General features: G+C 41.6%; 2 protein-coding genes across 3 annotated transcripts; both read right to left on the reverse strand.

Annotated features, from left to right (window-relative positions):
• Window positions 1-14,316: 14,316 nt before the first annotated feature.
• On the reverse strand, window positions 14,317-23,328 carry asmtl (acetylserotonin O-methyltransferase-like). Its single transcript, XM_071356219.1, has 14 exons — window positions 23,199-23,328; window positions 22,823-22,954; window positions 22,644-22,691; window positions 22,486-22,550; window positions 22,308-22,372; window positions 22,014-22,122; window positions 21,245-21,545; window positions 20,823-21,062; window positions 18,320-18,488; window positions 17,985-18,169; window positions 17,066-17,198; window positions 16,705-16,845; window positions 16,408-16,530; window positions 14,317-15,766 (listed from the first exon to the last, which is right to left on the reverse strand). The coding sequence occupies exons 1-14, from the start codon at window positions 23,325-23,327 to the stop codon at window positions 15,561-15,563; spliced, it is 2,046 nt and encodes a 681-aa protein (XP_071212320.1). The 5' UTR covers window position 23,328; the 3' UTR covers window positions 14,317-15,560.
• A 1,724-nt stretch (window positions 23,329-25,052) lies between these two features.
• Window positions 25,053-56,749, reverse strand: LOC139547036 (regulator of nonsense transcripts 3A-like). Of its 2 annotated transcripts, none has more exons than XM_071356086.1 (11): window positions 56,543-56,749; window positions 54,817-54,923; window positions 54,398-54,504; window positions 51,548-51,646; window positions 50,994-51,104; window positions 50,859-50,914; window positions 47,652-47,810; window positions 45,330-45,463; window positions 39,810-40,107; window positions 35,997-36,074; window positions 25,053-26,853 (listed from the first exon to the last, which is right to left on the reverse strand). In XM_071356086.1, exons 1-11 carry the CDS (start codon window positions 56,681-56,683, stop codon window positions 26,686-26,688), a joined length of 1,458 nt encoding a protein of 485 aa, XP_071212187.1. In that variant the 5' UTR covers window positions 56,684-56,749; the 3' UTR covers window positions 25,053-26,685. The 2 variants fall into 2 exon arrangements, with proteins under 2 accessions (XP_071212187.1, XP_071212186.1); XM_071356085.1 differs by having other exon boundaries at window positions 26,543-26,853; window positions 35,997-36,089.
• Window positions 56,750-72,089: the final 15,340 nt, after the last annotated feature.

Here is a 72,089-nt window from a genome sequence, read left to right on the forward strand (position 1 = left end):
CTGAGGATGGATCAACAACATTGTAGTTACTCCACAATACTAACATAATTGAAAAGGAAGCATGTACAGAATAAAAATATTCCAAAACATGTACAGAATAAAAACATGCACTCTGTTTGCAACAAGGCACTAAAGTAATACCGCAAAACATATGGCAAAGCAATTCTCTTTTTGTCCTAAATAGAAAGTGTTATGTTTGGGGGCAAATCCAATACAACACAATACTGAATACCACTCTCCATATTTTCAAGCATAGTGGTGGCTAAATCATGTTATGGGTATGCTTGTAATCCTTAAGGATTGGGGAGTTTTTCAGGATAAAAAGAAATGGAATGGAGCTGAGCACAGGCAAAATCCTAGAGGAAAACCTGGTACAGTTTGCTTTCCGCCAGACAATGGGAGATTAATTCACCATCCAGCAGGACAATAACCTAAAACACAAGCCAAATCTACACTTGAGTTGCTTACCAAGAACACAGTGAATGTTCCTGTTACAGTTTTGACTTAAATCTGCTTGAAAATCTATGGCAAGACCTGAAAATGGTTGGTTTTGAAAATAATGATGGCCGAATGTTGCACAATCCAAGTTTGGGAAAGCTCTTACAGACTTACCCACAAAGACTCACAGCTGTTATCGCTGCCAAGGGTGATTCTAAAATGTACTGACTCAGGGGTGTTGAATACTTAACTAATGAAGATATATTAGTGTTTTATTTTTCATAACATTTTGAAAAATGTTAGAATTTTTCTTCCACTTTCACATGACATGGTATTGTGTGTAGATTGCTGACAAAAAAATGACAAATCCATTTTAGTCAAACTTTGTAATCCAACAAAATGTTGAAAAAGTCAAGGGGTGTGAATACTTTCTGAAGGCACTGTAAATCAAAACACACCTAACACACACACTTCTCTCCACCACAACATGCAAGCTTGTATGATTGACAGTCACAGTGAACATGTCAACAGTGAACATGTTGCTGTGTGTGTGTGTGTGTGTGTGTGTGTGTGTGTGTGTGTGTGTGTGTGTGTGTGTGTGTGTGTGTGTGTGTGTGTGTGTGTGTGTGTGTGTGTGTGTCTCCTCTCCACCCTCTCCGAGTTGGGCATCTCCGGCGCGGCCCACGCTTGGATTGCGTCCTACCTGACAGGTCGCTCCTACCAGGTGGCGTGGCGAGAATCTGTCTCCTCACCACGTGCTCTCACCACTGGTGTCCCCCAGGGCTCTGTTCTAGGCCCTCTCCTATTCTCGCTATACACCAAGTCACTTGGCTCTGTCATAACCTCACATGGTCTCTCCTATCATTGCTATGCAGACGACACACAATTAATCTTCTCCTTTCCCCCTTCTGATGACCAGGTGGCGAATCGCATCTCTGCATGTCTGGCAGACATATCAGTGTGGATGACGGACCACCACCTCAAGCTGAACCTCGGCAAGACGGAGCTGCTCTTCCTCCCGGGGAAGGACTGCCCGTTCCATGATCTCGCCATCACGGTTGACAACTCCATTGTGTCCTCCTCCCAGAGCGCTAAGAACCTTGGCGTGATCCTGGACAACACCCTGTCGTTCTCAACTAACATCAAGGCGGTGGCCCGTTCCTGTAGGTTCATGCTCTACAACATCCGCAGAGTACGACCCTGCCTCACACAGGAAGCGGCGCAGGTCCTAATCCAGGCACTTGTCATCTCCCGTCTGGATTACTGCAACTCGCTGTTGGCTGGGCTCCCTGCCTGTGCCATTAAACCCCTACAACTCATCCAGAACGCCGCAGCCCGTCTGGTGTTCAACCTTCCCAAGTTCTCTCACGTCACCCCGCTCCTCCGCTCTCTCCACTGGCTTCCAGTTGAAGCTCGCATCCGCTACAAGACCATGGTGCTTGCCTACGGAGCTGTGAGGGGAACGGCACCTCAGTACCTTCAGGCTCTGATCAGGCCCTACACCCAAACAAGGGCACTGCGTTCATCCACCTCTGGCCTGCTCGCCTCCCTACCACTGAGGAAGTACAGTTCCCGCTCAGCCCAGTCAAAACTGTTCGCTGCTCTGGCACCCCAATGGTGGAACAAACTCCCTCACGACGCCAGGACAGCGGAGTCAATCACCACCTTCCGGAGACACCTGAAACCCCACCTCTTCAAGGAATACCTAGGATAGGATAAAGTAATCCTTCTGACCCCCCCCCCCCCTTAAAAGATTTAGATGCACTATTGTAAAGTGGTTGTTCCACTGGATGTCATAAGGTGAATGCACCAATTTGTAAGTCGCTCTGGATAAGAGCGTCTGCTAAATGACTTAAATGTAAATGTTAAAATGTGTGTGTGTGTGTGTGTGTGTGTGTGTGTGTGTGTGTGTGTGTGTGTGTGTGTGTGTGTGTGTGTGTGTGTGTGTGTGTGTGTGTGTGTGTGAATGAGTGGAGATGATAGATACCAAGTCGGTCTGCTGCTAGCTGAGATTGCCCCCGTGAGAGATCCAAAATAACAAGAAAGGGGCCCTCAGTGGGTCAGATGAAGGCCCGTCTCCAACCATTTCAGCATGGAAAGAAACGGAAAGTCCCCTCCCCTACTGTAGGTCTGACTAACTGACATCATCTTTAAGGAAAGGTAAGAGAGGAAATCTCCAGTTGTCTGTTTGACTATGATGAGGTTTTCCAAATACAATGTTATCTAATGAGATAATATCAAAATGAACACTCAATTCTCTCCATTTACTCTGTTCTATTTTTCACATATTCCATCCTACATGGGTGAGTGAATGAGTGGGTGAGTGAATGAGTGGGTGAGTGAGTGAATTGAGAAGGGCTCTGAGCGTTTTACACAAATTAAGTTGTGATACTGTACATGGAACATAATTATTTACTTTATTTGCACACACTGTATAGATTTTTCTATTGTGTTATTGACTGTATGTTTGTTTACTCCATGTGTAACTCCGTGCTGTTGTTTTTGTCGCACTGCTTTGCTTTATCTTGTCCAGGTCGCAGTTGTAAATGAAAACTTGTTCTCAACTGGCCTATCTGGTTAAAAAAAGGTGAAATAAAAATGAATAAAATCTAATTATTCACAAAGAAAATGTCACTAATTAGAAATCTTGGCATGTTTCAGACATTTTGTCTTATTAGTTATTATTATACAACATGTAATTCTTGTCGAAAGTTGATACATCATCTTTGGTGGCAGACAGGATCCAGGCAGGTTGTGAAAATGGTCCTCTGTCCCCTTAAACCTGCCGATATACGTTTATGATCACACGGTCCACACATACAGTTCTTTCCCTCAATATTCCTCCTCTGTCCAACCTGAGAGATACACATTAACAAGACTTCAGCAAGTCTCCATTGTTATTTCAAACTGGTAGAAGCACTCCTGTTATTTTTTCTTCTATCTTTGAAACAAATTTATTAAACTCTTCCTAATTTGAACAATTGTGCAAATTAAATGTTGAGGAGCTAGTTATCATCTCACTTATACTCATTGTTTGCTGAAGTAGTGGTCTAGTCAGTAATTATTTACAGTTGAATTCAGAAGTTTACATACACTTAGGTTGGAGTCATTAAAACTCGTTTTCAACCACTCCACAAATTTCTTGTTAACAATCAATAGTTTTGGAAAGTCGGTTAGGACATCTACTTTGTGCATGACACAAGTAATTTTTCCAACAATTGTTTACAGACAGATTATTCCACTTATAATTCACTGTATCACAATTCCAGTGGGTCAGAAGTTTACATACATTAAGTTGACTGTGCCTTTAAACAGCTTGGAAAATTCCAGAAAATTATGTAATGGCTTTAGAAGCTTCTGATAGGCTAATTCACATCATTTAAATCAATTAGAGGTGTACCTGTGAATGTATTTCAAGGTCTACCTTCAAACTCAGTGCCTATTTGCTTGACATTGCGGGAAAAACAAAAGAAATCAGCCAAGACCTCAGAAAAAGAAAAGTAGACCTCCACAAGTCTGGTTCATCCTTGGAAGCAATTTTCAAATGCCTGAAGATACCACGTTCATTTGTACAAACAATAAAACGCAAGTATAAACACCATGGGACCATGCAGCCGTCATACTGCTCAGGAAGGAAAAGCGTTCTGTCTCCTAGAGATTAACGTACTTTGGTGCAAAAAGTGCAAATCAATCCCAGAACAACAGCAAGGGACCTTGTGAAGATGCTGGAGGAAACGGGTACAAAAGTATCTATATCCACAGTAAAACGAGTCCTATATATCGACATAACCTGAAAAGCCGCTCAGCAAGGAAGAAGCCACTGCTCCAAAGCCGCCATAAAAAAGGCAGACTACGGTTTGCAACTGCACATGGGGTCAAATATTGTACTTTTTGGAGAAATGTCCCCTGATCTGATGAAACAAAAATAGAACTGTTTGGCCATAATGACCATCGTTATGTTTGGAGGAAAAAGGGGGATGCTTGCAAGCCGAAGAACACCATCCCAACTGTGAAGCACGGGGGTGGCTGCATCATGTTGTGCGGGTGCTTTGCTGCAGGAAGGACTGGTGCACTTCACAAAATAGATGACTTCATGAGGGAGGATAATTATGTGAATATATTGAAGCAACATCTCAAGACATCAGTCAAGAAGTTAAAGCTTGGTCGCAAATGGGTCTTCCTGTCACACCTTGGCCTTTGTTATATATATTTTCTTGATTAGTTTAGTTAGGTCAGGGTGTGACATGGGGGATGTTTGTGTGTTTGTCTAGTTTAGGGTGTGTGTATTGTTTAGGGGGTTTTGTAGTATGTAAGGGGTTGTGTTCAGTGTAGGTGTTTAGGAAAGTCTATGGTTGCCTGATTTGGTTCTCAATCAGAGACAGCTGGTTATTGTTGTCTCTGATTGGGAGCCATATTTAAGGCAGCCATAGGCTTTAGGTGTTTGTGGGTAATTGTCGATGTTCTATGTTGCATGTGTGCACTTAGTTCTTCTTAGCTTCACGATCGGTTGTTTTGTTCATTTTGTAAGTGTTTGTTTTTTCCTTCATTAAAAGAAGATGTCTTATTTTTGACACTTCCAAATCAACAATGACCCCAAGCATACTTCCAAAGTTGTGGTAAAATGGCTTAAGGACAACAGGGTCAAGCTATTGGAGTGGCCATCACAAAGCCCTGATATCAATCCTATAGAAGATTTGTGGGCAGAACTGAAAAAGCGTGTGCGAGCAAGGAGGACTACTAACCTGACTCGGTTACACCAGCTCTGTCAGGAGGAATGGGCCAAAATTCACCCAACTTATTGTGGGAAGCTTGTGGAAGGCCACACAAAACATTTGAGTTAAACAAGTTAAAAATGTTAAAGGCAACGCTACCAAATACTAATTGAGTGTATGTAAACTTCTGACCCACTGGGAATGTGATGAAAGAAATAAAAGCTGAAATAAATCATTCTCTCTACTATTATTCTGACATTTCACATTCTTAAAATAAAGTGGTGATCGTAACTGATGTAAGACAGGGGATTTTTACAAGGATTAAATGTCAGGAATTGTGAAAAACTGAGTTTAAATGTATTTGGCTAAGGTGTATGTAAACTTCCGACTTCAACTGTAGGTGCCTTTTTGTTCCATTTTAAAGAATTAGACAATTAACAAATTGATTGTCTAAAAGCACACATGAATAGCAGTGATACTGTACTTGATCAACAATTTTTACAATAATTTATTATCACACATTTATTTGAATTGATAGTTCTGTCAACTCTGAAAAATAGCACAATATAGTAAGACATAATATAACTCTACAGCATAGACTTTCTTTCAGAATAGCAATTTCTTAGTTGGACAACAATTAAACAAAATGGGAGTAGACAGACAATCTCAAAATGTAGATTTTTTTGAGTCCAGGCTCCAGAGTGGCGCAGCGGTCTAAGGCACAGCATCTTAGTGCTTGAGGCGTCACTACAGACACCCTGGTTCAAATCCAGACTGTATCACAACTGGCTGTGATTGGGAGTCCCATAGGGCAGCGCACAATTGGTCCAGTGTCGTCCAGGATTGGCTGGTGTAGGCCGTCATTGTAAATAAGAATTTGTTCTTAACCTTTCACGAGCCTCTACCCCGGGTCCGGGATCACCCCCCACCCCCCCCACACACTGATTAGCATAGCTAGCATAGCTTCACAAGTAGATAGTAGCATCTAAATATCATTAAATCACAAGTCCAAGACACCAGATGAAAGATACAGATCTTGTGAATAAAGCCACCATTTCAGATTTTTAAAATGTTTTACAGGGAAGACACAATATGTAAATCTATTAGCTAAACACGTTAGCAAAATACACCACTTTTCTAACTCCATCAGTTTCTTACTCCTTCAGGTGCTATCACCAATTCGGCTAAACTAAGATATTGATAGCCAATAACCTATAAAAAACCTCTTCAGATGACAGTCTGATAACATATTTATGGTATAGGATAGGTGTTGTTAGAAAAAAGTGCATATTTCAGGTAGAAATCACAGTTTACAATTGCACCGACCATCACAAATCGACTAGAATTACTAGATAGAGCAACGTGTATGACCAATTTACTCATCATAAAACATTTCATAAAAATAGACAAAGCATAGCAATGGAAAGACCCAGTTCTTGTGATTTCAGACCATATTTCAGATTTTCTAAGCGTTTTTCAGCGAAAACACAATAAATCGATAAGTTAGCATACCACATGTGCAAACGTTACCAGAGCATCGATTCCAGCCAAAGAGCGCTATAACGTAATCACCGCCAAAATATATTAATTTTTTCACTAACCTTCTCAGAATTCTTCAGATGACACTCCTGTAACATCATTTTACAACATACATATACAGTTTGTTCGAAAAGGTGCATATTTAGCCATACAAAACCGTGGTTACACAATAAAAATACTAGGAAATCAAGCCTCAATATGTCTGACGTCATCTATCAGAGTGATCTAGTTTAATTGAAAGCTAATCATATACTTGACTAAAAAATACAGGGTTGACAGGAATCGAAAGACAAATTAGTTCTTAATGCAACCGCTGACTTACATTTTTAAAATTATCCTTACTTTTCAATACAGGGTTCGCCAAGTGACGCGATAACAAACAAAATGGCGAAATATGCGTTTAAAATATTTCGACAGAACAACGATTTATCATATTAAATATTGCTTACTTTGAGCTGTTCTTCCATCATATTCTTGGGCAATGTATCCTTTCTATGTTATAAACGTCTTTTGGTCGATAGATGTCCTCTGTCCTTCGAAATGTCCACCACCAACGACCGACACCCCGAAACGTTTCCAAAGCTAAAAAGGGCACGACAAAGAAATTCCTCAAAATCGCACTAAACGGATATAAATTGCTATAAAACGGTTCAAATTAACTACATTATGATGTTTTTAACAACTATAACGACTGAAAACATGACCGGAGAAATCTAACTAGTTAAACAACGATTTGGAATGAGGCAGGTCCGATGTCTATCTTGCTTGTGGCGCGTGGAGAGAGAGAAAGGTCTTCCCACGTTTTGTGGTTTTATATGGGCTGGGATTGTGCAATAGACTCCATTCAAAACGTGATGACGTACAGACACCCAGAGGAAGACGTAGGCAGTGTCGGTTTCTTCATAGCATTCACTGTCGCCTTAAAAACAGACTCCAGATCAGGGGTAAAAATTTCTGAAAACTGACCCCTGTCATGAAAAGTGCTGTAGATATTGTTCTGTACCACTCAGAGACAAAATTCCAACTTCTATAGAAACTAGAAGGTGTTTTCTATCCAATAATAACAATAATATGCATATTGTACGATCAAGAATTTAGCACGAGGCAGTTTAATTTGGAGACCCAAATATGCTAATGCGGAACAGCACCCCCTATAGTTGCAAGAAGTGTTCTTAACTGACATGGCTAGTTAAATTAAATAAAGAAATAAAAGGCTCTGTCGCAGCTGGCTGCAACCGGGAGATGGCACACAACTGGCCCAGAGTCACCCGGGTTAGGGGAGGGTTTGGCCGGCAGGGATGTCCTTGTCCCATCTCGCTCTAGCAACTCCTGTGGCGGGCCAGGCGCATGCATGCTGACACGGTCGCCAGGTGTACCGCGTTTCCTCTGACACTTTGGTTCAGCTGGTTTCCGGGTAAAGCGGGCATTGTGTCAAGAAGCAGTGCGGCTTGGCTGGGTTGTGTTTCCGAGGACGCACAGCTCTCGACCTTCGCCTCTCCCGAGTCCGTACGGGAGCTGCAGCGATGGGACAAGACTGTAACTACCAATTGGATACCACAAAAAGGGATACAAATGATTTACTGTTAACCATAAGAATTTGCTCCTGTAGTTCCTTTTGAGGTTTACATTTTTTGCACAGAGAAAAATAGCACTATATTGGTGAAGACATACTGTATATTGGTGTAGCGTCACTTTAACTCTAAAATATCCACGTTGCTGTTTATTGGCCAACACTGCCCTCGTGTGGGTAAAATATGGGGTGCACTAAATGCCTCACTACTCAGCAACAGGTACATGGGTCTATATACCTTTGGGATCCCATACTTGGTATAGTAAATATCAGAAAATAAAGTGTGAAATGTCATAAAAGTCCACACAGAAGTAAGCCCATATACAGTACCAGTCAAAAGTTTGGACACGCCTACTCATTCAAGAGATTTTCTTTATTTGTACTATTTTATACATTGTCGAATAATAGTGAAGAAATCGAAGCTATGAAATAACACATATGGAATCATGTAGTAACCAAAACGTGGTAAACAAATCAAAATACATTTTATATTTTAGGTTCTTCAGAGTAGCCACCCTTTGCCTTGATGGCAGTTTTGCACACTTGGCATTCTCTCAACCAGCTTCACCTGGAATGCTTTTCCAACAGTCTTGAAGGAGTTCCCACATATGCTGTCACTTGTTGGCTGCATTTCCTTCACTCTGTGGTCCAACTCATCTCAAATGATCTCAATTGGGTTGAGGTCGGGTGATTGTGGAGGCCAGGTCATCTGATGCAGCACTCCATCACTCTCCTCTTGGTCAAATAGCCCTTACACAGCCTGGAGGTGTGTTGGGTCATTGTCCTGTTAAAAAACAAATGATAGTCCCACTAAGTGCAAATCAGATGGGATTGAGTATCACTGCAGAATGCTGTGGTAACCATGCTGGTTAAGTGTGCCTTGAATTCTAAATAAATCACTGACAGTGTGTTAAGAGAATTATGTTCTCAATGTTCATAAACTGAACTTCAATGTACTACTCAGTCTGCAACCCAGAATTTGTAAGATACTGGTTGAAATGAAAACAGACAGAGGCCCAGCCTACAATAGTCAAATGTTTATTCACGAGAACGTTCTGAAGTCCACAATACAAAGACATCCATTTTATAGCGGCGCACATACTTCCACACAAACAGTAGATATCATACGCACATACATACACACGAACAGTAGGTATCCTACACACATACTGTATCACTACCCAGCCGACAAAGATTAGGGCGACCATGAGAAGTACTCCCTGCCCTCTCGCAAATCTCTGTGTCCCCTAGCCAAGTTCGGCACCGAATTTTGCTCATACAGTCTGTGTTTAAGATACTATAAAGACATAATGTACAGATATATTGTTTTACCCTAATTCTGACTAAAACTACACACATAATTTATTATAATTTTACTGACTAAAACTACACACATCATTAATAATAATATTATGATTCTAATCATTTTCAAACAATTATATGGTTTCAGGGTGGAATATTCTAATCCTTAATTTAAACATATAAATACCATTGAACACAGTGTCACCAGAAAAGCACCCCCTCACCTCCTCCTCCATGCTTCACGGTGGGAACCACATATGTGGAGATCATTCGTTCACAGACTCTGCGTCTCAAAAAAACACGGCGGTTGGAAACAAAAATCTCAAATTTGGACTCATCAGACCAAAGGACAGATTTCCACCGATCTAATGTCCATTGCTCATGTTTCTTGGCTCAAGCAAGTCTCTTCTTATTATTGGTGTCCTTTAGTAGTGTTTTCTTTGCAGCAATTTGTTCATGAAGGCCTAATTCATGCAGTCTCCTCTGAATAGTAGATGTTGAGATGTGTCTTTTACTTGAACTCTGAAGCATTTATTTGGGCTGCAAATTCTGAGGCTGGAACTTATCCTATGCAGCAGAGGTAACTCTGGGTCTTCCATTCTTGTGGCGGTCCTCATGAGAGCCAGTTTCATCATAGCGCCTGATGGTTTTTGCTACAGCACTTGAAGAAACGTTCAAAGCGCTTGACATTTTCTGGATTGACTTACCTTCATGTCTTAAAGTAATGATGGACTGTCATTTCTCTTTGCTTATTGGAGTTGTTCTTGACATAATATGGTCTTTGTCTTTTACCAAATAGGGCTAGCTTCTGTATACCAGACGCAATAAGGAAACAAATTCCACAAATTAACTTTTAACAATTTATTTCATAGTTTAATGTATTTTCTACAATGTAGAAAATAGTCAAAATAATGAAAAACCTTGGAACGAGTTGGTGTGTCCAAACTGTTGACTGGTACTGTATATATATACACACATACACACTGACCAAAAATATAAACGCAACATCTAAAGTGTGGGTCCCATGTTTCATGAGCTGAAATAAAATATCCCTATAGGCACAATGTTCTAAAGGCACAAAAAGCTTATTTCGCTCAGATTTTGTGCACAAATTTGGTTACATCCCTGTTAGTGAGCATTTCTCCTTTGCCAAGATAATCCATCCACCTGACAGGTGTGGCACATCAAGAAGCTGATTAAACAGCCCGTGCTAGGTACAATAAAAGGCCACACTAAAATGTGCAGTTTTGTCACACAACTCAATTGGCATGATGACTGCAAGAATGTCCATCAGAGCTGTTGCCAGATAATTGAATGTTCATTTCTCTATCATAAGCCGCCTCCGGCGTTTTTAGAGAATTTGGCAATAATTCCAACCGGCCTAACAATCGTAGACCCTCTGCAACCAAGCCAGCCCAGGATCTACACTTCTTACATGCGGGGTCGTCTGCGACCAGCCACCCGGACAGCTGATAAAACTGTGGGTTTGCACAACCAAATCATTTCTGCACAAACTGTCAGAAACCGCCGCCAGGAAGCTCATCTGCATGAAGTTTTGAACAGACTGCAGTTCGGCATTGTAACCAACTTCAGTGGGCAAATGCTCACCTTCGATTGCCACTGGCACGCTGGAGAAGTGTGCTCTTCATGGATGAATGCCGGTTTGAACTGTACCAGGCAGATGATAGACCGCGTGTATGGCATTGTGTGGGCGAATGGTTCGCTGATGTCAACGTTGTAAACAGAGTGCCCCATGGTGGCGGTGGGGTTATGGTATGGGCAGGCATAAGCTACGGACAATGAGCACAATTGCATTTTATCGATGGCAATTTAAATGCACAGAGATACCGTGACAAGATCCTTTGGCCCTTTGTTGTGCTATTCATCTGCCACCATAACCTCATGTTTTTGCATGATAATGCACGGCCCCATGTCGCAAGGATCTGTACACAATTCCTGGAAGCTGAAAAAGTCCCAGTTCTTTCATGGCCTGCACACTCACCAGACATGTCACCCATTGAGAAAGTTTGGGATGCTCTGGATCGACGTGTATGACAGCGGGTTCCAGTTCCTGCCAATATTCAGCAACCTCGCACTGCCATTGAAGAGGAGTGGGTTGACATTCCACAGGCCACAATCAACAGCCTGATCAACTCTATGCAAATGGTGGTCACATCTGACACTGATCCATGCCCCTAAATTTTTTGAAGCTATCTGTATTCCCATTCATGTGCTATCCATAGATTACGGCCTAATGGATGTATTGCAATTGACAGATTTCCTTATAGGAACTGTAACTCTGTAAAATCTTTAAAATTGTTCCATGTTGCGGCTATATTGCTGTTCAGTGTACATGTATTCAAATATCTGTTTTGATGAAACAAACAAAAAAATCCATAGAAACTTTGATTTCACAATTTAAGCATTATCATGGCATCCATGAAAGGTTGGTTTCTGCTGCTCTGCATGCATGCGCTCCTAAACCCATGTCCATACAGAAGGTGTAAGTATCGGGTCCTGTCCCTCTCCTCCCCTTCAATCTAGAACAGCATGTTGAGATACTGGAGATCCGTGTAGGTTCCACCCACCATGGTCTCTCTCTGCTATGTTCAAAGCACATCCTGGTCCAAAACACAAGGCCATTTTTTAGAGCTTGACTGGGTACTTTATCACTTTATCACTTTATCCAGAAACCAACCTGTTCATCGTGCAGGCTTTCCACCTCAACAGTGAAATGAAAGTTTCAATCAATAAACCTATCATCAAGACCTATCTCATATCAAATCTAATTGTATTGGTCACATACAAGTGTTTAGCAGATGTTATTGCGGGTGTAGCGAAATGCTTGCATTTCTAGCTCCGGCAGTGCAGCAATATCTAACAATTTCACATATACCCAATACACACAAATCTAAGTAAAGGAATGGAATTAAGAATATATAAATATATGGATTAGCAATGTCAGAGCAGCATAGACTAAGATACAGTATATACATATGAGAGGAGTAATGCAAAATATGTAAACATTATTAAAGTGACTAGTATTCCATTTATTAAAGTGGCCAGTGATTTCGGGTCTATGTAGATAGGCAGCAGCCTCTAATGTACTAGTGATGGCTGTTTAACAGTCTGATGGCCTTGAGATAGAAGCTGTTTTTCAGTCTCTCGTGCCAGCTTTGATGCACCTGTAATGACCTCACCTTCTGGATGATAGCTGGGTGAACAGGCAGTGGCTCGGGTGGTTGCGGTCCGCACCACCCTCTGGAAAGCCCTGCGGTTAAGGGCAGTGCAGTTGCCATACCTGGCAGTGATACAGCCCGGCAGGGTACTCTCAATTGCGCATCTGTAAAAGTTTGTGAGGGTTTTTAAGGCACCAAGCTAAATTTCTTCAGCCTCCTGAGGTTGAAGAAGCGCTATTGTGCCTTCTTCACCACACTGTCTGTGTGGGTGAACCATTTCAGTTTGTCAGTGATGTGTATGCCGAGGAACTTCAAGCTGTCCACCTTCTCCACTGTGGTCCTGTCGATGTGGATGGTGGGGGGGGGGGGGGTGTGTGCTCCCTCTGCTGCTTCCTGCAGTCCACAATCATCTTCTTTGTTCTGTTGACATTGAGTGAGATTATTTTCCTGGCACCACACTTCGAGCCCTCACCTCCTCCCTGTAGGCTGTTTCGCCATTGTTGGTAATCAAACCTACCACTGTTGTGTCATCTGCAAATTGATGATTGAGTTGGAGGCGTGCGTGGCCACACAGTCATGAGTGAACAGGGAGTACAGGAGTGGGGCTGAGCACACACAGGGCCCCAGTGTTGAGGATCAACGAAGTGGAAGTGTTGTTTCCTACCTTCACCACCTGGGGGCAGCCCGTCAGGAAGTCAAGACCCAGTTGCACAGGGCGGGGTTCAGACCCAGGGCCTCGAGCTTAATGATGAGCTTGGAGGGTACTATGGTGTTGAATGCTGAGCTATAGTCAATGAACAGCATTCTTATATAGCTATTCCTCTTGTCCAGATGAGATAGGGCAATGTGCAGTGTGACGGCGATTGCATCGTCTGTGGATCTATTGGTGCGGTAAGCAAATTGAAGTGGGTTTAGGGTGACAGGTAAGGTGGAGGTGATATGATCCTTGACTAGTCTCTCAAAGCACTTCATGATGACAGAAGTGAGTTCTAGGGGGCGATAGTCATTTAGTTCAGTTACCTTTGCTTTCTTGGGTACAGGAACAATGGTGGGCATCTTGTAGCACGTGGGGACAGCAGACTGTGATAGGGAGAGATTGAATATGTCCGTCAACACACTAGCCAGCTGGTCTGCCCATGCTCTGAGGATGTGGCTAGGGGTGCCGTCTGGGCCGGTAGCCTTGCGAAGGTTAACACGCTTAAATGTCTTACTCACGTCGGTCACGGAGAAGGAGAGTCCACAGTCCTTGGTAGCGGGCCGCGTTGGTGGCACTGGGTTTTCCTCAAACCGGGTGAAGAAGGTGTTTAGCTTGTCTTAGCTCATCTTAGTTTAATCAGGTGTGACAGTGCTGGGCTGGAGTAAAATCCTGCACACCATAGCTTTCCGAGACCAGGATTAGGTGACCACTGCTCTACACAGTTGCATTAACATTACATGAAATGTTAACATTACAACATTGTTATTCAAAACACGGGGACAAATCAGATTTCAGACAAGCCCCGCCAAAGCAGAAATACTGCAAACACATGGTGACAAATAGTGTACACAGAGAGAGAAAAAAAACACAACAGCTGAATTATTTCTGACAAAATATTTATTTCATTATTGAAACAATTCAGACAGGAAAATTGTCAAACGGCAAACAACGAAGTGTTGCGGTGGTCTCAAAAGTCTCACAATGTTGGGAAAGTGGTCAGTTAAACAATGTTGGTTGTCTTTGCTGTCATGACAGTTTTATGCTACCAGTTCTCAGTCTCAGAATTAGAAGTTCATCCATGTTTCTCAAACGTCAAATTTAGTTGTTCCAACCATCACATTTTGAAGTGATTAAGGTTAAGTTTAGGCATTAACTCTGAATTGTTATGGTTAAGTTCAGGCATTATCTCCAAATGGTTAAGGTAAGGGTTAAGGTTCGGGATAGGCTTACGCTCATCCATCATCCCCAACACCCTTAGTACAGCGTTTCCCAAACTCGGTCCTCGGGACAGCAGATTAAAATGATCAAAGCTTGATGATTAGTTTATTATTTGAGTCAGCTTTGTAGTGCTAGGGCAAAAACATGCACCCCTTGGGGTCCCGAGGACCGAGTTTGGGAAACACTGCCCTAGCAAAACCAAAACCTACTTGAAGGTAACGGCACTCACTGTTGCCACCAGTGGCCGGTTTCCACGTCATCTCCCTACGTCCTCAGAAATGGATGGACATCGAATACTGACTTATATCACGGGTGACCAGGCTGGCTTAATGACAGAGACTTCAAGGATTACTGTGAGATCAAAGTCAGCTGCATAGACATACCTCTGCTAGAGTCTATATTGCAGTGTTCGAAAGAAATGCCTTCACTGTGGTCCATTGAAATTCACAACACTGTGGTCCATTTTTATAATGAATTAAAAGTCAAATTAAACTGTCTTGGTCATTGTGGGGAATGGTAACATGTCTCACAGCCAAGGGAGGTGGCGGCTCCGCAGTCACAGAATCTATCATCCAAAATAAACCCCTAGCCCCATTTCCCTAACACTTCCTGACCCATTTGAAGATCAACAAGAAATGGATGGGTAAAAGTAATATGGAGTGAGGCCCTGTTTGAATACTTCTAAAAAGAGTCCTACCTTTCTTGAAGTAATCGTTGATCTGACATGACAGGATGGCTGTAAGCACAGTTTGCAATCACCCATCCCTGCGTCATGTCAGATCAGTGAACCTTTAGTATTTAAACAGGGCCTCAGTGTCTAGTGGTTGGGGAAAGAGTTTGATTCTAGACTGGGGAGGTATTTCATTGATTTATTTTCTTTATTGGTTTCAAGGTTTGTCTCCAAGTCACTCAGTGACACACAGGATGGCATCCAGGAGGTTGTGTGTGTGTTTGATTTGCACTGAGGTGAAGCCGTGGCTCTTCAGTAGGAGGCTGTATTCGGAGGCGCTCCTTTGTCTCCCCTCTGTCATACTGAGGGCCTGAAGTAAGCCTCTGCTCGGCCCCTCCCTGTCCTCATCCAAAAAGATCTCACTCACCAGCACGCAGCAGCCTGGGACAGATATGGCGTACACAGGATGTACGCATACATATTTAACGTTGTGTATACAATCAGTATTTACATTAGCATGTGAAAGTCACATTCATAATATGCAATAAAGGCATTTTGAACTATGATACACATAATTTGGACTAGTCAATTGGTCGTTTTTTTTAATAAGGCAATAATGTAGTATTTCTTAAAAAGCAGAAACAGTCAGGTACCTAGGCTAGTCAATGATGTGTGCCCTCTGCTTCTCACTTTTGATTTGAAGAGTTTAACATGCAACTTGCACACTGTTAAAACACTACGTTGTTATTATAACCTTGTGGTTCACTCCGTTTAGGCTTGAGCCAACTCCTCTGTGTTCATTCAAGTTCATTAGAACTTATTTAATCTGCCTAATAAACTTATGCTTTTTACACACTTTGGTGGGTGGGCAACAAAACAGAACATATCATCGCGTGACTCAAAGTTTACTTTGACATGATGGTTGTTATTATCAATCTTTGGCACATACAGCATAGGACCAGGCTAACTCTTTACACAAGCACAAGTGATACACAAAAAATGTCTAGCCAATGTGTGAATCATTATCCTTATCAGGGTCAGAAATCAGAATCCAAAAATAATATATTGTTTTTCACTCTTACCAGGATTGCATGCTTTTGCAATTTTACTCAGCAAGATGTGTACTTTCTCATCCGACCAGTCGTGGAGAATTCTTGCCAGGATGTATACGTCTGCCTTGGGAAGCTCATCTTTGAAGAAATCTCCTGTTCAGACATAAAAAATATTCATTACATTTGACATGTACCCTGACAGAAAACAAATTCATGATCAAAATGGCACTTATTGCTAAATGCTATTGTGCATCCACAGAACACATTACCCATGATGACAACAGTATTCTAAAATCCATTCCACCCTCTGTAAGTCATTAAACAAACCTGCTACAAAAGATACTCTGTCATCTGCGTCATGTGGCCGGAAGTGACCGCTCATCTCAATGACTTCGGGTAAGTCGAACATGGTCACAGACAACCCCGGGTGTGCTTTGGCAAACTCATACGCCATGGCCCCAGTGCATCCTAGGTGATAGGTAAAACACTGATGATTGGTATGGATTGATTCTGATGGGCTACACTCGATTCTCTATTTAAGAGCATACTTCTAGCCAGAGGCTTTGTAATGTAAATCACAATGAAGATAATAATGGAAGGGCCATTTGAGATTTTACTACAATATTGTAGCAATACAATGTGATGGCCATTTTAAATGGAATTGAGGTTTAGGTTACTATGACCTCACCGCCCAAGTCGCAGGCCGTCTTATACTTGGAGAGGTCAAAGGCCGTCGCCACGTCTCTACCAGAAACCTTTGCGATGCTGTGCATGGCCTTCATGAATCGCAGCTTCACTTCATGTCTGCTGTAGTAGGCATCCTATAACAATGAACAACAAGGACGAAAACAAAAACAGTTACCACTCCAATACTCAGTTCTACAGTTAGAATACAAAACATTAGGAACACTTTCCTAATATTGAGTTGCACCCCCTTTTGCCCTCAGAACAGCCTCAATACGCCAGGGCATGGACTCTACAAGGTGTTGAAAGCATTCCACAGGGATGCTGGCCCATGTTGACTCCAATGCTTCCCACAGTTGGCTGGATGTCCTTTGGGTGGTGGACCATTCTTGATATACACAGGAAACTGTTGAGCGTGAAAATCCCAGCAGCGTTACAGTTCTTGACCCAAACCGGAGCACCCGACCCCCTACCTCCATACCCCATTCAAAGACACTTAAATATTTTGTCTTGCCCATTCACCCTCTGATGGCACACATACACAATCCATGTCTCAAGGCTTAAAAATCATTCTTTAAACTGTCTCCTCCCCTTCATCTACAAGGATGGAAGTGGATTCAATAAATGACATCAATAAGGGATCATAGCTTTTACCTGGATTCACCTGGTCAGTCTATGTCATGGAAGGAGTAGGTGTTCTTAATGTTTGTATATTCAATTGTTTACTTATAAACAATAATACAAAACCATTCTATCTGGTGTTAACTGGATAGAATAATCAACACGTCTCCCACACCTTGACTAGCTGATTCTGCTAAGCTTGAACAAAAAGCTGCCGTACTGTGGCTCTCCAGGAACAAGACTGATCTGCTGAATAATTACCAAGGTAACTGGAATGTGACATGAAACTTGATTGTTATTACCTGGAAAAAGTTATCAGAGGTTTTCCCGAAGGCCTTCTCGTGCTGGTTGGTCCCCTCCCTCACAGCAGTCTCCAGGTGGGTGAAGAGAGGCCACACGAGTTCGTTACAGTGCTGGATGTACCCCTGCAGAGAGAGGGGACCGTCCGACAGCAGGAAATGCCTGGACATCGCTGTGTTTGCGTACTCTAGGGAGAAATTGGCATGTCAGGAGGCATGTCATAAATCACTCCTTGACACACACAGCTTAGACGCCATGAACAATGTCTCGGAAAAAAGAAAGAATATGTCTAACAGAAGAAAACAAATTATAGAGGGAGACAATGTGAGAAGTATACCTTTTCCCGTTCTTTGCAGGAGTCCCAGAGAGACGCAGGCCTCCAGCAGGCGTTCGGTCCCCTTCAAAGATGCTTTGATCCCCTGGGCCACATCCTCAGCCTGCAGCTCCCCTGTCTTACTGCTCCTTAACACGTCAAACACACGCAGCTTGGATGCTGTGAACAACACCTAGGATACAAAACAATAGGGAAAAACGATCAATGCGAGACTAGAGAACAAAGAGGAGCAATAGAAAACTCCAAATCATGTTTAACCTACCTCAAGCAAAAGTAGTTTGATTAATAAGCCTAAAATTAAACTTCATGCAACCTCAGCTTGAACATGAATACATAAACAACATAAAACCTAGATGTATGGAAAACTAAAACATAACAGCAAGGAACTCAATGTTTTGTGATAGTATATACAGTTGAAGACGGAAGTTTACCTACACCTTAGCCAAATACATTTAAACTCAGTTTTTCACAATTCCTGACATTTAATCCTAGTAAAAAGTCCTTGTTTTAGGAAAGTTAGGATCACCACTTTATTTTAAGAATGTGAAATGTCAGAATAATAGTAGAGAGAATAATATATTTCTGCTTTTATTTCTTTCATCACATTCCCAGTGGGCCAGAAGTTTACATACCCTCAAATAGTATTTGGTAGCATTGCCTTTAAATTATTTTACTTGGGTCAAGCATTTTGTGTAGCCTTCCACAAGCTTCCCACAATAAGTTGGGTGAATTTTGGCCCATTCCTCCTGACAGAGCTTGTGTAACTGAGCCAGGTTTGTAGGCCTCCTTGCTCGCACACGCTTTTGGGATTGAGGTCAGGGCTTTGTGATGGCTACTCCAATACCTTGCCTTTGTTGTCCTTATGCCATTTTGCCACAACTTTGGAAGTATGCTTGGGGTCATTGTCCATTTGGAAGACCCATTTGCGACCAAGCTTTAACTTCATGACTGATGTCTTGAAATGTTGCTTAAATATTTCCACGTAATTTTCCTCCTCATGATGCCATCTATTTTGTGAAGTGCACCAGTCTCTCCTGCAGCAAAGCACCCCCACAACATGATGCTGGCACCCCCGTGCTTCACGGTCGGGATGATGTTCCCCCTTTTTCCTCCAAACAAAACGTTGGCCATTATGGCCAAACAGTTCTATTTTTGTTTCATCAGACCAGAGGACATTTCTCCAAAAAGTACAATCTTTGACCCCATGTGCAGTTGCAAACCGTAGTCTGGCTTTTTTATGGCGGTTTTGGAGCAGCGGCTTCTTCCTTGCTAAGCGACCTTTCAGGTTACGTCAACATAGGACCCGTTTTACTGTGGATATAGATACTTTTGTACCTGTTTCCTCAAGCATCTTCACAAGGTCCTTTGCTGTTGTTCTGGGACTGATTGGCACTTTTCGCACCAAAGTACGTTCATCTCTAGGAGAGAACTGCAAAAATCACTGAAGCTAGAGACTCATATCTCCCTCACTAGCTTTAAGCACCAGCTGTCAGAGCAGCTCACAGATCATTGCACCTGTACATAGCCCATCTGTAAACAGCCCATCTATCTACCTCATCCCCATACTGTATTTATTTATTTATCTTGCTCCTTTGTACCCCAGTATCTCTACTTGCACATTCATCTTCTGCACATTTACCATTGCAGTGTTTAATTGGTATATTGTAATTACTTCGCCACCATGGCCTATTTATTGCCTTAACTCCCTTATCTTACCTCATTTGCACTTTGTATATATACTTTTTTTTCTTTTTTTTTTTCTACTGTATTATTGACTGTATGTTTTGTTTATTCCATGTGTAACTCTGTGTTGATGTATGTGTTGAATTGCTATGCTTTATCTTGGCCAGGTCGCAGTTGCAAATGAGAACTTGTTCTCAACTAGCCTACCTGGTTAAATAAATAAAATAAATAAAAAAGGAGACAGAATGCGTCTCCTTCCTGAGCGGTATAACGGCTGCATGGTCCCATAGTGTTTGTACAGATGAACATGGTACCTTCAGGCATTTGGAAATTGCTCCCAAGGATGAACCAGACTTGTGGAGGTGTACAATTTTTTTTTCTGAAGTCTTGGCTGATTTCTTTTGATTTTCCCATGATGTCAAGCAAAAAAGGCACTGAGTTTGAAGGTAGGCCTTGAAATACATCCACAGGTACACCTCCAATAGACTCAAATTATGTAAATTAGCCTATCGGAAGCTTCTAAAGCCATGACATCATTTTCTGGAATTTTCCAAGCTGTTTAAAGGCACAGTCAACTTAGTACATGTAAACTTCTGACCCACTGGAATACAGTGAATTATAAGTGAAATAATCTGTTTGGAAACAATTGTTGGAATAATTACTTGTGTCATGCGCAAAGTAGATGTCCTAACCGACTTGCCAAAACTATAGTTTTTTAACAAGAAATGTGTGGAGTGGTTGAAAAACGAGTTTTAATGACTCCAACCTAAGTGTATGTAAACTTCCGACTTCATCTGTAAATACATATCCATCCACAGGATACCTTTGAGGCTTTAAATCCATCCATGAGCTCGATCATCTTGCTCAACTTTTCCTTGATGTCTTCCGTCTCGTGCTCCCTCACATTCTGCATCTGCATGGTGCCCCTGCTGGTCAAGTCTGGTGCTGCAGGGTCGCTGATGCCCTGGGGCTCAGCCTCCCCGTTCTCAGAGCACTTAGACAGGTTGTTAACCAACGTCCAGGGCACCTCGCCCTCTCCACACCCACTCCCCTCCTGTTTCACCTTGATGGATGGATGAATGGGATAAATTATAAATGGATTAAATTCAATAAACTTTATTGTCCATGTAACACATTAAAAACAATTAATTGAAAACACCAACATTGACAAATGACAAATTAAGTGTTCTGCAATAATTGCAACGGGCAAAAGACATATTTCAATGCATTGACATGTGTACTGACATTTTGGGCTGTACTGGCTGAAGGGATGTTTTGTCCTTGGCTGTCCGGAGGGCCGTTATGGGTTGGGCTGCCTGAGGGGCTGCTGGCGGCTGGCTCGGCTGGAGGGACCGTGTCGACAGGGCTGCCTTGGGGGCTGGTCTGGGTTCTGTTTTGTTTCAGGCTGCCTGGGGGGCTGAAGATGAGACTCAGCTTCTTGCAGAACTGGTTGAGCGGGAAGCCCACCACATTCAGGAAGTCTCCGTGTACATACTCCACCAGCATACCACCCAGAGCCTGGATACCATAGCCACCAGCCTTGTCCCTGTCACACACACACATACAGAGACCCAGACGCATGCACACACACACACAAACAGAGAAACATACACACACACAGAGACACACACATGTCTCACACAAATTGAGAGACAGTGAGACACACAGAGACAGAGAGCGATAGAGAGGGGCCACATAGTGTCAGAACTGGCCACGGTATACGAGACCACACAGCAGAACATGCTTCTATGATTGATCTAAGGCTCATTGACCCTCACTTATTTCTTTCAGGCTGAAATTATAACACAAAATCCATACCTTATCTAAAGTGACGCAAACATGGACTGGTTGGCTGTATCAAAGTCCACAAAACCATGGGTTCACAAGGTTTGAATTCAGTGAAGTGACCCCAATTGCCTCTGCGAGAGGTGAGGTTGGGTTCTAAACCTAGAAAAATCTATTGGCATTACACCATAGCCAGTAATGCAAACAGAAGAAGAGAGGTGAAACTCACATGGGTTCTCCGCTATTGATGTACTCCCAGAGTAAATCGTCAGACAGATCTGCAAACTTCACCTTAGTCTCCTCATAGAAGTCAATCACTTGATAATTAATCTCTTCACCTGGAAAGAACGGGACCTAGTCAGTTGTAAAACTGAATGCATTCAACTGAAATGTGTCTTCCCATTTAACCCAACCCCTCTGAATCAGAGAGGGAACCATTGAATATAATGATATAAACATGTACAACTTGAAGGCAGACAACTTCCCAACCTACCCTTTTACCCATTTTATGTTTAAGGCATACCTTCTTTCTCATGGCAGAGAATGATCGCCACTCCGGTAAAAACACTGTGTTCTTTACCACTCAACCTGTTCAGAAACACAAAAACAAAGATGAAATGGGATAACTACGTTTTCCTATTGTTATTATTTTTTTTTTTAAATGTACACAGAATTAGCCAGAGGCAAAATTCTCTCAAAACCTTGAAAGCATTCGGTATGCATCTTGCTTGTCCACTGGCTTCTCAAGAATCAGTCCATCCACTGTCTGAGAAAAGAAGACAACCAATAGAGTGTAAAGGAGATAATAACCACTATGATATGAAGGATAGAAGACATTGATATAGCTGAATTTGCTTACAACAACAGTGTCTGCTCCAATCACAATGTCTGGAGTTTTCAGGTGTTTCTAGAACAAATTAAGAAACCACAGACATTCAAAAGTATGTATTGACTTTCTTCAGTGAGGTAAGAATATTAACAGACAAATATGGTAATGATATTGTAATAATAATAACAGTAAGCAAAGGCTTCACTGACAAATGGCATCCTCTTGGCCACCTCCAGGGCCTTCTGCTTGGCAGTCTCCACAGCATACTCATGGGGCATTTTGAACAGCCTCTTGTCTAACGTTTCCTTGAACCAGGATGGGACAACCTCAAATCGTAAACCCTGTGACATAAATGGAATAACAAGGCATCATCACCATCAGATACTACATGTCATTACTGTACCTCAGAGGCTCAGTTTGAATAGGCTTTTTAAAAAAGTTTGCTTTCTTACTCCCTTAACGGAAGTAGTCATTGAACTTTCATGACATGGATAGGTGATTGCAAATGTCCAATAGTGAAACCTTGCTTTCACTTATTCATCCTATCAAAGAAGAAGAGGGTAAGGAAGGAGGCCTCAGTCTTACCACATTGGTGAGTATCTCCAGCCTCCTTGGAGACGCACTAGCCAGGACGACCAGTTTACCGGTCAGCTTGGAAATGACAGGATTCATCAACACCATGGTGACCTCACTGCGCATATACAAGTTAAACATTAGGCTACTAGTTCGTCTCTGTCAACTGTTTGGTGTCAGATGCCTGTGACTTTGCCTTGAAGTAGCGTACATACCATTTGCGGTCACACTTTACTGCCTACATACAATGCACGTATTCAGGTCAATATGCTTTTGTAGGCTACACCTCATTGTTCTCTTGTATCAAAAACACACTGACGTGGAATTTGTGGCAATGGATCAAAGGGCTATCCTTGAATGAACCTATTCATTGACGTTAAATACCTTTCGCACCTATTGGCAATATTATCTTCTGGCTGGTGTAGCTTTTTTGAGAGCCCCGACGATCGTTCTGAACGTTAAAACACATTGCATGCGGTACGGTTTTGGAAACACAAGGAACATACCTTTCATATCAGCTATACATTTTTTTTAAACTAAAGGTTAAATTACTTCACACCTTTATAGGGTTATGGTTAAGGTTCCCACACGACCATTTTCCCATGTTACTGCACTTGTTTACGGAAAACAGATGGAAGACAGAAGCATACCTGTGCTAATTAGCTAACTGCGTCTCTGAACACGTGTGTTAACAGAAGACATACACCACAAATGTGTTGACACTGAAAAATACTCCTGCAACTGTGTTAAAATAGTGTACAGTAACTGTATATTTAACATTTGTGAAATTATTTTATTGCATTTGTGAAATTATGTAGAGCGTTTTATGTTTATAGAAGCATCCCGCAATTAAGAATCGATTCAAGTTTAGATTAAGTGTTTTAGCTGCCGGAGCCAATTCCCATTTAAAAGAAAATGTAAGGTCACTGGACAATAAGGTCGGCGTAACGTTAGGCTCCATTTAGTCCTTTATTGGGCTATCCTAGAATATGCCATGAATAGACCGAATTATTATGTTAGCTGACTTAGAAGTTAGTTGACCACTTAAAAGGGAACGGTCTGGTTAGTGTTTGTATGGATCAGTGATAATTATTGACATGGAAACAAGCAACGTTAACGTTACCATGTTGCACATTTCACTGCTTAGCTTGAGAAACTCTTCCTCAGATCATGCAAGTTCAGCTATTCAGTTACGACATCTCAATCCTCAAGAAATGTTTACAACATGCAGCATACAACCTTGGGCAACGCTGCTTTTAAGTGTAATTCAATAAATGACACTTTGAAATCTACGGCCGCTAAATGAAAAAACATTACCTGCTGATCTTCCATACGAATTAATTCCTTGTTGCGCTACAAGAGACAACGCATGCGCAAGCAGAGCGGAAGAAGAATCGAGCGATTCAGCCAATCCTATGACATCTTTTTGCGTGTCATCATAAAACGTACAGTAGCCTACCAGCCAACAGAGGGCGTACATCAAGTAATAGTAGAATGAATGGAGTTCAATGGAGATTCATGGCAATCATTCCTCATTGCACAAACAATGCGTCAGAATATGGATTATATCATCTAGCTTTCTAAAACATTGTGCTGTCTTTGTCGGCTTGTAATGCTTTATTAATAGAACAGCTATGCACCTATGTTGAGCACCATAATGCCAGTATGCATAGCCCATGAGGCATTACAATGTACTCATCATGAAGAGGGTATTCATAGAAAGTGTAATGGAAATATTAAGATATTACATATACATATACATATATTACTGAGTGGATATTATACGTGTACTCTTAGCCATAAAGAAGTGGACATCCTTTTTTTTCAAACAGAAAAAATATTAATTCAATCGAGGACCAGGGAAACCTCTATTGGATAGTTTTATTTAACTTTTTTTCAAATCTCTTCATGAAAACAAACAACAGAAGGAAAGTGTCTTAACCAGAATGTGATTTTACTGTCATGTGCAAAAAATATCTAAGGCATGTTACACATATCTAACATAACACACTGCAGTTCAGGTATCAGCTGAATCCAACAGTTGGTCAACTTGGTAGAAAACCGTGCAAACAGTTTAGAAAATGTACACTTTCAACAGCATCAAACTCAGCACCTTTAATGTTATTTTGCCTCCTTTTCACCATTACATTTACATTTACATTTAAGTCATTTAGCAGACGCTCTTATCCAGAGCGACTTACCCATGACATTTAAGTGGCAGAAGTTTTAGTTGATCATGTAACCTGACCAGGAAAAACTCTGGGCTCTAAATCCATGATGGATAATTATTGTTCTTCTTGGCTCAAGTGTGAAATACTGCTTTTATAAGACAGTTCACGTCACCTTATGTTTCCTAACACAAATAGCTACTGTCTATGACAACTAGAAACACGATGATGTAAGAATTGTCATAAGTCACATTATACAAGGGAACAATTGACAAAGCATATTGTTGACAACCTAAACATTTTTCTCTCTGTCTCCTATCACACACTCAAACGCTGAAACACACACACGCACACACAATTATTTGCTTAATATATTCTAAAAGGTTCTACATCCAACACTGCAAATACATTTTGAATATCTTAAATATAATTCTCACTACTTCATATATTTTCTTTGTGATAAAATCTATAGACTTTCTTTGAAAAACATCCCAGTCAAATGGAATCACTAAAAAGGCTTATAAATATGATCTCACTTGATGAGATATTCCTTAGTAGACAGACACATAGGGGAAGTTTACAGGACACAGATACATTTTAGCCCTGGACTAAAAAGCTACTCCGTTGACCATGCTTTTTATTCCAGGACTAGGCGTAATCTGTGTACGGGAAACTGGCTTATAATGTGCTGCCTCAGGTACACTCTCATTAAAACAATGACACAATGTCTCATGTGGAATATACAAAATATAACTATAACATATATATATAAATAACTGTTATCAGGCAGTGGTTTCTGAAATGAGTGAATGTACCAGACGTGTAAACATCACAGATGAACTATCCTGTCATGAAACAACTGTACATACAGGGTAAAAAAAAAAAAGCATCATGAATGAAGGTCATTATTGTGCTATTGTACCCAAGGGTGACACAACATGGGAATAACACACAGGCAAGAAACAAACAACTTCCTATAACTTCGGTCCCATCATGCTTAGAGAACATTCTCTTGTGATGTACAGTATACAACCAAATGGGAACACAATGAAAATGTTTCCATTATGTTCTGGGAATGTTTGATTTTTGTTACCCTCCTCCTTCTGTCAGGGCGGGCCAATCTTACAGGCCTTTCACATTATTTGCGCAAAGGTTTTGATGCAGAAGTGTCGGAAAGTTCAAATGATGTGACCTGTGAGTGCAGCTCCATCAACCCCAAAGCCTTGAGCATGCGTGTTGTTTAGTAATGCACAAGCCTACAATCTGGCAGCCCAATACGCATAAAGAATGTGAAAGGCCTATCAGAGCGACGGAGCGGACTACGGACTGGACTAATCTTCACTACTCTTTTCCGAGCCTGTTCCCATGGCAATGGCCTCATAGCAGTGATCTACCGCAACGTGTTCTGGCGACCGGCCGATGGGGAGCTCGTAACCTTTGCTCGCTGAGCCCATGCATTTGCGAGTGCCAGGCTGGTAGAGCTGCATGGCCGGTCGGTCCTGTATGGAGAGGAGGCAGGAACACGGGAGAGAAAAGCGACACAATCTGTTTCACAACAACAACGCAAAATGGCTGCTAAACTATCAGTCGTTTTCCTGGCCACACATTGAGCCTAGTTCTGGACAAAAAAGCTATTTCAATGGAGATTCTACATTGAGAGTGCTTTTAATCCAGGACTAGGCTTAATCTTTGTCCGGGAAATCATCCATAAGAGGGCTATTTACAGTAAGTGAATAACGTTCATTCTGACAGAGGACAGAAAGAAAATTAAACCTGTCTAATGGAAGTTTACTGTAAGATTCTGATAGTGTCAGAGTTCTGTGCCTATTCTGTACTATTCTTTCAAGATCTAAATTTTTATCATTGAGAATGGGAGTGTCTATGTTAATATATTAATTAAACAACTTTGGGTAATTGAAAAGCTCTATATAAGTCCCATGTAAACTCAACAAAAAAGAAACATACTCTCACTGTCAACTGCGTTTATTTTCAGCAAACTTAACATGTGTAAACATTTGTATGAACATAAGATTCAACAACTGATACATAAACTGAACAAGTTCCACAGACATGTGACTAACAGAAATGGAATAATGTGTCCCTGAACAAGGGGGCGGGGGGGAGGGGGGGTCAAAATCAAAAGTAACAGTCAGTATCTGGTGTGGCCACCAGCTGCATTGAGTACTGCAGTGCATCTCCTCCTCATGGACTGCACCAGATTTGCCAGTTCTTGCTGTGAGATGTTACCCCACTCTTCCACCAAGGCACCTGCAAGTTCCCGGACATTTCTGGGGGGGAATGGCCCTTGCCCTCACCCTCCAATCCAACAAGTCCCAGACATGCTCAATGGGATTGAGATCCGGGCTCTTCGCTGGCCATGGCAGAACACTGACATTCCTGTCTTGGAGGGGAAAGGAAATCACGCACAGAACAAGCAGTATGGCATTGTCATGCTGTAGGGTCATGTCAGGATGAGCCTGCAGGAAAGGTACCACATGAGGGAGGAGGATGTCTTCCCTGTAATGCACAGCGTTGAGATTGCCTGCAATAACAACAAGCTCAGTCCGATGATGCTGTGACACACCGCCCCAGACCATGATGAACCCTCCACCTCCAAATTGATGCGGCTCCAGAGTCCAGGCCTCGGTGTAACGCTCATTTCTTCAACAATAAACGCGAATCCGACCATCACCCCTGGTGAGACAAAACCGTGACTCGTCAGTGGAGAGCACTTTTGCCAGTCCTGTCTGGTCCAGCGACGGTGGGTTTGCGCCCATAGGCAACGTTGTTGCCGTGATGTCTGGTGAGGACCTGCCTTACAACAGGCCTACAAGCCCTCAGTCCAGCCTCTCTCAGCCTATTGCGGACAGGCTGTTGTTGTTACCATCCTGTACCTGTCCCGCAGGTGTGTTGTTCGGATGTACCAATCCTGTGCAGGTGTTGTTACACAGTCTGTCACTGCGAGGACGATCAGCTGTCCGTCCTGTAGCGCTGTCTTAGGCGTCTCACAGTACGGACATTGCAATTTATTGCCCTGGCCACATCTGCAGTCCTCATGCCTCCTTGCATGAGAAAGGCCTCTTTAGTGGCCTAAGTTTTCATAACTGTGACCTTAATTGCCTACCGTCTGTAAGCTGTTAGTGTCTTAACGACCGTTCCACAGGTGCATGTTCATTAATTGTTTATGGTTCATTGAACAAGCATGGGAAACAGTGTTACAACCCTTTACAATGAAGATCTGTGAAGTTATTTGGATTTATCTTTGAAAGACAAGGTCCTGAAAAAGGGACGTTACTTTTTTGCTGAGTTTATTATTATTAGGGGTTCAGCACCTAAGCTGGTGAAATCCTATTGTATTTGTTGCCGTTGATTATTAGGGGTTCAAGCAGTGAAGCTGGTGAAACAATTTTTGTATTTCTTCTCGTCATTATTATTATTATTATTATACCAATTCTGCAAATTTGGTGAAAAAAATAATAATTCCCGTGAGATACTAAGGCCTAGGAGGAAGTCAAGTTGCGTGATGGTAAATGGCCATGGGCCACACCCGCTGATGCAATGCCATTAGCCACATGGTGTCGCTACAACAAGCGAGTAAAAATGCAACCTTTAAAAAGGTCACACCCCTCATCCCATAATTCAGTACATAGGTCCCTCTTCTCACAAGGAACAAATTTGCCTCATGAACCCATAAGGTCCACCATAATGGATTTTCTGCCATTTTGAATTTTGTGAAAAACACTTAAATGACATCTACTCCAGAACCACTGGACCGATCTAGAATAAATTTTATATATAGTATCTATGGATCAAGGTCTCTCAACACAATATGTTCCAGGTTAGCATCTCAAACAACATGGTCGCTACTGACCAATACACATTCATGTTCTTAACACTGTCAAGACTCAAAATATGCAAGCACATTGAGATTGACAACACAGTGGTGCTATAATGGGCATGTTTATATCTCTTGATCTGTTTGACTCAGAGTGATACAATTTGGCATAAATGCTCAGGGATATGAATCTACCTAACCTGTAAAGTATGGTTCAGTTCGGCAGCATGGTGGCACTGTTGGACAGGAAAAAATATTCATGCAAGCTCATTGGCTTATAGCGGCCATATTGTTTTAGCTAGTCTTGGAAATATTGAAGATGTGTATCCATAGATGCTATATAACGAATTTGGTGCCGATTGCTCCAGTGGTTCTGGAGAAGAAGACGTTTAATCATTTTTTTCTCCAAAATATATCAAAAGCATATTGTTAGATGTTGATATGTTAGATGCTGTACTAGCAGATGCCCCAACCCCCGGCCCCCACCTTTGAGACCTGGGTTTAAAAAGTATTTTGTCTTTCTTTATCTGCTTTTAATTGAGCTTGCCTGGCGGAATAAACCCCCCCCCCTCATCCCCCATGTAGAAAGTCTAGCTGTAGCTGTACCTTAGCTGGTAGTGGAAAGGATAGCTGACTGTACCTTGTTCGGCAAAGCCCCTCCTATCTGGTGTGGCCCTTCTGACTGGGACGTCCCTCTGTCCTGATGGGCTAACACAGACTGAGAGACACGAGCCTGGATCAATAGGAGCAACATGTAGATATGTAATGTTCTTATGTGTAGTGCATATGTACTGTAATTTTCACTGTTTTCAACACGATGTAGGATGACAGTACATACGATCATCTTACGCTGTAAATCATCATCTCGTGCACAATAAAGTTGTATTGAAATAAAAAATGGCTCCACTGCACTGTAACAGTATAACACTGTCTTCGCAGCTGACGAAACACAGACTTGGGTATACATGCTGCGCGACAAGCAGCTGGAAATGTGTTCAGTGGTTCCTCCTTTAAAAGTCGCGTCGTACTGTGGCACACCTTGTGTGCTGCCGCAGCATTCTGTGGCATGTCATTTAATACTCAGCCATTTTTTCTGTTACTGCAAGTTAATGTTAGTTTGACCACCAGAGGGCATCTTTGAGAAGCATTTGATAGTATTCCGTATTGGCATTACCAGAGAATTTAAAACCTTTTTTGTAATAACATAGAATATGGGATTAATTTTAAGAAATTTGGCTTAATTAATTTGATTAATATTATGGTGTTTCTATTCAGAGAAAAACGAAAAACAAAACCCTCAGGGTTTCCGTTAGGATGGAATGGAAAATACAGCGATGAACAACATGACGGTTGGGAGTAGGCTACAGGATTGGAGGATTCTAAATTGTTTGCCTTCATTAGACAACTTTGTTCCAATATTTCTGTAAATCAGTGATATTTATTCCCATAGTAATTCATTATGGATCCATAACTAAATCAACATCTGCATTTTGAAAGAGTCCCATGTTAACTACAGTATGTATTGTAGACTGCACAGTAGCCTAATAAACAAACACATTTCGTTAATAAAATAATTATTTCAAAAACTATTTCAAAATGCAGATGTTGATTTAGTTGGATCCATAAAGAATTACTCGCAAAATAAATATAGAAATCCATGTTATTCAATTATTGCACCCACACTGCTTGCGTGCGCCAACGAGCGTCTGCGACACCAAGGGCTAAAATAGATGTCGTTCCTATTTCTGACGCAGATTTCGCTGCAAGTCCTGCCTCTCCCATCTCCTCATTGGTTTATAGAAGCAGGTACCCACGTGCCATCTCCTTATTGGTTATACCCACGTGGGTGACTGAAAGACGAACTTTGTTGCCAGTTGTCGTGGTAATACAATGAATGTTTACATGCGATCACCATATACGTTCAAAGATGAAAAAGCCTGGAAGGAGGAGAGATGACTAGAAACGATTCGGTTGGCCGTTTTATGTGTGGATTAATTGTCGAAGTAGAGGTCCTTGTGCATTTCAGGTAAAATAAAAACTCAATGTTTATATCCCAGGACAAATTAGCTAGCAACAGCAAGCTAGCTAAATAGGACAAATTAACATTAGCTAGCAAGTGCAAGCTAGCTAGCTAAATTGCCATACATGTTTAATGCTTTTCGACCTGTCCCCAAATTAATGTCATTGGTTCAGAGTTTGTTTTGATATTTTAACCTGCGTGTTGTGATCGCGTTTGGTGTGGGGGGGGGGCAAAATAAATGTATGCACGATAGCGCACGATGGCGCACGCGAGCAGCCGGTTTGGGTTCCATGTAACACTTTAGAGTACTTAATCGAATACATTGCAAGTTGAGGGATTTTCACAACAGTAGCCGGGCTATAAAAAGTATATTGTCCTGCTAATAGGAATCATTTGCATGATGGGCTACATTTTTTATTGTAACCAAAATGTCATACATCATTTGTATCTACCTTTTCAATTACTTTTAGAGTTTGGGAATTACAAATGTGAGCTTTATTTTTAGTTACATTGTTTTAGTTCGAACGTGCAGACTTTTTTTTCTTTAACCTTTTCTCAATACAGGGGGTGCTGTTTCCACTTTGGAAAATATCGTCTCCAAATTAAACTGCCTCATACTCAATTCTTGCTCGTACAATATGCATATTATTATTACTATTGGATAGAAAACAATCTCTAGTTTCTAAAACCGTTTGAATTATGTCTGTGGGTGAACCAGAACTCTTTCTACAGCGAAAATCATGACAGGACATGCGAAGGTCTGAAAACTAGGCTCTGATCAGAGCTCTGTGTGTGCCCTATGGATCGAAATGAACTGCACCCGCCTTCCCCTGGATGTCAGTAACCAATGAGAAGTGGAATGGTGTTTCTACGTATTTCTCAGAGCTTATAAAAGGGCAAGGAACGAGGTGCGCTCTCTTTTCGACTTCCGCCATTACGCAACGCAAGACCTCAGGATACCATTTTGAAACGCTCAGTTATTGGCCTTAGATATGTCCGTCTGTAATTTAATTCGGTATAGGTGTTAGAAACATCATAATGAAGTTATTTGAAACCGATTTATATCAGTTTATGCGAGTATATTGCTATTTTCGGAATTTTCGTAGTATTGCGTTTGAGGATTTGGACATGTGTGTGCCACGTAGCTACTGTTAGCTGCTCGTTCCGAAGTTGAAGTGGACGTTTTACAACAAAGCAACGATTCTTTTGGACAAAAGGACACCTTGCCCAAGATTCTGATGGAAGCTCGTCCAAAAGTAAGAGCTATTTATGATTTTATTCCGTATTTATGTGGAAAAATGTAAACGCATTTTTCGGCCATTATTGCGGCACTAGTCTGGCTGCAACGCACACTGTATGTCTAGTAACGTTAATTTTAAAAATCTAAATCAGCGGTTGCATTAATAACCAATGCATCTTTCATTAGCTGTCCAACCTGTATTTTTTTAGTCAATCTAATCGATAAATAATCGTAAACTTAGGTGCCCTTCCAAGATGGCGCCGGACAGAATGCATGCCATGTTTTGACTGATTACATAGCATAACCACGATTTGTGATGCTAAATATGCACATTTTCGAACAAACTCTATATGCATTGTGTAATATGATGTTACAGGACTGTCATCTGAAGAATTCTGAGAAGGTTAGTGAAAAAATTTATATATTTTGGTGGTGATAACGTTATCGCGCTTTTTGCCTGGAATCAATGCTGGGGTGATGCTAGCTCATGTGGTATGCTAATATAACGATATATTGTGTTTTCGCTGTAAAACACTTAGAAAATCTGAAATATTGTCTGGATTCACAAGATGTTGGGCTTTCATTTGCTGTACGCTGTGTATTTTTCAGAAATGTTTTAAGATGAGTAATTAGGTAATACACGTTGCTCTCTGTAGTTATTCTAGTCGCTTTGGGTGAGTTTTGTGATAGTGGCTGCAATGGTAAACTGTGATTTATACCTGAAAAATGCACATTTTTCTAAAAAAACATATGCTATACCATAAATATGTTATCAGACTGTCATCTTATGAAGTTGTTTCTTGGTTAGTGGCTATATATATCTTTATTTAGTCGAATTAGTGATAGCTACTGATGGAGTAAAAAACTGGTGGAGTAAAAAAAGTGGTGTCTTTTGCTAACGTGGTTAGCTAATAGATTTACATATTGTGTCTTCCCTGTAAAACATTTTAAAAATCAGAAATGATGGCTGGATTCACAAGATGTTGGGCTTTCATTTGCTGTATGCTGTGTATTTTTCAGAAATGTTTTAGGATGAGTATTTTGGTAATTGACGTCGGTCTCTGTAATTATTCCGGCTGCTTCCAACGCTATTTCAGATTGCAGCTGCAATGTAGAACTGTGATTTATACCTGAAATATGCACATTCTTCTAAAAAAACATATGCTATACCATAAATATGTTATCAGACTGTCATCTTATGAAGTTGTTTCTTGGTTAGTGGCTATATATATCTTTATTTAGTCGAAATTGTGATAGCTGCCCATGCAGGAAAAAAATGGTTGTGTCTTTTGCTATCGTGGTTAGCTAATAGATTTACATATTGTGTCTTCCCTGTAAAACATTTTAAAAATCAGAAATGATGGCTGGATTCACAAGATCTGTATCTTTCATCTGGTGTCTTGGACTTGTGATTTAATGATATTTAGATGCTAGTATTTACTTGTGACGCTATGCTAGGCTATGCTAGTCAGCTTTTTTACTGTGGGGGGTGCTCCCGGATCCGGGATGAGTACCAAGTAAAAGTTAAATGAATGTTCTATGTAGGATGCTACATTTTTGACCAGTTGCAATTGTAAGTAGGCCTAATAAAGCCTCAGCCTACCTCAGCCAGTTAAGTTATTTTATATAGGTCTAGGCTCCGAAGAAATAGACTCCAATTAAGCCCTCTTGTTGTTTGTGAAGTCAAATTCAAAATTCAAAAAGGCACTCGCACATCTGAGCTATCTTTTTTGCAGGTGCATGGCAACAGCCGGATAAGATGAGGAAAAAGAGGGGACCCGCACACTGCTCTTGATCGTATCACTGATCATTAATAAGCTTTACGTATCGGCCTCACAGCCTTCGTCAGAGCTTTTATGAGTTTTTTTAAATTAGCACCCTGATGTAGACCTAGCCACACCCACATCCGTTCCACACATCGAAAGGGGTTGGAGGCGAAGGAAAAACATAAGTGCTACCAAATTTAACAATATGCATTTCATAAATATTCAAATAAAGTGTGTACATAAAACGTCTTAAACACGTCTGTAAAACCACAATAAGGACATCGACCTACCAAGCAAGTTTTCATAAATCATTGGGTCCAGTGTAAGTAAAACGAGTAATCTGAAATAGGGGCATAATTCATGTTCAAATTTACAACATTACATACATAGGCATTTCATAATTAAGACCTTTGGGAAATAATGTCTGGAGGGTGAAAATCCCAAAACATTTTGGCTGATTTTCTTTTGTGGCTGGCAGTTAGCATGGACCAATTTATCGCATAAATAAAACATGCCAGTGTTTCTTGACCGCATCTCCCACTTTCCGCGTGTTCAAAGTACATGTAGTTGTGAACATTAGAGTGTTGTTTAGCGGGTCTTTTTTGTAGCAGTTCATTGTCGTGGTTTCCCCAATAAAAAATTAAAGAGCTTCATCCACACATTGTGGAGAACAGCCTCCTCTTAGAAACCTATTGTGAATCTCCGCTGCTTTTTCTAGATAGTCCTGAAAATTATTTGTTAGCTGAGGAGGAGGGAGTTTCACACCTAGCTTGGCTATTAGACAATTCTTTAGTAAAGGTTGAATAGTCTATTGTTCAGCTAATAGCCCATCCTGCTATGCTTGTGAAAACTAATAATAATACTTTTTCCCCTTTCCACGTAAAAGATTCCAATTGACACAGTGTTTTTAGCCACAATCGACCCCAACCCAAATGAATACATTTGGGCACAGTCGATAGCATGCTGGACTTCGGGCAACAATGTTGAGGGTTCGAAAACCTTCTCCCTGCTTGCTTTAATGAATTAGTTTGATACACCTGGTATTGGATATGGCTGGGGGGAAAAAACTTGCTAAATAGCAATTTTTGTAAAATAACTTTAGAACAAAAAAATATTCACAATCATTTGTCTCTACATTAACTAACATATTCCTCTCAATTGTAATTTTTTTTCTTGACTCGTTATGATGTTATAACTACATACATTTGCTTCCAGTAATGTTTTGTCAGCCATCTTTGCTGAAGTCACCAGGGACAGGTGGCCCGCGTCAAATTTGTCATTGGAACCACTCAATATGATTGGTCATATAAAAACCTTTGGACCCAAATGCATAATGAGTGCTCTAACTCCGTCTTGTGGTGGTCTGGAGCAATGACGCTGTGACGCTGGGTACCTCTAAGTCCCGCGGTGTAAGATCACAACTTTTAAAGGAGAAACCACTGTATGGTGGGGTTATATTGTTAAAAAAAAAAAATGTATCAGAAGAATGTAAAACAACCTTTGTTAACTTAAAAATACTTAAAAGTCCAAACGAATCCAACCTTGCAACAATAGTTTTTACAGTGTACGTACAGGAATAATTACACAGTAATAAAGGCACTGTAATGTAAAACGTAACCTTCTGTACATTACCAATGTTCTTTCAATAAAAATGAACCACAAAAAGCTTTTAATTGAGCTTGCCTGGCGGAATAACCCCCCCCCCCCACCCTCATCCCCCATGTAGAAAGTCTAGCTGTAGCTGTACCTTAGCTGGTAGTGGAAAGGATAGCTGACTGTACCTTGTTTGGCAGAGCCCCTCCTATCTGGTGTGGCCCCTCTGACTGGGACGTCCCTCTGTCCTGATGGGCTAACACAGACTGAGAGACACGAGCCTGGATCAATAGGAGTAACATGTAGATATGTAATGTTCTTATGTGTAGTGAATATGTACTGTAATTTTCACTGTTTTCAACACGATGTAGGATGACAGTACATATGATCATCTTATGCTGTAAATCATCATCTCGTGCACAATAAAGTTGTATTGAAATAAAAATGTCTCCACTGCACTGTAACAGTATAACACTGTCTTCGCAGCTGACGAAACACAGACTTGGGTATACATGCTGCGTGACAAGCAGCTGGAAATGTGTTCAGTGGTTCCTCCTTTAAAAGTCGCGTCGTACTATGGCACACCTTGTGTGCTGCCGCAGCATTCTGTGGCATGTCATTTAATACTCAGCCATTTTTTCTGTTACTGCAAGTTAATGTTAGTTTGACCACCAGAGGGGATCTTTGAGAAGCATTTGATAGTATTCCGTATTGGCATTACCAGAGAATTTAAAACCTTTTTTGTAATAACATAGAATATGGGATTGATTTTAAGAAATTTGGCTTAATTAATTTGATTAATATTATGGTGTTTCTATTCAGAGAAAAACGAAAAACAAAACCCTCAGGGTTTCCGTTAGGATGGAATGGAAAATACGGCGATGTACAACATGACGGTTGGGAGTAGGCTACAGGATTGGAGGATTCTAAATTGTTTGCCTTCATTAGACAACTTTGTTCCAATATTTCTGTAAATCAGTGATATTTATTCCCATAGTAATTCATTATGGATCCATAACTAAATCAACATCTGCATTTTGAAAGAGTCCCATGTTAACTACAGTATGTATTGTAGACTGCACAGTAGCCTAATAAACAAACACATTTCGTTAATAAAATAATTATTTCAAAAACTATTTCAAAATGCAGATGTTGATTTAGTTGGATCCATAAAGAATTACTCGCAAAATAAATATAGAAATCCATGTTATTCAATTATTGCACCCACACTGCTTGCGTGGGTCTGCGACACCAAGGGCTAAAATAGATGTCGTTCCTATTTCTGACGCAGATCGCGCTGGAAGTCCTGCCTCTCCCATCTCCTCATTGGTTTATAGAAGCAGGTACCCACGAACTTTGTTGCCGGTTGTCGTGGTAATACAATGAAAGTTTACATGCGATCACCATATAAGTTCAAAGATGAAAAAGCCTGGAAGGAGGAGAGATGACTAGAAACGATTCGGTTGGCCGTTTTATGTGTGGATTAATTGTCGAAGTAGAGGTCCTTGTGCATTTCAGGTAAAATAAAAACTCAATGTTTATATCCCAGGACAAATTAGCTAGCAACAGCAAGCTAGCTAAATAGGACAAATTAACATTAGCTAGCAAGTGCAAGCTAGCTAGCTAAATTGCCATACATGTTTAATGCTTTTCGACCTGTCCCCAAATTAATGTCATTGGTTCAGAGTTTGTTTTGATATTTTAACCTGCGTGTTGTGATCGCGTTTGGTGTGGGGGGGGAAATAAATTTATGCACGATAGCGCACGATGGCGCACGCGCGCAGCCGGTTTGGGTTCCGTGTAACACTTTAGAGTACTTAATCGAATACATTGCAAGTTGAGGGATTTTCACAACAGTAGCCGGGCTATAAAAAGTATATTGTCCTGCTAATAGGAATCATTTGCATGATGGGCTACATTTTCTATTGTAACCAAAATGTCATACATCATTTGTATCTACCTTTTCAATTACTTTTAGAGTTTGGGAATTACAAATGTGCGCTTTATTTTTAGTTACATTGTTTTAGTTCGAACGTGCAGACTTTTTTTTCTTTAAAATGATTGTTCTATGTAGGATGCTACATTTTTGACCAGTTGCAATTGTAAGTAGGCCTAATAAAGCCTCAGCCTACCTCAGCCAGTTAAGTTATTTTATATAGGTCTAGGCTCCGAAGAAATAGACTCCAATTAAGCCCTCTTGTTGTTTGTGAAGTCAAATTCAAAATTCAAAAAGGCACTCGCACATCTGAGCTATCTTTTTTTCAGGTGCATGGCAACAGCCGGATAAGATGAGGAAAAAGAAGGAACCCGCACACTGCTCTTGATCGTATCACTGATCTTTAATAAGCTTTACGTATCGGCCTCACAGCCTTTGTCAGAGCTTTTATGAGTTTTTTTAAATTAGCACCCTGATGTAGACCTAGCCACACCCACATCCGTTCCACACATCGAAAGGGGTTGGAGGCGAAGGAAAAACATAAGTGCTACCAAATTTAACAATATGCATTTCATAAATATTCAAATAAAGTGTGTACATAAAACGTCTTAAACACGTCTGTAAAACCACAATGAGGACATCGACCTACCAAGCAAGTTTTCATAAATCATTGGGTCCAGTGTAAGTAAAACGAGTAATCTGAAATAGGGGCATAATTCATGTTCAAATTTACAACATTACATACATAGGCATTTCATAATTAAGACCTTTGGGAAATAATGTCTGGAGGGTGAAAATCCCAAAACATTTTGGCTGATTTTCTTTTGTGGCTGGCAGTTAGCATGGACCAATTTATCGCATAAATAAAACATGCCAGTGTTTCTTGACCGCATCTCCCACTTTTCGCGTGTTCAAAGTACATGTAGTTGTGAACATTAGAGTGTTCTTTAGCGGGTCTTTTTTGTAGCAGTTCATTGTCGTGGTTTCCCCAATAAAAAATTAAAGAGCTTCATCCACACATTGTGGAGAACAGCCTCCTCTTAGAAACCTATTGTGAATCTCCGCTGCTTTTTCTAGATAGTCCTGAAAATTATTTGTTAGCTGGGGAGGAGGGAGTTTCACATCTAGCTTGGCTATTAGACAATTCTTTAGTAAAGTTTGAATAGTCTATTGTTCAGCTAATAGCCCATCCTGCTATGCTTGTGAAAAACTAATAATAATACTTTTTCCCCTTTCCACGTAAAAGATTCCAATTGACACAGTGTTTTTAGCCACAATCGATCCCAACCCAAATGAATACATTTGGGCACAGTCGATAGCATGCTGGACTTCGGGCAAGAATGTTGAGGGTTCGAAAACCTGCTCCCTGCTTGCTATAATGAATTAGTTTGATACACCTGGTATTGGATATGGCTGGGGGGGGAAAACTTGCTAAATAGCCATTTTTGTAAATTAACTTTATAACAAAAAAATATTCACAATCATTTGTCTCTACATTAACTAACATATTCCTCTCAATTGTAATTTTTTTTCTTGACTCGTTATGATGTTATAACTACATACATTTGCTTCCAGTAATGTTTTGTCAGCCATCTTTGCTGAAGTCACCAGGCACAGGTGGTCCGCGTCAAATTCGTCATTGGAACCACTCAATATGATTGGTCATATAAAAACCTTTGGACCCAAATGCATAATGAGTGCTCTAACTCCCTCTTGTGGTGGTCTGGAGCAATGACGCTGTGGCGCTGGGTACCTCTAAGTCCCGCGGTGTAAGCTCACAACTTTTAAAGGAGAAACCACTGTATGGTGGGGTTATATTGTAAAAAAAAAACTGAATATATCAGAAGAATGTAAAACAACCTTTGTTAACTTAAAAATACTTAAAAGTCCAAACGAATCCAACCTTGCAACAATAGTTTTTACAATGTACGTACAGGAATAATTACACAGTAATAAAGGCACTGTAATGTAAAACGTAACCTTCTGTACATTACCAATGTTCTTTCAATAAAAATGAACCACAAAAAGAACAACCTACCCCAACACCAGAAACTCTCTTGCTCACCTTGTCGCTCACCTTGTTCCGGGTGCGGTCCTTCCTGCTAGCGCCAATGCCCTCCCTGTCCTCCTTACCCACCTTGTCGCCCGTACTGGGACAGTAGGAGTAGGAGCCGTGGTGGTGGCCATCTTTCTTGGCCCGGTCCTGGCAGTAGCCTTTACCCCACTTTGTCTCCTCCTTGCGCCGTATGAACTTGTCAAACTCATAGTGGTGGCGCTGTCGTTTCCTCTCCTCGTCTCTTCCTCTGTGGTCTTTGTCTCTCTGCCTGCGGCCATGTTCTCCCTTATCGCTCTCCATCTGACCCCTAGTGGCAGGAAAGGGAAGAACAGTTAGAATGGTTATCACACTGGAGGGTTGTGGTATCAGTTTAAGACCTTGGCCCTGAATAGAAACATTCGTTTTGTAAAGGTAAGGTTGTAGGTGGGTCATGGCCAAAGTTGGCATCCCACTGTGATAAGGAAGTTCGCTCAAAGTAAAAGGCTCTTTCTCACAAAGTCCTTGATTCGGACGAAAATAATTAATACGAGCACATCTTGTTTGTTTTTTTGTGTGTATTTTTCACCCTTTTTTTCTCCCCAATTTTGTGGTATACAATTGGTAGTTGTTACAGTCCTGTCTCATCGCTGCAACTCCCGTACGGACTCGGGAGAGGCGAAGGTCAAGAGCCATGCGTTCTCTGAAACACAACCCAACCAAGCCGCACTGCTTCTTGACACAATGCCCATCCAACCCGGAAGCCAGCCGCACCAACGTGTCGGAGGATACACCGTACACCTGGCGACTGTGTCAGCGTGCACTGTGCCCGGCCCGCCACAGGATTCGCTAGTGAGACAAGGATATCCCTGCCGGCCTAACCCGGACGACGCTGGGCCATTTGTGCGCCGTCTCATGGGCCTCCCGGTCGCATGCCGGCTGCGACAGAGCCTGGAATCGAACCCAGAATCTCTACTGGCACAGCTAGCACTGCGATGCAGTGCCTTAGACCACTGCGCCACTCGGGAGGCCCATGTCTCATTTTTTTATCTGTATTGTTGTCTATCACTTGTTTTCTTTGGTGCAATTAAATAAAACAAGAACCAATAAAACAAAAATATTGTCCTGCTGCAATCCGTCAATTATTTAATCAGAACTGGATAGATTTTTGCTTTCACATGTGAAAATAGAGGGGTTGTTTGTTTATTCAACAAAACCACTGCGCTGACAACCATGGGGCAAAACAGTTGGCTGAGATTGTTGACAATATGTAAACTATATTTAATCTACAAATGTTTATTGAAAACAAATACATTTGCACAATGAGCACTTGTCTCTCAAATAGATCGTTACAGTTGTTGGTTAGCTAGCTAGCGAATTTTAGCCATATTAGCATTGACATGAAATCAGTCAAAACACCTCAAAACAAGACATGGTGTCAAGAACAAGATAAAACTAGCTGAAATGAGCCACCATCGATTCCCCACATGGCAGTCCTTGTCATTTTTGCTAGCTAGCTGACTGTTCAGAATCATAACAAAGCATGGCTTCCGGCCACATTGATGCAAGCAAATCATTTGCGTGAACTTGTCAGCCAACCGTCTATAAGCTGAAATTGTTATCGGGGACACTGCCACTGACAGGTCTGTGGGTTTCGTTCTGTGAATGAATGAATTAATACATTTCTCTGCCTGTTTTTTACATTAACATTGCATCAGTGCAGCAATGTATCAATAGCCAATGTGATCACATCACACTAGCTAAACATCGCTCTCGCCATACAAACGTCCCTGCCAGTTCATTGCCAACGCTGTAACCAAGAGGATCGATCTATGCTTGTCTCCTCGAATAGGCCTAGGCTTGAAATAAGTTTCAAACTATATTGCTGTTCATTGTCAATATAGGTTGCTCATTCAAGCGCTAGAGAGAGGGGGAAGAGAAAGTCGAGTTGCCAGCAGAGATGCATGAATTGCGCATGAAGGGAATAGTAAGGAAGACAGAGAGCTGTGTAACATGCTGACCACACCACTCGCGTCGCAAAATAAATGTACACATACACGTTATTCAATCATTGCACCCACACCGCTCGTGGGCGTCAGCGAGCGTCTGCATGGCCAGGCGCTAAAATAGAAATTGGTTATATTTGTGACGCTCAACGTGCTGCAAGTCCGGCCTCTCCCATCTCCTCATTGGTTTTTAGGAGCATATACCCACGTGGGTGAATGAAAGATGAACTTAGGTGCACACTCCAGTAGGTTGCTGTAAAGTTGGTTGCCAACCGCCATATAAAGTCCAATGAAGAAAAATAAGCCTTAAGGAAGGAGGAGAGATGACGAGAAACAAATTCGGTTTACCGTTTTATCTGTGGATTAATTGTCGGAGTTGAGGACCTTGTGCATTTCAGGTAAAATAACAACCCGATGTTTATATAGGGGTTGGGTTAAATGCGGAAGACACATTTCAGTTGAATACATTCAGTTAGACAACTGACTAGGTATCCCCCTTTCATACCAGGACAAATTAGCTAGCAACAGCAAGTAAATGTTTAATGATTTTTGACCTGTCCCCAAATAAATATAATTGGTTCAGAGTTTGTTTTGATATTTCAACCTGCGTGTCCTGATCGCTTCTGGTGTGGGTGAACAAAATCAACGTGTCCAGTTTGGTCAGCATGTAAGTTAGACATTTCACAACAATTCAGAGAGAAAATAGAGAGAAATAATAAAAAAGTAATAACACACAATGAGTAATGATAACTTGGCTATATATATGGGGTACCAGTACCGAGTCTATATTAATGAATCATTCGTATAGCATATACAGTGGGGAGAACAAGTATTTGATACACTGCCGATTTTGCAGGTTTTCCTACTTACAAAGCATGTAGAGGTCTGTAATTATTATCATAGGTACACTTAAACTGTGAGAGACGGAATCTAAAACAAAAATCCAGAAAATCACATTGTATGATTTTTAAGTAATTAATTTGCATTTTATTGCATGACATAAGTATTTGATACATCAGAAAAGCAGAACTTAATATTTGGTACAGAAACCTTTGTTTGCAATTACAGAGATCATACGTTTCCTGTAGTTCTTGACTAGGTTTGCACACACTGCAGCAGGGATTTTGGCCCACTCCTCCCTACAGACCTTCTCCAGATCCTTCAGGTTTCGGGGCTGTCGCTGGGCAATACGGACTTTCAGCTCCCTCCAAAGATTTTCTATTGGGTTCAGGTCTGGAGACTGGCTAGGCCACTCCAGGACCTTGAGATGCTTCTTACGGAGCCACTCCTTAGTTGCCATGGCTGTGTGCTTCGTGTCGTTGTCATGCTGGAAGACCCAGCCACGACCCATCTTCAATGCTCTTACTGAGGGAAGGAGGTTGTTGGCCAAGATCTCGCGATACATGGCCCCATCCATCCTCCCCTCAATACGGTGCAGTCGTCCTGTCCCCTTTGCAGAAAAGCATCCCCAAAGAATGATGTTTCCACCTCCATGCTTCACGGTTGGGATGGTGTTCTTGGGGTTGTACTCATACTTCTTCTTCCTCCAAACACGGCGAGTGGAGTTAGACCAAAAAGCTCTATTTTTGTCTCATCAGACCACATGACCTTCTCCCATTCCTCCTCTGGATCATCCAGATGGTCATTGGCAAACTTCAGACAGGCCTGGACATGCACTGGCTTAAGCAGGGGGACCTTGCGTGCGCTGCAGGATTTTAATCCATGACGGCGTAGTGTGTTACTAATGGTTTTCTTTGAGACTGTGGTCCCAGCTCTCTTCAGGTCATTGACCAGGTCCTGCCGTGTAGTTCTGGGCTGATCCCTCACCTTCCTCATGATCATTGATGCCCCACGAGGTGAAATCTTGCATGGAGCCCCAGACCGAGGGTGATTGACCGTCATCTTGAACTTCTTCCATTTTCTAATAATTGCGCCAACAGTTGTTTCCTTCTCACCAAGCTGCTTGCCTATTGTCCTGTAGCCCATCCCAGCCTTGTGCAGGTCTACAATTTTATCCCTGATGTCCTTACACAGCTCTCTGGTCTTGGCCATTGTGGAGAGGTTGGAATCTGTTTGATTGTGTGTGGACAGGTGTCTTTTATACAGGTAACGAGTTCAAACAGGTGCAGTTAATACAGGTAATGAGTGGAGAACAGGAGGGCTTCTTAAAGAAAAACTAACAGGTCTGTGAGAGCCGGAATTCTTACTGGTTGGTAGGTGATCAAATACTTATGTCATGCAATAAAATGCAAATTAATTATTTAAAAATCATACAATGTGATTTTCTGGATTTTTGTTTTAGATTCCGTCTCTCACAGTTGAAGTGTACCTATGATAAAAATTACAGACCTCTACATGCTTTGTAAGTAGGAAAACCTGCAAAATCGGCAGTGTATCAAATACTTGTTCTCCCCACTGTATATATATTTTTTAATAGACCTACTAAAGTGAATCTAGGCGATCACCTGTTCTATAAGCAACCCTAAAAGAGACAAAATCCGTCAGAGTTTACCCTAATCAATAAGTGGTTGCACAGATTTAGATAAAGCACTCAAGTTCAAATGAAGTGTCAAACTAACCACACACTGCTTTAAAAAAATGGCCGATCAATTAGGCTATGGAAAGGTTGCATGCATGTGTTTTTATTTTCTAATGGTTGTCAATTTCATCTTCACATAGCCTATATCACCGCTGTCTCTATATCTCCCACTTAAAACTTTCCTCGTCAATTTTAATGATTGAGCACTATTCTATAACGTAGACTAGTTTTTGATATCCAACAGAAATGATTTTGAAGTTAATGGAGAAATGTGATTTGCTTATGTGTCTGAGTAAGATGCGCTGCAGAAGGCTTTGATTGATAGGTGGGTGGGTGTGCGTGTAGGCTATGAGTTTGTTAATTCTTTATGTCCATTCACATAGTTTAATAAAATAGACCTAGCCTGTCTGGACTTCATCTCTTTAATCAGATAGAAAGAAAACTGTAGGCAGCAAGCATCATGATGGTCAGCATACTGTATGTGTGAGAAATGATGACAGGTGCCAGTTTTGCGTTTCCTCTCTTATTAAATGTGCCACTGAATGAAACGTAGCCAATAATATCATATTGAGTCATGATCCATCCTATAGATAAAAAGCCTATCCTAATATTTTCAGTCGCATATTGGTTTTTCCAGTAGTGTATTATTTTTCTCATTACTGCATCCTCTCTAGCTACTATGAACAGCATATTAGTACTGAAAATGACCACAGCAGCATTGGTGATATGATACGAATGGTTTGGAAAAGTGGAAGGAAATATGTATCAGACTTTGTGTGAATGGTTTAGTGCTTCAAAATCTGAATCTGTATTTTTGGTGAATTCGGATGAAAAGATTGCTATGCAGTTGGTGAGAAAAGGGCTTAAGGCATAGAAAACATCCCACCACTAGCTAACTCCAATTTTGGTTTGTCAGAACTGAGAAAAACAAAGCATCGGAGACTGGGAAAAAAACATATGAATAGTTCACTTATCTACATGAATAGTTCACTTAAAAAAGGTACAAACTTGTCCTTGGCTTCCTTGAACTTCATTTGTCCACTGGGTTTGTCCCACTTGGCCCTCTCCATATCCCCACTGTCCCCTTTGTCCTTGAGCCTGTCAGAGTCCATGTCATCGTCCCGGTCACTCTTCTTTAGGAGCTGAAGCAAGCCCAAAACACACTTACTACCCAAAAACGACTAGCAGTTATTAGCAAAACAGTCACTAACTATCTATTCTTTCTTTAATCCTTAAATGGCCAGTTGCTACATACATTTTTTGACTTGTAAATTATATTTGATTCTTGAAGAATCCATAAAAAATGCCTCATGAGCTGAATTCAACTCTTCTACCCAATCAGAACCCAAAATACAGTTGAAGTCGGAAGTTTACATACACCTTAGCCAAATACATTTAAACTCAGTTTTTCACAATTCCTGACATTTAATCCTAGTAGAAATTCCCTGTCTTACGTCAGTTACGATCACCACTTTATTTTAAGAATGTGAAATGTCAGAATAATAGTAGAGAGAAGGAGTTATTGCAGCTATTATTTCTTTCATCACATTCCCAGTGGGTCAGAAGTTTACATACACTCAATTAGTATTTGGTAGCATTGCCTTTAACATGTTTTGTGTAGCCTTCCACAAGCTTCCCACAATAAGTTGGGTGAATTTTGGCCCATTCCTCCTGACAGAGCTGGTGTAACTGAGTCAGGTATGTAGGCCTCCTTGTTCGCACACACTTTTTCAGTTCTGCCCACAAATCTTCTATAGGATTGAGGTCAGGGCTTTGTGATGGCCACTCCAATACCTTGACTTTGTTGTCCTTACGCCATTTTGCCACAACTTTGGAAGTATGTTTGGGGTCATTGTCCATTTGGAAGACCCATTTGCAACCAAGCTTTAACTTCCTGACTGATGTCTTGAGATGTTGCTTCAATATATCCACATAATTATCCTCCCTCATGATGCCATCTATTTTGTGAAGTGCACCAGTCCCTCCTGCAGCAAAGCACCCCCACAACATGATGCTGCCACCCCTGTGCTTCACGGTTGGGATGGTGTTCTTCGGCTTGCAAGCATCCCCCTTTTTCTTCCACACATAACGATGGTCATTATGGCCAAACAGTTCTATTTTTGTTTCATCAGACCAGAGGACATTTCTCCATAAAGTATGATCTTTGTCCCCATGTGCAGTTGCAAACCGTAGTCTGCCTTTATGGCGGTTTTGGAGCAGTGGCTTCTTCCTTGCTGAGCGGCCATTCAGGTTATGTCGATTTAGGACTCGTTTTACTGTGAATATAGATACTTTTGTACCTGTTTCCTCCAGCATCTTCACAAGGTTTTTTGCTGTTGTTCTAGGACTGATTTGCACATTTCGCACCAAAGTACGTTCATCTCTAGGAGACAGAACGAGTCTCCTTCCTGAGCGGTACGACGGCTACGTGGTCCCATGGTGTTTATACTTGCGTACTATTGTTTGTACAGATGAACGTGGTACCTTCAGGCATTTAGAAATTTCTCCCAAGGATGAACCAGACTTGTGGAGGTCTTGGCAAATTTCTTTTGATTTTCCCATTATGTCAAGCAAAGAGGCACTGAGTTTGAAGGTAGGCCTTGAAATACATCCACAGGTACACCTTCAATTGACTCAAATTATGTCAATTAGCTTATCAGAAGCTTCTAAAGCCATGACATCATTTTCTGGAATTTTTCAAGCTGTTTAAAGGCACAGTCAACTTATTGTATGTAAACTTCTAACCCACTGAAATTGTGATACAGTGAATTATAAGTTAAATAATCTGTCTGTAAACAATTGTTGGAAAAATTACTTGTGTCATGCACAAAGTAGATGTCCTAACTGACTTGCCAAAACTAGTTTGTTAACAAGAAATTTGTGGAGTGTTTGAAAAACAAGTTTCAATGACTCCAACCTAAGTCTATGTAAACTTCCAACTTCAACTGTATATATGTTTGTTTTACTCCAATGTTTGTAAACAAAGTAAATGTACACAAACACTATATAGCCTCAAAATATGGCTAAAACTCACATTTTGGTCATCCTTAGCACTATGAATTTGAGAGTGATTACATTTCTCTAGCCCCATCCCTCAGTTTTTTACCGAAACGGGCTGGGACGGCGATTTGTTATTATTTTTACTGCTGATTGCAGCTTTAACTCTAGGTCCCGAGTTTACGAACTAACTAAAACTTAAGACTAACAAAACCCAGCATACAAAGGGCTTCCTAAACACTTGAATTCAGTGAATGTGCATATACTACTCAAAATGTTCTTTGATTTGAACTTAGTTTCAACAGAATTAGTTTCAACAGAATCAGTGACCACCTTAATCTTGATCTCCTTCTCCGACAGCTTCTTCAGTTTATCCGCCTCCTTGCGTTTGCGTCTCTCCTCCTCCCGCCGCTTCCTTTTCTCCTCCTCCCTCTGGCGTTTCTTCTCCATCTCCCTGCGTCGACGCTCCTCTCTCTTTTCCTCTCTTATCCTCTGCAGAAAGAAAAAAAATGGCATCTCGTAGTGAGAGTTAATCTACAGTGGTTCCTAAATTAAAAAGGGTTGAGTTTATGCTGCAGAGCACTGAGGTAGATTGTAGTACTTTGCATCACCACAAGGGGGAGCTAGAACACAGATTATGCTTCTGGGTTGGGAGTAAAGCGCTGGTACCTAGGTGCTAATGTGTCTCTCTTCTATCTGAATGATGTGCATTGATGAATGGGTCATAGAAACTGACAATTGCCTCTTGAATTCACAATTGAATTTGAATAAACTGAATGATGAGGATGAAGAAGAAGAGGGTGATTGCATTTAGGGTGGCAGGTAGCCTAGTGGTTAGAGCATTGGGCCAGTAACGGAAAGGTTGCTGGATCAAATCCCGAGCCGACAAGGTAAAAATCTGTAGTTCTGCCCCTGAACAAGGCAGTTAACCCACAGTTCCCTGGTAGGCGGTTAAATAAAAATGTTTAAGAATTGCTCTTCCTCTGTCCCGCGTGCACACCCAGAAAAAGACATGTATTTTTTTTGTTTCTACCTTGTCAGAAGAAGCTGTAAGTGGACTGTAGCCCATTACTTACTATAACTCTTGTTACACTGTAATGCTTTTATTGTAAGACAAACAAAAATGTAATGTTATATTCCATTATCGTCTTAAAATATATATGTGTTGATGTGTTGACTGAAAATACGCGAGTGATGACTCATAAATTAATAAATTGGCGGTGCAGCCATATAGCCTCGGCTACTAAGCACGGGTAAATAAAACTCAAAACATGCTATTCTGTTATTTTGAAATGCATTGTCATAGTATATCAATAGACCCTTGATGCCGAGTTGATTTCTATTTTTAGGGACTTGTATCAAACAGGTGAACAATCTTTTTTACCATTTGGAACAGTGTAAACAACACAACAAATACAAAAATCATTTATAAAGAATGTTTTATCTGTTCTAAGATTAAAAACATTTGCATTTACTCGTGAATGCAATTCCTTTAGCCAACATGTTGCGGTTTATTTATTGTTTACTTAGTCAAGGCTCCCTTTGATTTGATGAATTAAGGTCACTAATTAGTAAAGAATTCACCTCACATGGTTGTCTAAGTCTTAATTGAAAGGAAAAATCTAAAACCTGCAGACACTAGGCCCTCCATGGAATGAGTTTAACACCCCTGATCTACAGTATTTGTTCATCAACATCTTAATGTCAATAAAATAATGATTAAAAAAAGTATGTTTTAAAATGCAGATGTTTATTTCAACTGCATTTGAACTAAATTTAAGTTGCACTTCCTCCACTCCATGACCATGGGCAAAATGTTGCTGAGATGATCAATGTATTTACTGCATTGTAAGTTTCTCGAGCCAAAACGTCTTCTCGAGCCAAAACGCTTGTAGGCTTGGTAGAATTATGGATGAATGTTTTCAGTTGAGAAAAAAAAAAAAAAAGTTAGATATACTGTAGGCCTATCCAGCTGTAGGTGACACTTTACCCTTTGGAACAACACAATTACCAGGTGAAGAGTAGGCCGTTTGCCTGCCTCAACGGCGAGTGTGGCCTCTTTGAAGCGATAGAGGACATCAACAACATCCCTCTTTCACAATGGCTGTTATCTGCCGTTTTGTGCTGGGAACTGTCCCACTCCATGATCAATAACTCCCTCTCCACAAGCACCCACTCTTTGTTTATATAATGGGCTGTAAGGCACAAGTATCCTCGCTCAACTCCAGGACCACACGCCAACTAATCTTTGGGCTGATGAGATAGCTCTTTATTTTTATTCATGGTAATTCACTACGAAGCTGTATTTTTTGCAAGACTCTACAGTGCGAGAGGAGAGACTCTCAGACAGAAACATTCACGCCACCAATAACTCGGCAAGGTGTTAAAACCCCAATTGGTGCCACAGTTTAGGCTACCGTTAAATGCTGCAGTCCGTCGTCTGAGCGAGGATAGGAGCGAGCGCAGTGTGCCTATTGATTTTGACCTTCTGAATGTATAGATCTATGGAATGTTACCGAATAGATAACAACAATAGAAACAAACATCTGGTGGCATCTCGATTTACAGAATATCCCTCCCTCATTTACACAACAAATATCCAAAAGTATCCCAATTAGCGGGAGAGATGGGGGCATCTTCTTGTCACACAGTGCTGAAGTTTATAATGGCTGTCAGTCACAGTGCTGTGAATAGGAGAACCGGCTACAACTAAAATTATCGTAAATAAAGGCCAGGATATAATGGAACGAGTCACATTTGGATAGAAACAATCAGATTTTGGCCTATAACCATCCAAATATTTCATACATTATTCTGTCCATATTGGGACTCAGCTTGCTTGATCTTCCTTTAGGTCTACAATGAAATATATAATTACATTTTAATCATGAAGTGTATTCACAAATTGCATGTCATGGTGATCTTAAAAAGGAGCATTAACGGCAAGCACTGTAAAAGGCGCTGCATGGTCAACCCGACGTCTGCATTGGCCACACAGCATTTACTGCGATGTGGCCTCCGCAGAAGTCAGAGCAAACATACTTTTGGAAGTTTTGGTATTTATTAGGATCCCCATTAGCCGCTGCAAAAGCATCAGCTACTCTTCCTGGGGTCCACATAAAACATAACATAATACAGAACACTATTAATTGTCAAGGAAGTGAGTTTGTACAGGATAACATAATACAGAACACTATTAATTGTCAAGGAAGTGAGTTTGTACAGGACCTCCCGCCCTCACCTACCGTCAACCAATTATGTCAATGCGGAGCTACACAGAGCCCTCCGTATTGTTACACAATTTGAGAGGTGCACAGCGATGCGGTACGGAGCTCAATTTGGCCTCTCTATGACTCCGGAGACTCCGTAATTGCGTCACACCATTCATACGGCGCCTCCGACCACATTTTCAGATCAAGCATAAATTGGCTTCGCCGTGGTATAACGCAACTTTTAATTGAGGAACCACTGTATATCTGGATAAGAGTCCACAAAGGACAACTATAAACACGTTATTTTCCACTGTTACAGTACTCTTACCTGCTTCTCAAGTTTCTTATTCTTGATGTACTCCAGAAGAGGTGTTGTTCTTTTGGCTGAAATGAAAATCACATATAATGCAAAGTCAGATTGATCGAATGCCGGACTTATTGGTTGACTGCTTGATCCTAGTACCTATGAGTTCCCTCGTCTTGGCCTCTATCTCTCCCAGCAGGGTTTCAGGGTTGGCCATGGACTTCTCCTCATCACAGGAGTAGTTCTCCAGAAAGCGACAGTACTCCGGGTCTGCGCGGGGGGGAGAAGGATTAGGATGAGTCAAGGAGAGGGATGAGGTCCATCAGTCACATTGTTACCAAGGATGTGGTGGTAAAGAGAAAAGGGGGGTAAAATATAGGGTTAAAGCTTCAGATGACAGGCGGTAATGTTATCATAGCTGAATACGCTCATTTGGTGTAATAGGTGTATATCTCTATTCAGAAAATAGAAAGGTTTGTTATCTGCCTTTGTGTGTGTTTATTTTATTTGTGTTATTAATCAGATGCTGGATAAATGCATAAAGTACAATGAGGGGGCTGAAAACCCATATACTATAAATGTAAAGGGTAGCATGGGTTCCAGTCTGTGTTTGCCAGACCCAACATGTTTTGACATTGAATGCAGACACAATCAGGCATCCAGGCTATATGTCTGGATAGTTTCTAAAAAAAAGACACAGGTCCAGCACCCACCTTCTTCAATGCTTCCAGCTTTGGCATCTTTCTTTTTGAGTTTCTTCTTGGATACTTTCTGAAAGGGTGCAAACTCTACCACAGCTGGGTACTCCTGGCCTGAGCAAATATTGACATGGAGACAGATCATCATTAGACAACACCTGACACAATGATCAAGAGAGCTTACACACACACACACACACACACACACACACACGCACACACACAGAGACAATAAAGCACCACAAAAAAAACAAGAAGCATCACAACTAAACACTGAACGTTGCCCATTGAGGATGTGTTTAATTGCATTATATATATCCAGCAGCACTATACTTCTACCCACTATTTACAGTGCCTTTGGAAAGTATTCAGACCGCTTGACTTTTTCCACATTTTGTAGGTTACAGCCTTATTCTAAAATTGATCAAATTGGGTTTTTTCCCTCTCTCAATCTACACACAAAACCCCATAATGACAAAGTAAAACCAGGTTTCGAAATGTTTGCCAATTTGTAAAACAACAAAAAAACTGAAATATCACATTTACATAAGTATTCAGACCCTTTACTCAGCACTTTGTTGAAGCACCTTTGGCGGACATTACAGCCTTGAGTCTGCTTGGGTATGACACTATAAGCTTGGCACACCTGTATTTGGAGAGTTTCTCCCATTCTTCTCTGCAGAGCCTCTCAAGCTCTGTCAGGTTGGATGGGGAGTGTTGCTGCACAGCTATTTTCAGGTCTCTCCAGAGATGTTCGATCGGGTTCAAGTCCGGGCTCTGGCTGGGCCACTCAAGGACATTCAGAGACTTGTCCCGAAGCCACTCCTGCATTGTCTTGGCTGTGTACTTAGGGGCGTGTCCTGTTGGAAGGTGAACCTTGGCCAAAGTCTGATGACATGAGCACTCTGGAGCAGGTTTTCATCTTTGCCTCGATCCTGACTTGTCTACCAGTCCCTGCCGCTGAAAAACATCCCCACAGCATGATGCTGCCACCGCCAGGCTTCACGATAGGGATGGTGCCAGGTTTCCTCCAGACGTGATGCTTGGCAATCAGGCCAAAGAGTTCAAGTTTGGTTTCATCAGACCAGAGAATCTTGTTTCTCATGGTCTGAGAGTCATTAGGTGCTTTTTTGGCAAACTCCAAGTGGGCTGTCATGTGACTTTTACTGAGGAGTGGCTTCCGTCTGGCCACTCTACCATAAAGGCCTGATTTGTGGAGTGCTGCAGAGATGGCTGTCCTTCTGGAAGGTTCTCCCATCTCCACAGATGAACTCTAGAGCTCTGTCAGAGTGACCATCAGGTTCTTGTACACCTCCCTGACCAAGGCCCTTCTCCCCCGATTGCTCAGTTTGGGGCAGCCAGTCCTGGTGGTTCCAAACTTCTTCCTTTTAAGAATGTTGGAGGCCACTGTGTTCTTGGGGACTTTCAATGCTGCAGAAATATTTTGGTACCCTTTCTCAGATCTGTGCCTCGACACAATCCTATCTCGGAGCTCTACGAACAATTCCTTCGACCTCATGGCTTGGTTTTTTCTCTGACATGCACTGTCAACCTTACATAGACAGGTGTGTGCCTTTTTCAAATCATGTCCAATCAATTAAATTTACCACAGGTGGAGTCCAATAAAGTCATAGAAACATCTAAAGGATGATGAAAAGAAACATGATTGACCTGAGCTCAAATTCAAGTCTTACAGCGAATGGTCTGAATACTTTTGTAAATAAGGTATCTGTTTTATATTTTACATTTTACATAAATTAGCAAAACATTCTAAAAACCTGTTTTCACTTTGTCATTATGGGATACTGTGCGTAGATTGCTGAGGAATTATTTTTATGTAATACATTTTAGAATAAGGCTGTAAACATAACAAAATGTGGAAAAGTCAAGGGTTCCGAATACTTTCCAAAGGCACCGTACTTCTACCCACAGGACTATCTGCTCAAAAACATTGTGTAAACACTAACTACTAAGCACTAACACATTGGTAATAGGAAATATTTAGGATAGGTTTCCCTGACACAGATTAAGCCTAGACCTGCACTAAAAAGCAAGATCGATGGAGAATCTCCAGAATAGGAAGAAGAAAGGCAGGCCCCAGTGCACAACTGAGCAAAAGGACAAGTACATTAGAGTGTCTAGTTTGAGAAACAGACGCCTCACAAGTCCTCAACTGGCAGCTTCATTAAATAATACCCGCAAAACACCAGTCTCAACGTCAACAGAGAAGAGGCGTCTCCGGGATGCTGGCCTTCTAGGCAGAGTTCCTCTGTCCAGTGTCTGTGTTCTTTTGCCCATCTTAACCTTTTATTTTTATTGGCCAGTCTGAGATATGTCTTTTTCTTTGCAACTCTGCCTAAAAGGCCAGCATCCCGGAGTCGCCATTTCTCAGAACAAGAATAGAATGACGAGTTTCTGGACATTTTGAGCCTGTAATCGAACCCACAAATGCTGATGCTCCAGATACTCAACTAATCTAAAGAAGGACAGTTTTATTGCTTCTTTAAATCAGGACAACATTTTTCAGCTGTGCTAACATAATTGCAAAAGGGTTTTCTAATAATCAATTAGCCTTTTAAAATTATAAACTTGGAACGCTAACACAACGTGCCATTGGAACACAGGAGTGATGGTTGCTGATAATGGGCCTCTGTAAGCCTATGCAGATATTCCATTAAAAAACAGCCATTTTCAGCTACAATAGTCATTTACAACATTAACAATGTCTACACTGTCTACACTGTATTTCTGATCAATTTGTTGTCATTTTAAAAATGGGCAAAAATGTTTTGCTTTTCTTTCAAAAACAAGGACATTTCTAAGTGACCCCAAACTTTTGAACGGTAGTGTACATAATAAATATACCTTTGTTATCAATGAAAACATAGCCATCAAAGCGGTCTCTGAAGAGCAGGATGTCCTCTGGGTTTTTGAAGTTGATGTAAGCTCTGGAGAACAAGTGTGGGTAGAGGCTGCATGGAATTAAGAGGTTGTTGAGTTAAATGTGGGGTTAAAAGGGCGATGATGACATATTCTCTGATACACCCTGATTTTAGGTGGTAAACAAATGATTAGATTGCTGTGCTAGTGTTTTAGCTTTGTTTTGGCAAGATCATTTAGAATTCATCCACAAACCAAGATTTGGTGAAGCCAATTGTTTAATATCTGTGGGTAATGTCAATATCATGATGTTGGCATCACCCGATGCAGATCTGAGAAAAACACTGACCTGTGAAGTCAGTGCACCCTGTCCCAACACATGGAGTATCCTACCAAATATTCACCTTTGATCTGCAGGGAAGAACTCAAAGTAGTCAAAGGATGGAAGAGGACTGAGCTGTTCTTCCAGCTGGTCCTTAGACAGGTTGGGTGGAAGTCGCCTTATTACTACCTGGAACCGAGAAGGACATACATGCACAAACACAAAATAGTAGGTTGAGATTACACTAGAATTGGCAAGACACCAAAGACATTCATGGTCACGTTAATAGTTGGATGGAATTTACTCTTAATCGTTGAATTCGTACTGTGTGTCTTGGTTGTTTGATTACATTTTCATATCTAGTTATAGACAATTTCCATTGCCTTGACAGGTAGACCTAAATATAGTCTATAATACACAAGCATGTGCTTGTTTACAGGTGGGTATTTATGTTCATTGAATTGAGCAATGTGTTCTAGGCATTCTTGTGGCAGAAGTGCACCGCCTATACCTTTGCCACTTTATCAACATAGCATAAGCTACAGTAGCGTGACATGCATACGATAGTACAGCAAACAGACATATTACTTTGTTCAAACATAGGCCTACTACATCAGATACACTATATATACACAAAAGTATGTGGACACCTCTTCAAATTAGTGGAATCGTCTATTTCAGCCACACTCGTTGCTGACAGGTGTATAAAATCAAGCACACAGCCATGCAATCTCCATAGACAAACATTGGCAGAATTATGGCCTTACTAAAGAGCTCAGTGACTTTCAACGTGGCACTGTCATCAGATGGCACCTTTCCAGTAAATCAGTTAGAACGCATTTCCAGGGCAGAAATTTGACTATGGAGTGATGAACAACGCTTTACCATCTGGCAGTCCGATGGACGAATATGGGTTTGGCAGATACCAGGAGAACGCTACCTGCCCGAACGCATAGTGCCAACTGTAAAGTCTGGTGGAGGAGGAAAAATGGTCTGGGGCTGTATTTCATGGTTGGGCTAGGCCCCTTATTTCCAGTTATATTCTAGATGATTCTGTGCTTCCAACTTTGTGGCAAAAGTTTGGGGAAGGTCCTTTCCTGGTTCAGCATGACGATGTCCCCATGCACAAAGTGATGTCCATATAGAAATGGTTTGTCGAGATCGGTGAGGAAGAACTTGACTGGCCTGCACAGAGCCCTGACCTCAACCCCATCAAACACTTTTGTGATTCAATTGGTAAGCCGTCTGCGAGCCAGGCCTAATCGCCCAACATCAGTGCCCGACCTCACTAATGCTCTTGTGGCTAAATGGAAGCAAGTCCCCGCAGCAAAGTTGCAACATTTAGTGGCAAGCCTTCCCAGAAGAGTGGAGGCTGTTATAGCAGCAAAGGGGGGAACAACTCAATATGAATGATTTTGGAATGAACTGTTCAACAGCAGGTGTCAACATACACTACATGACCAAAAGTATGTTGTTGTTGACATATATTGCATGCGCCTACCAAATTTTCTAACGATCTGCATTAGGCGCATGCAATATATGTCAACAACAACATACACTACATGACCAAAAGTATGTTGACACCTGGCGATGCAGTACAGAGCTCAATTTGGCCTCTGCGTGCCTTCCGGAGGCTCCGTAAATGCGTCACACCCTCCATAAGGAGAACCGACAACATTTTCGGATCAAGCATAAATTGTATCTTAGCATACCTCTCGCGTTCGCTGCCTGTGGTGCCGATTATGTTGCCTCGTTCATATCTGCGGCCGACTGCAATAACAAACACGCCATCACAGCGCTCTGCCTACCTTAGTAAATATCTCCTTCTTCTCTTCTTTCTGCTTTGAGTTGACAAAGACGGCGTCCTGTTCCCTCGGAATGTCTCTAAATTGTATCTCGACGATACTTTTCTCCCTGCCTCCGGGCATTTGGTCCTTTTCAGACCTCATCTCTCTCCATCTCTCTTCCTCTCCAGTGGAAGTCGCTATGTCCCCTCGCGAGAGTTCCAAACCAAGTACCGCGATTCTTCAATGCCTCAGCAAGGACGCTCTCCGCAAGAGCTTGTGTTGTGTTGTTTATGTCGTGTGCACTTCTCATTTATCAGTTTGTCTATTAAAAAAAATATTATACAATATACAATAAGTGCGACTTCTATAGTTTATTGATTTATTTAGTATTCACATGTTATAAACAGTCTTTACAGGTCTGAGCTGCGAATAGGACAATATTAGAAGGCTGGTCGCTGGTGGGATGTGTGATGAAGTAGGTCTACTGCATCTTAATAAGATGTTTTAAGAAATACTGTGTTCTTTCCCGGGATATTCTTGGCAATAAACGATAACATCAGTGACATCCATAAGGGAAATCAACATTCCCCAAACTTGAAGTTCTATAAGAAAGTAAAAAGAGAATTTTGAATCCTCGTGGACCTCAGTGCGCGTCTGATGTTGCAGGGAGAGTCCTATAGTTATGCCTCAATCAGACCGAAAGTGAGTTGCGTTTGGGTACTCCAGAAGTAGGCTACATTAATTTAAAATGGAGCGCTGCAACAACAAAAAAAATTACTTGGCAAATCAGTTAAGAACATTTTCGAGTCAACATGACAGCGGTGAGTTGCGGAGGAGTGAGCACTTTGGGGCAGAGGTCAGATGACGTGAGGGAGAACAGATATCACTAAGGTTCTGTCTAGCAACAGAGATGCATTGGCTGTTCAGATGTGTAGAAGGATACTCAGCATAGGAAAAAGTGTTAAATATCAGTGCTTGTGTGAATATGTATTTTGTCTTATGCAGCTGTATGACCCAAAGGGGGAATAAACTTGCTTTGAGCTTTATTAAACGTCTGTGAAATTTGACAAGGTTAATTTACAGTTGAAGTTGGAAGTTTACATTAGGTTGGAGTCATTAAGTTAGCTCCCTGTTTTAGTGTCTTAAACTGTTGTTTTGCTCTGTCCTCTCTCAAGTAATGGCAAGGTGGGCTTCAGATGGTGTCTTAATGCATGAAAGGGATCATTTGACCAGGAACAGTGTGTGAACCTCAAAACCCTCCCTAACTGGCTGAAGAAAGAGCGACAAAGGCATTCAACACGACCGTGACTTTTAACACTGTGACCTGAGTCGGATCCATCAACCTGGGTACGGGCGGCAGGAGTGCGCCATGATTCCTGAGACCGCGCATGTGGAGTGAGCATGGAGAGAGATCACGTTCAGACTTCTCACATGCTGGTGGTGTACTGGTGGGAAAAATGGACCAGACAGAATGGTGGTGGCGCTCAGGTGAGAGACTCGTGTATTTGGAAAAAACGGATTAATTTATGTGGATATTGATATCGGGACATTATCAAGGGCCATCAACTGTGACAGGCATGAGTTATATATGTGCCGATGGGAAGATGAACTATAACACTATCCGAAGAGGAACCCATGAAGACACGCTAGAAAGATAAGTGCCGGGAGACGAGGGGGTGGTCAACCATGCCATCTTTTTTTAGTTGGGGTGTCAGGTTTATTGAGGAGGAATGCACACTGCGAAATTCATAGTAATTTAGACTAAGAATGCATTGAGATACCGATCTTTCATGACCATGCCACTCGCGACAGGAAAACAGAGACAAATGGGGGTTGTAATGAGAAAAGCGCTACCCTCAAACTGTGAGGGGTGGGTGCACTGCTCTAACTTATTGGGTCTAGGGAGGGTTTTTCTCTCTAGAAACCTTATCTTTAAGTTCCCCCCGAGAGGGAGGTTATTAGAGAACTCACTGGATGATAGCTTGAGTCAACCATGAAGGGGTTTTTGTTTTAAAATGTCATCATAATCCTAATGTTAAAGCATACCAATACATGTGGATTGCTGGATGATACGGTACTATTAAATGCATGCAAGGCTCATAGTCTGTGTCTTGCGTTAACACCCAAGGATGAAAATGAAGGAGACGGGCATGGAGAGTAGCATCCCATGGGCATAGAACAGAATAGGTGTATGGTTCTTTCCCCAGTCTTAGTCGCATCAAGGGTGGTGTGAAACTATTAAACATGTGTTTTCTCTCTTCCCTGTTCAAGTCAACCTGTTTTTAGGTGTTGTGGAACATAAGAGTGATCATTGTTCCAGATGTGGGATTGGTGGAAATTGACCAATTGATTTGAGAATGTTTTAGTATATATATAACTGTAGAAGTGCATTTAGAGTAGTGACTATTGTGTTATGGGTTAGATGGAATGATATACGGGCAAATGTATTTGTAGCAGGAGGTGAGGGACATATGAGGCCTGTGTTTGAGACAGAATGTTTACATCAGGCTGTTAAGTGGGATGGAATGTGACGGGGTGGAGAGCTGTGGGGGCTCATAAATTAAGGTCAGGGTGATAGTCTCTGGGGATGATACCACTCTATGTATATTGTTACAGGAGATAGCTCGTAGGAGAGGGAGACAGCTAACTGTGCACAATATAAAGACTATTATGACGTTCAATTTTACGTTACACATTCCCAGATCATGGTGAGAGTAGATAGTGTTGGCACCTCAAGACATTACTGTCAACTTTCAAGAAACCCGTGACTCAAAGTTTTGTTAGGTTGGATACTATTCCAACATCATTATTAAACTCTTCCCCATTTCTAACAGCCATAAAACACTTGACATATCTACCAGAAGATTGGGACTGATCTAACCTAAGCACAAGATAGTATTATCCACAGGTGTAGACTGTAGAAGAACACAGAAGGTCATTGGAGATAGGTGGCTAGGGGACCGGGTATGAGTTGGGAGATAGGTAAGGGAGTATATGAAAGGGTCAGTCCTAGATCTATCTGTGAACCACAAACAGTAGAAGAGCAGGTGACAGATGCCATGCCGTAGCTATTCTCACGGCAGTCGCTGTAGGGACAGTAACTGAAGGAGCAGTAGTAGTAGCGGAGGCTATAGTAACAGCATGGAACTGGACTACGGCGCAAATGAGAGGTATTGTGATTTATGTGTCATGGACAGTGTTAGCAGTAACAAGGGTTACTTTGGTAGCATTGTTGGGATATCATATGCTGAGGGCATTGATGTTCAAACGTTTATACAGTGCTGAGTTACCTCAAGAAGAGGTAAGGTTGATTAAGGCCACTGCACGTGTATATCGGGTGGCTGTGGAGGAAGGAGATGGGGAGCAAAGTGAGAATGACATGGCTTGGGAACACCTCTCGGAACCTGTGGTCTGACGGGGAAAACTGGGTGAAAGCATAAGGAGTTTTTTTAGGGCATTCATTTTTGCCAAACCCAGCAGAAAAGTATCCTGAATGCACAGGCAGGCGAATAGAGAGCGTGGAATTGTCATGTTGTCAAACTTTGTTTTTTTCTTTTCATATATAATTATGCATAGTTTAACACATTATTCATACTGTCATTTCTTGTGTTTCTTTTTGATTTTCAAGTCTTGTGCTAAGAAGAATTCAACAGCTCCAGCAGACACGTTATTATCAGTGTTCTATGAGAAATGGAAGTGAGAGTGTGCATGGTGTGACTATAGAACAGAGGCCGTACGTTTGTAAACCTCACTGTGAATGTTAATCATGTTTTATTTTTTGTTAGTGTTTTATTATCATTGTTTGTTCATTACTTGTTCCAACTAATTTCCAAGTTCATGTAAGTTGAACAGTAGGAAGCTAATGTTCAAGAGGGGAATGTATAACGTTTACATTCTGTACGAATATGTTAGTGTTCGCCATCAGGGATCCTATGGGAGGAAAAAAGACACACTCTGGTACGAGTCAACATGACATCCGTGAGTTGGGGAGGAGTGAGCACTTTGGGGCAGAGGTCAGGTCAGATGACGTGAGGGAGAACAGATATCACTAAGGTTCTGTCTAGCAACAGAGATGCATTGGCTGTTCAGATGTGTAGGAGGAGACTCAGCATAGGAGAAAGGGTTAAATATCAGTGCTTGTGTGAATATGTCTTTTGTCTTATGCAGCTGTATCGACCCAATGGGTGAATAATTTTGGTTTGAGCTTTATTAAGCGTCCGTGAAATTTTATAGGGTTCATTTAGAACCTAACACATGGATGGGGGCCAACAACACAGCACTGGAGGCAATCCGTGTGCGGGAGGCCTTCACCGCATACTTCTTTGCTTTCGAGTGGCGCAGCGGTTTAAGGCACTGAATCTCAGTGCTAGAGGTGTCAGTACAGACCAGAGATGTGGACTCGAGTCACATGACTTGTGGTTAATGACTACCTGGTTAATTAAATAAAGGTGAAAGAAGAGCACATTATGAATTGTTTAGGACTCGAAACTCAAAGTTAAAGACTTGAGACTTGACTCGGACTTGCCTGTCTTGACTTGGGACTTGAGTGCTAAGACTTGATACTTACTCTGATACAGACACTCTGGTTCAAATCCAGGCTGTATCACGACCGGCCATGATTGGGAGTCCCATAGGGCGGCACGGCTTTGGCCGGTGTAGACTGTCATTGTAAATAAGAATTTGTTCTTAACTGACTTGCCGAGTTAAATAAAGGTTAAATAAAACATTCAAAAATAAAACTGGCGGGGACAAAAATGCAATTTCAGAATGTGGGCGGGAAATGTCCCCATCCCCAGTGAAAGTTGTGCTCCTGCTCAGTACACACACAAATATACTGTATAACGAGCCATAGTGTGCGGTGGTCGGCCCGGACAGGTCTTTGACATATTCGCCCTGCTGAAAGATCAGCCACAAAAGGTTGACACCATTGTAACAGGTAGTAATCAAGCCCTGTTCTCCAGTATGGGATAGAAGAGGAATACCTGGTGCGGTAGTCTCAGGTTGGACAACTCCAAATCGTCTTGGCTCTGACACACACACACACAAACACAATCTTTGCAGGTCCGTCAACCCATTTAAATACCTCTCACACCCAACAGGAACCTGTGGATCATGAGAGAACCTTCATAAATCAGCAGAATGTCAATAACCTATTTATTGACACTTTATGCAGTGTCCTGTATTACTTAGTTTGAAGTGAGACACCTTCGGTCATTCATAACACATCCATAAAGACTATATCGCATGATGTTGTACTTACTTTAAAGTCAGGCCGTTTTGGTCATTTTAACACATACATACATTTCTTGTATCATATGAAGCTGTACTTACTATAAAGTCAGACACCTTTGGTCATTCATAACAAATACATAATGGCTTAATGATGTAAACACAAATGTATTAACACTTAGGGAAGTATCACTAACAGCTAAAACAAATAAACATTAATACCTCTATAGTCGATTGACGAATCAATCTAAGTAACATAATACAAATATCCCCATCAAATCTTTCAGTTTAAGCTAGAGATATCTGGGGTTTTTTTTGCACTTCCGCATCTGCGTGAAAAGGTGGTAGAGCTAGAGCGGTGTTTGTCAGACCACGAGACGTCCCGAAAATTGGTCTTCTCACGATAACATCTGTAGCATCTGAAAGGTCTCTGTTTTGCTCTACGGCCCCCATAAGTGTCAGGGGATCTGAAATCGGGACAGTTGACGTGCCAACTTCTGTTTGTATCACATTTTTTTATTTTTTTATTTCACCTTTATTTCAGGAGAAGACCCAGATGCAGTGTTGAAGTAACAAAAGTTTATTACTAGAACAGGGGGCAGGCAAAATGACAGGTCAAGGGCAGGCAGAGGTCAATAATACAGGGTGGTGTGACAATGGTACAGAACGGCAGGCAGGCTCAGGGTCAGGGCAGGCAGAATGGTCAAAATCGGGAAATCTAGAAAACAGGAACTCGAAAAAGACAGGAGCAAGGGGAAAAACGCTACTAGACTAAACGAACTGGCAACAGACAAACAGAGAACACACGTATAAATACACTGGGGATAATGGGGAAGGTGGGCGACACCTGGAGGGGGGTGGAGACAAGCACAAAGAAACAGATCATGGTGTGACAGTACTCCCCCCCTCTAGGGGCGCCACCTGGCGTTGTACCTGGGCGCATACCTGGTTGACCGGGGGGCCGGCGTTGGAAATCAGCGATGAGGCCTGGGTCCATAACCCTCCCAGTCAACCAGGTACTGGAATCCCCTGCCCCGAGGTCGAACCTTCAGGAGACGCCTCACCGTGTACGCCGGTTGGCTGTCGATGAGACAGGGGAGCGGGGTGGGCCTGGAAACAAGAGATAAAGGGCTGTGAGACATGGGTTTGATCCTAGACACATGAAAAGTGGGATGTATACGGAGGGTACGAACAGCAGAAGTCGAACAGCAGAGGGACTAATGATCTTGGAGATGGGGAAAGGGCCAATAAACCGGGGGGAACAAACATTGTTAGCAGAATAGATGGATACAGTTTAATGCATGATTAATATAATTTACCAATACATTTCTTAGTAGTCCAAAAAATATTGCGATCAGGTTGTAAATCACAGCTGGACTGGTAAATTGTTTGTTGCCTTCATTTGGGATGCACTGTTTCAGTTTCAATGACTCAATATTTTGGACAAAAACAAATGAGTTTGGCTGGGAATATTAATACAACCAAACTAGCAACGGCAATGATCACAAGACAGTCATAACGTGACTAATAGGCTAGCGTATCTATTTATGTAGCAAGCTAGAAACACGGAGCCTAACGTTAGCTAGCTAGCTAGCTAGCTGACTTTTTCCCCATATATCGTTTTTCGGTGGCTATACACAGCTAGAGATGCAGGTGTTATTTGGTTAGCTAAAAGGAACTTGAACGACTGTTATCCAGTTAGCATATCTCTAGCGTTCGGAATTTCACTCTGGCTATCTGCTCCGATTTCTACTTCGAGTACAGAGCACTCTTGACTGAGTGTGCCAGAGCACAGAATAACTGATGAGTTTACTAACACGCAACACCCATTGAATATGACTGGTGTCAGTAAAAGTAGGCAAAAAAGTAATAGTTAGTCACAAACGCTCTAGATAACATGTAACCAGCCTAACCAGATCTGCTAGGGCGAGTAAAATGGTCAGAGTGAGGTCTTCTCTCATTTGTGTCTGGAAGTAGCTAGCAAGCTAGCCAACTTTAGCCAGTTAGCTTGGGTGCTTGGTTGGGACAAGCATGCATTGGCAGGCAAGCTGCAGAAGGATGAGAAGGTTAAAATTCCCCATCTTTTATCAGTGCAATTTTGACGGCCCACTAGCTATAAAAGTTTGAGAGTGTTTATCTAATGTTACTTCGTTCGATTTTAGCTCATCTTGCTCTGGCTAGCATTAATTATTGATCTTGCTGTTGTTGATGTGCATGAGTGAGGGAGAGAGAGCCTAACTTTTCATGGTTGTTTGATCAATAGGAATGTACATTTCCCAAATGTTAGAGGACTCCAGTTGTATTTACATATTCCATTCAGGTGTATTTTGTGGCTTTTGGCGAATGTGTTCTAATGATCTAAAGTTGCACTGTTACAACTGCCTGTAAACACACAGTCCAGTTCAAAGTAAATTGTGGCAGGCCTGTGGGGCAAAAGGCTTATTTGCATAAAGGCCTACTGTAACTCTGAACACCGGTCTGCATAGACTCCAATCCTGGACGAGACAGATGTTTTTTTTAGGTTTTATTTGGTGCAGTGTTTATTAATTGTTGAAACGCACTGCCGCTTTCCCACTCTATATTGCTATAGAATTTTCACCAATGCCTTGGTATATGTCATTTCCAAACATTCTAAGAATGTATAAAAACGTTAAAATGACCATATCTAAGTGCTTGCTTGTCAGAAAGATATTTTTTTGTCATTCTTCCTCGGGATGTATATATAAAATAAGATTTCATGTTGCTAAAATGCTGTCAGTTCCACCTTAATAACCCTAGAGTTGATTTCCGTGACACCGTGGAAATCTATTTAGCGTAATAAAAAAATTAACATAAAAATCTATCAGTTTAAGCTAGATATATTGTTTGTTTTGCATTAGATGCGTCTCCATCCACCGCATCCGCCAATTTCGCACTTGCTGTGAAAGGTGGCAGAGCAGTGATTGTCAGACCATGAGACAGAACGAAAATCGGTCTTCTCAAGACAACAGCTGTAGCGTCCAAACGGTTTGGCCTACAAACTATTGCGAAAGACGAGACTCTCACGAACACGATGGTGGTCTAATTTTTGCTCCACAGCCCGTACAATTGTCTTGTAACTTGTGTGAAGTCGGTACATCCGATCTGCCAACTTCTGTCTGTAGCGTCCGAACAGTTTGGGCTACACACTAATATGACCCCTTTGTGGAAAGGTGAGACTCTCAGAACACTTCTTTGGGATTTTTGGGGGGGGACTATATGTTGTTCCATGTAGTGAATCTGTTATTCAATGTGTTTGTATTGGTTAATAGCAGTAAGGCCAAATAAATGTTTTCATCAAACATTGTTTTCATTTAATTATGTATAAACTCAGCAAAAAAAGAAACGTACTCTCACTGTCAACTGTGTTTATTTTCAACAAATTTAACATGTGTAAATATTTGTATGAACATAACAAGATTCAACAACTGAGACATAAACTGAACAGGTTCCACAGACATGTGACTAACAGAAATGGAATAATGTGTCCCTGAACAAGGGGGCAGGGGGGGAAAAATCAAAAGTAACAGTCAGTATCTGGTGTGGCCACCAGCTGCATTAAGTACTGCAGTGCATCTCCTGCTCATGGACTACACCAGATTTGCCAGTTCTTGCTGTGGCACCTGCAAGTTCCCGGAAATTTCTTGGGGAAATGGCCCTAGCCCTCACCCTTCGATCCAACAGGTCCCAGACATGCTCAATGGGATTGAGATCCGGGCTCTTCGCTGGCCATGGCAGAACACTGACATTCCTGTTTTGCAGGAAATCACGCACAGAACAAGCAGTATGGCTGGTGGCATTGTCATGCTGGAGGGTCATGTCAGGATGAGCCTGCAGGAAGGGTACCACATGAGGGAGGGGGATGTCTTCCCTGTAACGCACAGCGTTGAGATTACCTGAAAAGACAACAAGCTTAGTCCGATGGTGCTGTGACACACCGCCCCAGACCATGACGAACCCTCCACCTCCAAATCGATCCCGCTCCAGAGTACAGGCCTCGGTGTAACAATCATTCCTTCAACAATAAATGCGATTCTAACCATCACCCCTGATGAGACAAAACCGCAACTCGTCAGTGAAGAGCACTTTTTGCCAGTCCTGTCTAGTCCAGCGACGGTGGGTTTGTGCCCATAGGCGACGTTGTTGCCGGTGATGTCTGGTGAGGATCTACCTTACAACAGGCCTACAAGCCCACAGTCCAGCCTCTCTCAGCTTATTGGAGGGATTGTGCGTTCCTGGTGTAACTCGGGCAGTTGTTGTTGCCATCCTGTACCTGTCCCGCAGGTGTGATGTTCGGATGTACCGATCCTGTGAAAGTGTTGTTACACGTGGTCTGCCACTGCGAAGACGATCAGCTGTCCGTCCTGTCTCCCTGTAGCTCTGTCTCAGGCATCTCACAGTACGGACATTGCAATTTATTGCCCTGGCCACATCGGCAGTCCTCATGCCTCCTTGCAGCATGCCTAAGGCACGTTCACGCAGATGAGCAGGGACCCTGGGCATCTTTCTTTTGCCGTTTTTCAGAGTCAGTAGAAAGGCCTCTTTACTGTCCTAAGTTTTTATAACTGTGACCTTAATTGCCTACCGTCTGTAAGCTGTTTGTGTCTTAGCAGCCTTTCCACAGGTGCATGTTCATTAATAGTTTATGGTTCATTGAACAAGCATGGGAAACAGTGCTTAAACCCTTGTGGTATCCCAGGAGGTCTACCCCGGGGGATGGTAATAGAGGGGAGGTACATGAGGCGGCGACACGGACAGCTCTAAGTGGAGGTAATTAGAGGAAAGTGCCAACCTACCGTGGAGGCCAAATAAAAGGAGTACGGTGGCACATCGCGAGAGAGAATGGCGAGAGACCGACACCAAGCCACAGTAGAGAATAAGGACCGAGCCAAACCTAAGTGATTTTCTTTGTTATGTTTATTTTCTGTCTTAGTAAAGTTGTTTTGCGACCTAAAACCTCCCTGTCTCTGTGTCAATCTCTGCACGCTCAACCCAACACCCCACGGTTTACCACACCCTTTACAAAGAAGATCTGTGAAGTTATTTGGATTTTTATGAGTAATCTTTGAAAGACAGGGTCCTGAAAAAGGGACGTTTCTTTTTTTGCTGAGTTTATATATTTGTATACTTCAAAGGGTCATACATTTCAAAATCAAATAGAAAAATGATCCTTGGTATGACCTTCTTAAAATAATTCCATATAGCTTAGTAGTAGCCCCAGGGCTGGTCTTGGCCATTCTTCTGCCCTAGGCAAGACCAAAAATTGCTGCCCCTACAAGAATAGTCACAGTAAACAAAATTATGTATTTTTCCAGATAAAATCAGGTTCAATTTCGGTTCTGAATGAAAGTTGAAAATAGATACTTTTTGGACGTTGAAAATCCGTATTTTCCGGATGTTGAAATCATGTTAATTATTGGTTCTGAATGAAAGTTGAAAATATGTCATTTATAGATGTCTATGTTTGGGCCAAATCAAGGCTGGTCCAGAACAGACAAAATCTGAACCAAACATAAACGTCTATAAATGGTTCAGATTTGGTTCAGACCGGACCACAAAACAACATCTGTGGATGTAGAAATCAAGGCCGGTCCTGACTGCACCAAAAAGTCCAGTCTGGACATTCTCAGATACCGGAACTTGTAGATTAAATTAGACTTTATTACAAAAGTAACATAAGTGTCGTACCTGAATCAGAATTAGTTAGGTAACATAGATAAATAAGATGTTATATTTACTTTATACTTGTCATTGGAATGTCTTCTTTTGGACTATACTGTTGGCAGTTGCATTTTCCTTTCTCTCTAGGGAAAAGTCACTTGGGGCCCAGAGAGGGGAGAGGTCAGGCTTGTCTTTTACATGTCTGGTAATATACAGAATATCAGAAAGGGAGAAGTCAGGTTTGAACATTGTCTTCATAGGTGAATCATCTGTGAAACCATGTGAAGGGCTCCACTATGCACACTATGTACAACAGCTTTGTGTTTCTATTAGTACACCTGCTTTTATCAATCCTTCAATTGTCATGATTATCCCTTCTTCAGCTTCTGGTTTCATGTGATATTGAGCTTTCCATGGAGGCTTGGCATCAGGTTTCACTTTGATGCGTACAGGACTTGCTGATTTCACCAATCCAACATCTGTGTCATGTTGACACCATACCCCTTCTGGTATGATTTTTTCCATTCCCTGTCTCTGTTCACTAACTAACCCTATTTCTTCACCTAACTGCACTTGCTGATTAGCTGTATTCTCTACTTCCCTTGGATCCCCATTCATTATTGTTGTAGCAGGTATGTAAATAAAGGCCTTATCTTTGGAATGGAAAATCAATAGTTTTATCCCATTTACTTTTCTTGGCTTTCTTCATCATTGGTCCCAATTATTTTGCTGTATATCCCTGATTTACCAACAATGTAATGTGAGGGACAGAGTCAGAGACATTGTACCATCTTTGTACAAACTTTGATCCATCTGTCACGTTCCTGACCTGTTTTCTGTTAGTTTTGTATGTGTTAGTTGGTCAGGACGTGAGTTTGGGTGGGCAGTCTATGTTTTCTGTTTCTATGTTGGTGAATGGGTACCTAATATGGTTCTCAATTAGAGGCAGGTGGTTTTCATCTCCTCTGATTGAGAATCATATTAAGGTAGGTAGTTTCACAGTGTTTGTTTGTGGGTGGTTGTCTCCTGTGTCAGTATGTTACGCCACACGGGACTGTTTCGATATCGTTCGTTTTGTATGTAGTCTGTTTCCTGTTCATGCGTTCTTCACGTTATATGTAAGTTCGTGTCCAGGTCTGTCTACATCGTTTATTTGTTTTGTAGTTTATCAAGTGTATTTCGTTTCGTCTTCGTCTTGTTTAATAAATCATTATGTCACATAACCACGCTGCATTTTGGTTCAATCCCTGCTCCTCCTCTTCGGATGAAGAGGAGGAACGCCGTCACATCCATTGCATCTCCCTGTTTCCCTATAATTATGTACTGTGATATAATTGGTACCGACGTCCCATTTGCATTCATTGTCCAAAGTTGTTCTAACAAATGATCTTGGTACGGGTCATATTGCATTGTGCAGTGGTTCTGATTTTGCTCTACCAGCTTTAGGTATTTGGGCCTGAATAAACCTTCCCCATTTCCCTATGGTTCTGTCTATTTCTGCCTCAATGGTCCCTAACCAATACACATGAGCTGTCTCTCCTGTCATTATCATTTGCAAATTTAACCCTGTTCTTTCTATTATTTCTCCTTCAGGAGAACACTTAATTTGTATGCCAATTTTGCATAGAGCATCCCTTCCTAGTAGATTAATTGGGGTTTGATATGACACTAATATAGGAATTGTTGCTGATTTGCCATCAGCCGTCAGACGAACTGGAGCAGTAATTGGAATTAGCTGCGTTTGTCCAGAGAATCCTACACTTTTGGCATATTTACCAGACATGGGGAGATGAGAGGCATAATTTGGACTTACACATGTGTAAGTGGCTCCAGTATCTATCATCATGGGTGTGCCTCTGTTCTCTATTTGAACCTGCAGCATAGGTTATTGATCAGCTCTCGTGGTTATTATTGGGAACTGACCATCCCCTTTAGGATTTTCTGGGCACCCCTAGTGTCCTTGATTTGGCCCTGCCCACGGGTTCACAGGGCCTTGTGGTTGACTCTGGTTGCCTTGCCATCCAGCATCCTGGTTCCAGTTATTCTGGATCCCACAACCTTGTGGCTGCCAATTACTTTGATTCCTGTTACCTGGTGGTTGCCAATTGTTTTGGTTCCCTTCATTTCGGTTCTGCCAGGAATTTGTAGGGCAGTCTCGTCTGGAGTGTCCTGGTTGCTGGCATCCCCAACAGACCCCAGGTGGTGTGGTCCCTGTGGACTTCTGGTTCCTTATTTCTGAATATTTTGTGGAGCTTTTTGTTGCTTATTGCCACCATTCCAATTTCAGGGTTGTTGTGTATCCATATTCACTACTGGTGGTGTGGGATGCTCTTGGGCCTGCTGGACGGGAGGCGGTTGTGGCCCTCCTGGGGAGACTGCAGCCATTGTCCCTACCTCTAGCATTGGAGTCGTCACTAGGGCCTGGACTTTCTCTTTATCCTTTGTTAGTCAGTCTTCCAGCTGCAGATGGGTCAGTTTTCTTTGAATGTCTTTTCCTTGATCTATGAGTTTCTGTTCATCCTTTCTGTATTTCTCCACTGCATGAATCACGTGGTCACAGAATTCTTTGTCTGATTTTGAAGTTAGTCCAACAACATCCTCCAGCCTGCTCTTTACTGGCTGGGGCATGGCTTCTACCACTGAGTTCCGGAACAGAGTTGTCATCAGTGGGTCCCCCTCTGGATCCCGTTCTGTTTCCAGTTTCCATCGTTTCAACTGTCCATGGAGGTATGCAGCTGGGTTTTCTGTGTCCCCCATTGCTTCTCCTTTTAGTGCTTTAGGATCAAACCTTGTTGAGTATTCCTCTCTCAGAGCACGCCAGACAGCTGGACGATATGTGTCAAAGGCTAGTCCATCTGCCAGTATGTCCTCCGCTGCATCAGCAAGGTCACTGTCTTGCAGTACATCCTCCATGTTTGCCACTCCCACTACTCTCGCCAACAGTGCCTTCAGATCCCCCACAGCCAGTAGTTTCCCCATGGTTTGTTCTTTGAAGGTTCTGATCCATTTTCCAGCTCCATCATGGAGGGTCGGCAGGCGAGTAACCAACCCTTCCTGGTTCTGTGAGCCCCATGGTACATACTGCCCTTGATTCCCCTTTATCAAAATGGGACACTGTACCCCGTATCTATCCGTTTTTTTCAGCTTTGTCCTATCCCTCATCTTTCTTTGCTCTCCTTCAGGACTAATCCTTTGTCCCTCATACTGTTCTTTGTAGGCCCTGGCTAGTTCTTCTTCTCTCATTTGTTTTTCTACCTTCTTTAGTTCTTTTTCTATCCATCTTCATTCTTCTTCTGTCTCTTATTCTAACCATCTACGTTCTTCTTCTGTTCCTTGTCTTTCCACAGGAACTCCATACAATCTTCCTCCAAAGACTCCCCATATTATTTTTGGTACTCCCTTACTCTTTCTATGGCCTGTCTCATTCCCCTATGGATAGCCTGGTCTCCTAATTATTTTATTATTTTTTCCCTGTCTGTCTCTTCTTACACTACTGTCAATTTCTTCCCATTCCGTTTTCCTCGTCTGATTCGTCGAGCCCTTGTTCTATATTATTCTTCTTACATTTTTCTAGCTTTTGCTTAAATTCTTCTGCCTTTCTGTCCCTTGCTCTTATCTTGTTTATTATATGCTGTTCTGATGGTTTTTCTCCTTCCATTCTTACTCCCATCTTTGTCAGGGCTTCTCTCAGTCCCCCATAGCAGTTCTATTCTTGTTTCTGTGGCTTGTTCGATCTCTCTTTCGCGCTCTCCTTCTGTCTGAAAAAGTTTTTCACTCATCACCTTTTCTTCTTTTATTTCTACTTCACCTCTTATTTCCATGGTCCCAGTTATTATCGGAAACTGTCCATTGGTGTACATTGGTGTACAGTTTCTTTGTCTGGTTTTTCATCATTTTTTAAAAAGTTTATCTTGCTGTTTCATGCTTTTCAGCAGTTCTTCGCCTTCTGTTTTAAAAAATTTTAGCACTTCGTTCTCCTTTTCTCTTTTGTTTCTCCTTTTCTTTCCCTTGTCGCTTGTTTTATGTTTTTTTATCAGGGTCTCCATTTCTTCACACAATTAGACGTCCAACGTTCCTTCTCCTGGCCATTTGGTGCTCATTTTCCTTGTGCGTTCTTTCCATTTCTAAGACACTTTTGTTATTTCTTCTTTGCATAAGGGATGCCTATCCCCCAGAATTTCTACTGGTGTTTTACTCATTTTGCCATCTGTCATTCTGTTCTTTTATTTATTAAAACCAGTCTCTTTCTCTTGTTCTCTGATATATCCCGGTTCTTCCTGGGCTAAATATTGCTAACGGTCGGTTAAGCCACGGATAGCTTGACCACACCGTTTCCTCCCACTGTTATCCACATTACATTAACGTCTCTCGTAAATGTGCTTGGTTGGTGTATTATTACTCCTGTCTCCCCGTGTCTATAATCGTTCTCTCTTTGTACGGTATGTATAGTTTTACTTCAAATGTTATTATAACTATGTTTCCCTGTACTGTATATTATTCTGTCTTGCATCTCAGTACACAGGTCTTATAAATCTTACCGGGCAACCGCTGATCATTTTTCTACACTTGCACATGTGACATACTATTTCTTCCAAATTTCTAGTATTATGCAATTTCACTAGTCATTCATATGCCATTTACACTCCCCTCTCCTAGTGTG

Source organism: Salvelinus alpinus, chromosome 20 (assembly GCF_045679555.1).
Source record: "Salvelinus alpinus chromosome 20, SLU_Salpinus.1, whole genome shotgun sequence".
Classification (NCBI taxonomy): domain Eukaryota; kingdom Metazoa; phylum Chordata; class Actinopteri; order Salmoniformes; family Salmonidae; genus Salvelinus; species Salvelinus alpinus.

Excerpts from the sequence above, each read along its gene's own strand:
- LOC139547036 (XM_071356085.1), bottom strand. The coding sequence starts at position 56,683 with ATGAGGTCTGAAAAGGACCAAATGCCCGGAGGCAGGGAGAAAAGTATC. Across the intron at positions 54,505-54,816 it reads TTCTTCCCTGCAGATCAAAG|CCTCTACCCACACTTGTTCT; the intron begins GTGAATATTTGG and ends AATTCCATGCAG. Across the intron at positions 40,108-45,329 it reads TTCAAGGAAGCCAAGGACAA|GGGTCAGATGGAGAGCGATA; the intron begins GTTTGTACCTTT and ends TCCTGCCACTAG.
- asmtl (XM_071356219.1), bottom strand. The coding sequence starts at position 23,327 with ATGTTTAACTTGTATATGCGCAGTGAGGTCACCATGGTGTTGATGAAT. Across the intron at positions 18,489-20,822 it reads ATGGATTTAAAGCCTCAAAG|GTGTTGTTCACAGCATCCAA; the intron begins GTATCCTGTGGA and ends TTTGTATCCTAG. Across the intron at positions 18,170-18,319 it reads CCTGCAAAGAACGGGAAAAG|AGTACGCAAACACAGCGATG; the intron begins GTATACTTCTCA and ends ATTTCTCCCTAG.